Below are 70,536 nucleotides of genomic sequence, written 5' to 3'. Positions count from 1 at the left end.
AAAAAGAATCAGGGTTAAAAAAAACTAAAAATATATATGTGTAAAAAAAATTTTTAATGCTGCCTACTGTGTCATAGTCTAGAGACATATTGACATCTTGATGAAGTTTTTGATTATAAATCAGAATATTTGACAGTGCAAAATAAAACTTGTTCAGAAGGTGTCAGTTGATAAGCTGATAAACCTGGAACATTGAGTGACATCACTTTTTATGGCACAGTAGAAGGTTCCAAGCCCTTGCTAAAGCAGAGGAGAAATTTTTTGCAGTCTCAAAATACAGGGTGTCCCAGAAGTTGCGCACTATCCAGGTTGAGGTTGAATGCCTGAGTTAGAGAGCAGTTTGTTGCCCCATCTCTTCCAAACATAAAAACCAATTCAACTCTTTCTTGTACTGTTAGTTTATTAGCCATAATTAACTCTGAAAGAGACAAAAAAAAATTAAAAATCAGTATTAAATCTGAAACACAGAAAAAAAATGAAAATCCAGATGGTGCACGATTTCTGGGACCTCCCTTAATAGGCCTACTAGTGCATGACACAACTGTGATTGCCACAACTTCTGTAGATTTATTTTCACTTAAGAATGATACTTTCAAGAAATATGAAGTGAGTGAGTGCTTGGGGTTTAATATGATGCTCCATAGTATTTCAGGAATCCATAGTATTTCATGAAAATGGAAAATGAGAATTGGTAAAAACATGGTATTAACAATGAGATCAGAGGTTCATCCATTACCACTTGATTCAGCAGTTTGGGGATGGCTGTGGGATTTGTAGGTGTACACATATGGGAAAAAGGTTCTGAGAAGGGCATGAATCATTAATACACCGATCCATTTTCGCCGCGTAGGCCACGCCTCCCTTGCCGACGCCATAGCAACGCCCAAGGTCGGACATAAAATGTAAACATGGCGGCCGGTTCAAATTTCAACTTGCTGCCTCAGGAAATTTCTACCGATTATTTTGGCGATGCCAACGTTTTAACCAAGCGTGCAAAAGAGAGGGGGTATAATTTTTTCGTTAATGGTTACGTTCATGCGCTCAAAGTGAACAGTTCCAGTAAAAATATTGTCGATATCAGTGCTAAATGCTATCGTTCTATGAGGAAAAGCGAGCAACCTCATCGAATTGACATGACGATTCATACCCAGGAGAGAAGAATCACGGACAGTCATTGTTCATGTAAAGCTGGGTATGTGTGCTTTTCCTGTTTATGTAGTGAATTGGTGTATAATTATAAATATCTTGTAATGTTCATAAATGTAGATTTAAGTTTAACATGCTGCGGCAGGTATTTTAACTGTTGTCGTTGTTGTTTCGACGTTAGCCTTGGATTTAGACTTATAGTTTGTTATCCAAAGCGCGTTGGCGCCTTCAATTTTGTTGTATACGTTATAAAATAAAATCTGTACCATAGAAACTAATAGAGACTTAGCTTGTACTTCTAATTCTGAGGTTAAGACTGTCTAGCGATGGTTCACTTACGTTGTATATTTGCATACTACGAAAAAATATTCGGAGCTGTTGAGCCCATAAGTTAACTCACACTAGTGTTATGGTACCGGTATCTTCTTTTTTATTTTTATAGAATAACTGGGTTATGTTCTCATGCTGTTAGCGTCGTCTACACAGTTGGCCACTATAAACGTTTGGGACTGAAAGATATCCCTTCACAGCTGGCTTGTACCAGTTTGCCTCAACAGTGGCACAAACCGCGGGGCCCAAAGATCAATGCCGAGCCCGTAGCTGCAATAGTTTTCGCTAAACCAAGGCCAACACCTCGCCGAAAAAGGCCAGTGTGTTGTTCTACACCAACACTTAGGTAATTATTAACCGCAGTGTGAACAGCAGTGCAAAATCCTTCCTCTCATCAGTGACCAGCCTGTGCAGCTCAGTTTATTGGCCTGTAGAGCATCACTAATTGCCTGAGAGAACCAGGTTAAACCCTTTGTCAATTCAGTAGGAGCTGGTGTTAGGGTAGCCTGGTTGGCCAGGTGTCCGCATGATGTGACCTAATAAGCAGATTTACAAGCGCCGTCAATCGCCAGACCACAAAGGCCTCATATTTTTTGAAAAATGTTTTCCATCAAGCAACAAATCAAGTCATCAGTGCACTTTTTGTGACAGAAACTGATAGTTTTTTGTGACAGAAAGTGTTATATTTTTACCAACAGGATCCCAGAATTGAAGGAAGATGACATAAAGAAGTTGAAAGTAGACAAGTCCACACCATTATCATATTTACTGCAAGATGAACTGCACACAGAAAAAACAGAGTATGGAATTGTGCAGAAGGGTTCAATGTTACCTTTACAGGTATGTATAACAATAACAAGAAATTAATTATTTTTGGGTTAGGATCCTTTAATACACTTCACGTATATTACAAATCCATCAGTCCACACCAGATGAACAATCAATCATAGTCATCCATATATCTCGATCATTTATAATGGGTTTTTTTTTACACAATTTCCACATCAGTTTCTAAATCTTTTATGTATGTCACGACTCCATATTTCCCCTGATGATGAAATTGTTTGTCCACATTGTAATATATGGTACAAAAGTTATAATTTTACCAAAGTATCTTGAAAATTAGTTAAGTTTGCAGCAACAAACCAATTTTCATTAATGCAGTGAAACAAGCTAACTGGAATTTTTCTTCTCAGTAACTTAAAACATTTTATTTTATTAATTGCCCGTTCAACATGAATCCTATGTGCTGCAATTTTTTTAGTCACATTTACTTCTGATTCACTTGATGGTTTTGCACTTGAAGCAAGTGGAGGTATATTCAGATTAATATCAAATTCTGACAGAATGCCTTCAATCCTAAACCCCTTATCTGCCATTAGTGCATCTCCAGCACCAATGAAGCCCCGTTCTTTCAAATCAGGTACAAAATCATAGAACCCACTTTGTTCACAAATTTCATTGTCTGAAATTGACCCAGAAAACAAATCTGAAACAAACATAACTGATCCTCTAGGGTCACAAACAACTAATGACTTCAAGGTATTGGATGATTTATAGTCTGAAAAGCACTGACTCTGTACTTGTAAGGAAGACGGTTTTTCACATTTAAGCTCTGTACAATCAAGGATTGCTAAACAAGTCGGAAAATCAGCTTTGTAATTCTCAGGCATGTTTTCTATAATTACATTTCTATGTGGCCAATAGCTAAGGGAGCCTAACCTGACATACATATATTTTGCAACACCGGTGAGAACTGTTGACACTGTTGGCACTTTCACATTAAATCTGAAGGCCAGGTCTTTAACATGTAACCCCGTTCTGAGTCGACACAGGTACATAAAAACTTGTTGTGATAAGGGGAATTTTTTTACATTAGTTTCCTTTCTTTTCTGTGGATATGAAATTGGATTTGCACAATCACTGGGAAAGAGGAATGATAGTAACATCAGAAATCTGGATATGTTAAGCCTGTATAAAACTTAAACAAATTTTTAATATTTGACTCAACAACTTCTTCAATTTCAAATCCACCTCTCTGTTTAAATTCCTCAGTCTGACACTGTTTATCGCACTTATTAATATTTAGAAGTTCCCTCTTGGCAAAGTCTCTGATCAATTTATTGTTTTCCTCTTCCAGCTGCCTGATTCTTGCAACCATGGAGAACACATCCAACTCAGGATAGACTGAAATAGTAAATAGTGAACAGGATTGATTAACTGACTGGGAAGTAATGCCATTAAATAGCTACTGGAAAATTTCTCACAACAACGAAACTCAGTTTGGAATGAGATGGATATTCCCCGTTTCCAGAGTATGGAGTTATCTTTCCTTTAGACCCGGTATCTGCCTTCTGTCGTGTCCCACAGTGACCACATACTAAGCATACCATCTTTCAACTGTCTGGCTTTACAACATGAAATAGGGAGTATTCACCCACTACAAGGGAAGTAAAGTAACTTGCTACTAATGGCAAGTGGTGTTGTGTATCTAGATTAAGTAAACTGTGCCAAAGTTCCTATAAGCCTCAATAAATTTTAGCTGGACACTTAACTGTGTGAATATTCAGAGTTAATGACACACTAATGAAATACTCTTGGTTATTGTTTACATAATGATAAATATTGTTCATATCAACCTACTGTGATTGCTTATAATAAAATATTAATGTTACCTATTCCTGGAAACAGATAATGTGTTGTTCTGGGCATATGATACGTGGCGGCGTGATTTTCTAAATTCCCCACTTAAAGCATCATTTGGATCAGGATATTCTTCATTAGGTCCACTGAGAGATATGAAATACTGCAAGTAAATAAAGACACATATGAGTTGGTATTCGTGAGATTTCATTAAAAGTGAGCGAGTGCTTGGGTTTAACAACCTAATGAACAGTATTTCAACCATATACAGACGGTGTCTCCTTGTTGCAGGATGGATTTCCTCCGCTCTTTTAAGGTGCTACAGTTGTACCTCAGCAAGACATGTCTGAAAAGACACCCAGCAAGCCCCCTCACCCAGTCACATTATGCTGACACCGGGCCGACCAGTCGATGCTCTAACCCCACAACAGCTCCCACTGTTAGAGTTTCTGGTCTGACTAGACCCAGGTTTGACCCTGGATCTCCCAGCCCAGAAGCGGACATGCTAATCAATAATGACAGACTTAACATGTTAAGGCAATCCCTCCCCTCTCCTATACCCCATAAAATAAAATAAAATAAAAACAAAAAAAATATTGCACTTAGGGACGTGGGGGCAGTGGAACATTAACAAAAGAGTCTAAATTTCGGACACAACTTTGTTACAAGGAATATTCACAAACGCACATGCACAGGCCTTTTACATGTACAACAACACCACCGCCTTATGAATATCTGACAGATAAGCGGCGATGGAGCCTCACAGAAAGTTACCAAGCTTCGACAACCATTACATACATCAAAATAGATTCACTTACCTTTGAACAAATATATGTATGCTTAGTTATTTTTTCCACGTAGAGATGGGAATGTGGACGGCGACACAAGGCTATCCAGCGCAGGCATTTTTGCAGGTCAGACTTTGGCTTCGGGAAAGGAATAAATTTAGCTCCTCCTAACTTTTCCGGGTACCTGCTATCAGATTTGCAAGTCCCATATGAACAATGCTTCACCATTTTCACAAGAGGCAAACATTCAGACAGTATATAGGATGTCTTGAGGCTGAGTTTACTTAGACTTCTGCAACCAGTTTCACGCGTCATGTAGTACTGTAACAGCCATGTTGTCGGAGTTTTGTCCAACCTGTGGGCGGAGCTAAAGGGGTGAACGCGTTGTGCAATTTGATTGGCTTATCGTCCGTCAATCATATCGCGAATGGATCGGTGTATTATGAAAATGTTGTTCTGCTCAATGTCTTCTATATTTAGAGAAACAGGATTTTTGATTAGTTGGCTGTGTGCTAACTACAGCGATTGTGTTATTTATAATATCAGAACAAGCTGATATTCCAGGTTGTGAGTTTATTTCCATTTATCGATGTTCTTGCACTAATGATCAAGCAAAAAGTGTGCAATTATATCTAGGACCAGTTACCCTGACTGTTCTGTTGTGCAAAAGCATGGACTACAAATTAAGTAAAAGTGAAATTACGGCTTTCAAAATCCAAGAAGTTTATAAGAAGGACTTAAAACTAGACTGATCCTTTTGAATGAGGAAGGCCTAGTCTTAGCAGTTTCACCTATGAAATCCTGCAAATAATCGTACCGTTAATACTGTGGCGATTTTGCTAGAGACAGTATATTATTTCATATAACTGCATGGTAGGTTAGGGGTTAATTTTCTGCCTTGTCCATAACGTAGACACAGGTTTTACCGGTAGAATGTAAATTTTTATGGGTTAGACATGTCCTTAAATTAAATTAGAATTTTTGTGGAATATTTTGAAATATATATATTTTTTTTTTTGTAACATGTAGAGACAGGATATTTTGGGGACTCATGAGAGCAAGTTGTTTTTGGCGCCTTAATATAACTTTTGAAGGACACAGTTTCCGTGGACCCCTGTCCCTTCCAACGTAAGAATTTTTAACACTTGATGACTTAATTAGAACACCATATTTCACGTATAATACATTGACATGTTGAAGGAGTTTCTCTCCAAGCTTGGTGATCGGATATTGTTTGGCTAGGTTGCTAACAACATTTTTTTTTAGCGACCTTAAGTTTGGCGAAACATCCGCCATTGTTAATATTTTGAAGTGACAACTTCGAGTAGAGTTTCCATTACTTTTGGACATATTTTTGCTGTAACAAACCACGTACGGCATCTTTCCAGTTAAAACAACATTAGTACTCACTGACTGTGGCATGATTTTGGCATAAAACATCCTTTATACCAAGTTTAAGACACTAAATCATTTTTTGTGGTTGTTGTTGTTGCTTCGCCGCGCACGATCGTCGTTCACGGTGAACTGCCGCTAGACGAGGTTGTCTACTTTACGACATCCTTTAGTGTTAAACTCATAGTGAAGAGTTTCAAAAGGGGCATTAACTTGTATTTGCGAAAGTAAATAGTTTCACTCCACAGGCTCATCTCCTTTCTACCTACAAGTTATTGTTCATCTTTCCATTATTAAGAAAAAGAAAGACATTAGATACGCATGTACATGTATAGTATTTCTATACACAGATGTTGTTACTTTGGTATTAGCCAATCAGTGCTCTGAGTACCATCCTTGGTACTCATGAATATTTATGAGCGTAGACTATAAATACCGGGCAAATTCCCACTTTTAGTCCCAGATGATCTCGGACCACCGTCGTGTTAACATCTAAATTTCCACCTAGTTAGCTTTCTAAGGCAGGTATTTTACATGTATATAAGCAGTGTGAAGTGGTAGCTAGATAAGTTGTCAGCACTGAAGTGGGATTTCAGCTTTAGAGCATACCTAGAGACAGTGGGACTGCTAGTTCCAAATTGTGACACTAGTGTTCCCAGGCTGTGGGACTGACTTTCCCAGGCTGTGAGACTGATATTCCCAACCATGATTGAGACAGTATATCTCAATAGTTTGTAACTGGGATTTTCTGGACCAAAATTTTATAATTCCCAAGTATGAGCTGAAACATTTATACTGGGAGAATTTGTGCATAAGTGCCCCTGAGCAATCGTGGGACTGGGATTCCCAGTTTCGGCACAGTGAGACACCGAGTCCCAGAATTTGAAACTCGTTTTCCCAAGTTATTACTGGACCAATTCTGGAACTGTTACTCCCAGAGAAGACCTGAAAGTATTATTTACGGATAATGTCCCCACACATGGCTGACATATTGTCTATATGACACCAGTAGGACATACCACTATCACAGCAGTACTAGGTTTAATACCTCCCTGAGATATCCCTAACACAGTTATCTGAACCATCTGAAGTACCGATGTTGTGCTTGTACACAGTACTGGCACTTTTACCTATATATATATCAACATACTCCTGTCACTCTATTTTAATAAAACTGTTGCTGCTGTTTGTTGAACTTTAAAAATCGGACTTTTCTTGGTTATTCGAAGTTCAGAGCTAACTAGTGGTTTTCCCAAACATACTACTGAATGACACGGACTGACCGAGCTGACATTCAAAAGAATCCATAGTAGCGAACGTCTCCAGCAGTATACAGATATTGTTCCAGAGTTCGACACTGGGTGATTCACGCTACCAATATTGTGCTTTCCCCTGTAGTAAATGGTGTGATTTGGAACTGGGATATCTGTATCGTTAAGAAGATATATACATAAAAACAAAATCGCTACAATACGATTTGTTGTACGAATGGTTTTATTCATGTGTTACAATTAATTTAATGCAATGGGTTGACGACTGTCATAAGGCACGGCTACGAGCGTAAATCATGAATCAAATAAGCTATGGGCAGTCGCTATGGCCAGGTCTTCTGCCTACAACTGTCCCTCAAAACATCCAGCGCTGAGCTGTGACTGTGAGCATAAAAGACGCATCCTTATGGCACCCAGTGTTCAGGATGCTCAAGAGTAGTTAAGCTGTACTGACACTTGGACTTTATCATACATGTAACTATTGCGACTCATGTCAACCAGCAATTTGACATGACATGACATAACGTCGTCGAGACTCCATATACTGTCTTTGTATACATTTGACCATATGGTATAGAGTGGTTAAAAAGTAAAAATATCAAACTGCAGACTTTCGCGGGTCTCCAAAGCATGGTAAGTACCGGTACTCTTTAGTTTGGGCATTGTTTAATTTGCAGGGAAATCCGTAAAATTTACAATCATTTCCCAGCTTATTAATTTAATTGACAGCAAAAATATCTCTAAAAGTTGACAAGAGTGTGATGTAGAATGCAACTTCATTGGAACTAACGGTTGTGATAGTACTTTGCGGTCAGTACATCAACTATATTCGTTACAAGTCCGTTCCCGCATTTTTGCCTAAATCCTGCTGATCAAAGTTTCCGACAACATGGAACTTGCTACGGTGAACAAATGATAATATCTGCATTTATAATTGGGCGCCACTGTCACAATGCTGGGGAACATTCTTTCTTTCGCTGTGAGTGAAAATTTATATTCAAATATTTCTTATACTACTCTTCTATTTAATCTCCGACATTAGATAACGAGTGATGCTGAAGTTTTGTGGGGTATCGAAAACTCGTCCCCCAGTGACTCTGCCTTTGGTTTAAGTTGGACAAAAATGTATATTTATAGTTCTGTTGCAAATATAATATACAACTCTGATTCGAGCGGCACAACGCTTTTGAATGTGTCATGGTCACTGATGAAGCATATTGCTTGCTGGATTTCTTTAGTAAAAGCCTACTGTCACTTGGGAGACTTGTGTTCTGTTGTGACTAAGGATTAAGTTCCAACCTGAGGATGCCCCAAATTAACGTCAGACCGCGCCGTTTTATAAACCTGAGGAGGTTACCTGTCCTTGTCAAATATGTTGAGGCTGTCAGTACAGGCGTTCGCTTTGAGCAGCACCAGGAATCTCGGCATAAAGAGGCCTGAGAAATAACAGAGTGACTTTTTTTGTTTGTGGTGCATCGACAGACGAGATGACAAATGCCATGACAAACTTTCGCATGCAGCAACTGCATCAGGTTTCTAAATGGAGCACTGTCTGACCTGACCTTGGTTTTGGGCCATCCTTTGCTGAACATAATTCTGCCAACCTAACGTCAGCGTTTTTGGCTGGGTTGATTAATCCAAGTACGTAAGGATTAATGGCTGATGTATAATTGGACATTAATATTTGTAATGCTATAGCATAGTGTACTGTTTGTTTGTTTCTGGCTATCGGATGAACAGCCTAGCAGAGCTCTATGTACGTCACATGGCTGAAAGCATCGCACAACCACAAGAGAACAGTATCCTGTTATATCATATTAATATGTAGAAATCTATGAAATAAGTACCTTATTTAATAGAGATCACCTTATTACCTTAACCCTGGTATACTTTGTTTAAACATGAAACAATTATTAAGAAATGACTGTCCAAGTAATTGTGTACAGTGTTAAATCTGCTGTAGGATGCAACCCATTAATGACAGGAAACGAGGATGATGGGGGAAGGTATACGAAATCGACGATATTCGTCGGCAGCCAGCCGGCTTTCTCTGGCAATGTCCGCTCCGCTACTGCGCATCAAACAGCTGCCAACACGAGGCAAATGGATGCTGGGAATATCTTTTCTGTTGGCTGTTGTTATGTGGATTATCATTTTGTCGACCATCAGTCGCAATCACTTAACAGAAGAGGATTTCCTTGAGGCGAGGAAGTGTCCTGTGTGTTACGGAATGACAATGTGCCACCCGCTTTTCAACGGGGATGTTCATCTGGTTGGCTTTTCTCGTGTCAGGCTACTTGATGCAGTCAACGTGAAGAACGTTTTCTTTGGGAGTTACCTGGACAAAGCTGTGGTCTTGAAAAAGCTTGGTCATAATGATGAATTGAAGCAATTTGACGACAGTGTTTGTGAGGAGACTGGACGAGAGAGCGGATGCGATGTGGCAAAAGTAATCTTCACATCTCCACAGCTTCGAGTCGTGAAAAACACCGACCTCACTCCAGATCATATCAAGGGCCTGTCTGATTTCACCAGGTGCCCATCACAACGCCTCCTGAAGCGCATACTGGAGCGTTTCCGTGAACAAACGGAACCCGGCAGGCATCTACTGTTCCGAGACAAAGTTATGCTGCTGACGCTCCTCAAAATCAATCCAGAGCCTCTAATTCTTCAGGTATGTAGACTTTACCATTAACCAAAACTGACATCAGATGCCCATCTTCGTCCTTGAGTCACAACTCAGTACTGGTTCTGCGGTGAAGCTTTCCTTGCATCCTATCTACAGTAGCGGCCATACGTGGGGAAGGTCTGTCAGCAACCTGCGAATGGTTGTGTGTTTTCGCACTATAATGTTGACTGCCATGGTTTAGGTGAAATATTCTTGAGTACAGCGTAAAACACCAACCAAATAAATAAATAGTTCTTCAGTAGCCTACTGCTGTATATGGGGCCTTGAAGGGAATGAGCAATGATCAGTGCTTTACATCAATAATATTTGATTGGTTATTTCACTTAATATACGAAGATGGCCAGCCCTGCACCCATAACTGTCACTTGGGAGACTTGTGTTCTGTTGTGACTAAGGATTAAGTTCAAATCTAAGGATGCCCCAAATTAACGTCAGACCGCGCCGCTTTATAAACCTGAGGCGGTATGTCCAAGGTAAACTGGACATAAATTCAGAGCTATGGTATTGGTAAGCTTCTGGGTCATTGGTAAGACACCAGACATGACACCAGCCCTGTTTTCTTGCTCTATCCTCTCTGAGCTGAGCGCCAAGAGAGGCAGCAGCAAGTACCATTTTTAATGATTTTGGTATGACCTGACCTATGTACATGTATGATGCAAGGGTCTCCTGACTTCGAGGTGGACACTCTAACCGTTAGGCCACCGAAGCGGTCCCTGCAAAGTCGGGTGATATGATGTATACATGTTAGGAAAATGCCCTTGAGTAAATAGAACTAACCACCAATCAGTATTAAACTCAATCTGTCCCTTGTTTTTGTGTTTGTCACAGACATTTTCCTCAGAATCTGGCTGGCCTTTCCCGGAGTACATAGGAGCCTGTGGCAGGTTTATTGTAGAGGGGAATGCTGGAAAGATGCTAGGGGAGTTTTACAATGCTCCATTCCACAAGCGAGTGAGTGTACTGAGAATTGATGGAAAATAAAACAAACAAAAAGAAAAACTGTAATAATAAAAGAAGCCAACTTTTATCAGGAATTTTGAGTTGTCTGATAACCCAAACAGAACAATTCATATAAAAGAAAACAGTTACTGTATTCGCCTTAAAATTCCTCCTACCGTCTCCTCCCACCGTTCCCTCCCCCAACCCTCATCCCCCCCACCCCCCACCCCTCCAACCCAAAGTGCTTTTAAAGAGGCAAATGAAGGCTTTAAAATACTACCACGGGTGCTAGAACTGAAATTTTTCCGGCAGGATGATTCCAACACAAGCTCAATGCACCTTTCTAAGATCAACAGCATTTTCAGAATGAAGGAAAACAATTAACTGAATCTGTTAGTCATGGATGAAATGTTAGGTCGTATTCGTGCTCTTGTACACTGGTGTTGAAATCAGCTCTGAAATCACCAGTCAAATGAATAACAGTATGATAACTGATAGTATTATTTTATAATAACAATATCAGGTTAAGACAGTGTATAAAGCGATTGCTAGCTGCAACTATTTGACCTTTGACCAATGAGGTCGCAGATTAGAATCCAGCTTTCAGTGCTTTGGTTGTAGTTAAAGTCAGGGGGTTTGCTACTTACCTAATGAATGTTGGGCACTCCAGTTTCCACCACCTATAACTTCCATCCCTTGGTGAAAAATTCATCATCAGATGGATAAATAAACATTTATTCAGTATCCTTCTATGTTGGACAGGTTGACTTGGCATATCAGATACTCAAAATAGCAGAACTGCTGACGAATAATAAAGATTCTTACGCCTTGTACTGGTCGGACTTGAGCTACGATAACTTAGCCGTGAACAAAGATGGCAAAGTGACGGTGATTGACGTGGAGAATATCCAGGTGGTAGACAAGCTAGCTGTGGAGAGAGGTAAATAATGGGAGGGCGATATTGTGTGTACTGTACATGGTTAGATTTTACCGTTAGTATGCCATGAGACCACCAAATATAATGGCAGGCTGAAGCCGACTTTTGTACATCATGTATCATTACGAAGCCTTATTTTAAGTCTTTTATCCTCCGCATTTATGGCTGATTTCTGGGTGTTTCTTTTGTTATATGCTCCCAACATTTATTTTGCAAACTTACAGTGTAGTGTATTTCACCTGAAGTTTGGTATGTAAAAATACAATCTCAGAAGAACGTGATGGCCTTAGAATGATACATTTCATGGCAACACTTAAGTTTTTTGTGATGAAAAATTAATCTAACTTCACAAAGGACTGTTATAGGCCCTACAGGATGGATGAATCAGTAAAAATCAAGCAAAATGTGCCACTTAAAAATGCTCATGTTGAGTTAAAATGCAGTATGTGAAACTCACAGTTTCCTAAAGAGAAGACCAGGAGGAAGAATTGAGGAAGTTCAAGAATAGGGTAAAGATATGTTACTAAACTGAGAGAAGCAAGCCTAGAGGCACTGGGTGTCTTCACAGAAATCATAATACAACATACACAAGTAACTAGTGTACATGTTACTGAACTGAGAGAAGCAAGTATAGAGGCACTGGGTGTCTTCACAGAAATCATAATACAACGTACACATGTAACAGAATAGTGTACATGTTACTGAACTGAGAGAAGCAAGCCTAGAGGCACTGGGTGTCTTCACAGAAATCATAATACAACATACACAAGTAACAGAATAGTGTACATGGTACTGAACTGAGAGAAGCAAGCACAGAGGCACAGGGTGTCTTCACAGAAATCATAATACAACATACACAAGTAACAGAATAGTGTAGATGTCACTGAACTGAGAGAAGCAAGCATAGAGGCACTGGGTGTCTTCACAGAAATCATAATACAACATACACAAGTTACAGAATAGTGTAGATGTCACTGAACTGAGAGAAGCAAGCATAGAGGCACAGGGTGTCTTCACAGAAATCATAATACAACATACACGTAACAGAATAGTGTACATGTTACTGAACTGAGAGAAGCAAGCACAGAGGCACTGGGTGTCTTCACAGAAATCATAATACAACATACACAAGTAACAGAATAGTGTACATGGTACTGAACTGAGAGAAGCAAGCACAGAGGCACAGGGTGTCTTCACAGAAATCATAATACAACATACACAAGTAACAGAATAGTGTACATGTTACTGAACTGAGAGAAGCAAGCATAGAGGCACAGGGTGTCTTCACAGAAATCATAATACAACATACACAAGTAACAGAATAGTGTACATGTTACTGAACTGAGAGAAGCAAGCACAGAGGCACTGGGTGTCTTCACAGAAATCATAATACAACATACACAAGTAACAGAATAGTGTACATGGTACTGAACTGAGAGAAGCAAGCACAGAGGCACAGGGTGTCTTCACAGAAATCATAATACAACATACACATGTAACTAGTGTACATGTTACTGGATTGAGAGAAGCAAGCACAGAGGCACAGGGTGTCTTCACAGAAATCATAATACAACGTACACATGTAACTAGTGTACATGTTACTGGATTGAGAGAAGCAAGCACAGAGGCACAGGGTGTCTTCACAGAAATCATAATACAACGTACACATGTAACTAGTGTACATGTTACTGAACTGAGAGAAGCAAGCACAGAGGCACAGGGTGTCTTCACAGAAATCATAATACAACGTACACGTGTAACAGAATAGTGTACATGGTACTGAACTGAGAGAAGCAAGCATAGAGGCACAGGGTGTCTTCACAGAAATCATAATACAACATACACAAGTAACAGAATAGTGTACATGGTACTGAACTGAGAGAAGCAAGCATAGAGGCACAGGGTGTCTTCACAGAAATCATAATACAACCAACACAAGTAACAGAACAGTTCTCAAATGCATTAAAACAGGTGGTCACATTTTGTGAGGATGTAGGGCACCCTCATTCCATAACCTTTTCCACATGCAGGGTCAAATGCGAGGAGACTTTGATACCCATTAGGTTTGCCCAAATTACAGTGTACTGTAATTCTTCAACCTTTTTGCATGTTTGCAAGATGTTTATGCAAGCATATTCTGATAGCATTATTCTGTGTTGACTGATAACATTATAGTTGTGAAGCCTTCAACCTGGCCAATTCAACCGATGTAGTTTTGTCTACAAAATCAAATTTAAAATGTGTATAAATTGCATTAAATGTTGCTCTTTCATATGCCAAAAGGCTGAGGAATTAGGGTACACTAAAAAGCCAAAATTAGGCAGAATTTTGCCTTACACATTTCATTGAAATGTTTGAAAGAAATATTCAAGTATACTGACTGTAAAAGTACATGTAATTTTGACACAGTGATGTTTATATGGATGTAAGGTATTAATTTCAGATTTTATGACCGCATTAGAAAGTTGCACCTGGCCCTGAATTGAAAGAACAACTTTTAGTGCAAAAACATACACTACATAAATTGGCGTATGTGAATGGAAATATGGTTCTTAAAAAAGAAAGGGGGCCTCCGTTGCTCAGTCGGTTAGTGCGCTAGCGCAGCGTAAGGACCCAGGAGCCACTCACCAATGCGGTCGCTGTGAGTTCTAGTCCAGCTCATGCTGGCTTCATCTCCGGCCATAAGTGGGAAGGTCTGTCAGCAACCTGCGGATGGTCGTGGGTTTCCCCCCGGGCTGTGCCCAGTTTCCACCCACCATAAAGCTGGCCGCCGTAATATAAGTGAAATATTCTTGAGTACGGCGTAAAACACCAATCAAATAAAATAAACAAATAAATAAAAAAGAAAGAAAATGATGTTTCGTGAAAACAGACTCAGATATCTTTACACACGTTCGTAGGATTAGCCAGATGTCTTAGGTGTCCTTGAGACACCCTATCCTGCGAAAATTAATATGGGAAAGCAACCTGCTGATGGCGGTGGGTTTCCTCTGGGTTCTGCTCGGTTTTCTCATACCTTAATACTGGTAACTGTCGTATAAGTGAATATTCTTGAGCATGGGGTAAAACACCAATTAAATAAATCAATAAATAAACATTCACGTCTTTTTTTGTGTTTTTGCCCCCCAGCTAAGCCCCCTGGCTGGAGTGAACTTCATGAGAACAGGCACACCCCATGTCGCTCTGGCAGCAACTGTCTCAGCTTTGATCCCGACAGTCTGTGTACCCACGTAGACTCTGATCACAACTATTACGCAGCCTGCCACAATCTCCTGTCCCCATCGGCTGACGACGAACAGGGCCGTACTGCCGGACTTCTACACTCAATGCCTGACTACGCCAAAGATGACTACCAGCTAGAATACCTACTGATGGAGTGTGTGAAACCTTCACGGCCCAAGGGGAGAATTGCAATCAAGGACGACCTGCTGTCCAAGCTGAATGAGCTACGGATTATCGCCATAGATAAAGGCGAATAATACTCCACTACCCCGGGGGCCTGTTCTACAAAGCTGTCATAATGTCGTATCAAGAGCATTTACCACGACGACGGATTGTCTTTATTTATTTTATTTTTATTTTGATTGGTGTTTTACGCCGTGCTCAAGAATATTTCACTTATGGGATTGTCTTTACTATTTCTTGTCATGGACGTTGCGTTGGGCACAAGTTACCTCCCCTATTCAAACATATGTATATATATATAAGAGCATGCGCCGCTCTCTACACTCGCCGTATATCACTGTCACCAGTAACAAATTATGTACATAGATCATGTAGAGGTCAATGGGTTGACAAAGGTCAGGCATGGAAAACAAAATCGCTTCCTCTCTTGACGTCTGTTTTTGTTATTATCTGACGAACATCTGAAGCAGTTTTATTGATGAATGGCTGATTGTAGTTCAGCATAAGGGCATCAGTTTTGAGGCTAAGCCTGAACACGCCCACGCTTGTTGCATGGAGGGCAAAGGTCAAACTTCTCTAATGGTGGTAGTTTTGTTGAGAAAGTGTAGAGAATGCCGCATGCACCGTAAGGAGTATGATTGGAGACAGTAGGCCTATGGTTGACTTCGATTTCTCTACAGCCTTTGTTCCATTGATCCAATTTTTTTCAAATCATGAGCCATAATGGAGAGCGATATCGCTGAAGAACACCGGGATGTGCGAAAATGAGGCGGTTGTGATTTGCATACAGATTTATTAACAGCCAATGAAACAAGAGTTTGTTCAGCTATCGTTGTGAAACGGATTTGGCCCCAGAATGATAAACAAGTCAGACAACTAACATCTTCTGGACCCAGTTCACAAAGTGGCGTACGACATTGGGTTTTTTTTATAGTACATCTGTGGTACAGTAGACCTGGACTGAGATCTGCAAAGGAAAAGGTTGTCCCCCTTGTCTGCAGGAAGAAGTTTTTAGAATGAGACATTCTGTCATGCTGTCTTCACAGTTACTGTATAAAGCACTGAAACCAGTGCTCGGTTGTTCCAAAGTGTATTTATAGCTAATACAGGTGTTAGGTTATATATATTTTACGATTTTAACAACACCAAAAAAAAAAAAAAAAAAATACAGCTGTGCAGAGATCATATGGAACAACAGGAGATTTAGTTCGTGTTTAATATATTTTTTGTACTGTTATTTTTGGGCCGTGCAAAACTGAAGACTTGGCTTAAAGTTAAATTCATTATAAAGTCCTAGGACAGTTTTGAACAACTGGCCCGAGAGAAAATTGAGAGTATTTAAAACACGTTCTCTGAGAGTATTCAAAACACGCTCTCTAATTACCATTCCAGTTCTAGGCAGCTGGGATATGAGGAAATCCCGCTGATTTTGTGTGCCTTGGATTTTAATATATATATATATATATATATATATATATATATATATATATATGCAGTATTTTACACGAAATGGTTTTATAATATGAAATATTATTTATGCCATAAATGAAATGTTGACAAAACTATTTTTGATTTGCATAATGTTTTGAATTGTCATTTCTGTGGCTAGATTTTCCCTGATATGTCTGAAATACTGACTGTGGCATTAAACCCCAATAATTCATTTTATATTTTATCTTGCTATAACTGTTTATGCTTTTAATTTTTTTTTCAAATTTGTCTGCGATAAAATTTACATGTACATTGTATGTAAGACAACAAATGTTAATGTTTTTTTACAGTTTTTCACATCAGTACATTGATTTTTCTTCGTGTTTTGAGTTTTTGCTTGATGTTTTTTTTTTTTCACTTCTTGATAATGATTTTGTTCTCTCCAGGATATAATTTTAAAAAGTATTCAGTTGTAATTTCTACATTATTTTTCAAATGCTTTCGTGTTATACCAGTCTCACATATGATATATTCTAAGACGAAAGTGTTCATGTACATATACATGTGTAGGTATTCTTGTTTTCACATAAAAAGATAAACTTCAAGCCCAGCTCAAGCTGGCTACCTCTCCGGCCGTACATGGGAAGGTCTGTCAGCAACCTGCAGATGGTCGTGGGTTTCCTGCGGGCTCTGCCCGGTTTCCTCCCACCATAATGCTGGCCAAGGACGTATAATTGAAATATTCTTGAGTAAGCTAAGCAGATAAATACATAAACAAACTGTGAGGTTCATTTTACTGCTGACTTTATTATAAGGTCTGCGCTCCCTGGCCGAGTGCTATGAGTTGTAACGGTTGGAGTCCACCAAGTGCCTGACTGTAAACGAAGCAATATGAAATGTGTCATTAGCCACGGCTGAAAGACAGTGTTTGCATGTCCCATCAAAGTTTCCTGCTTCGCGATATTTAAAAAGCGCGATCTTACAACAACTGTGAATCCCCCCCCCCCCACCCATATAAGATAGGATTTGGTGTCATCCTGCACCCAGGTCCCATGCTAAGGGACCAGTGGTAAATGGTACATGTAGGTAGTCAAATCTTTGACCGACAGAAAGATAATCAGAACATCTGACGTCTTTATGTTGTCCTGGGTCGGGTGTCACGAAGCACTCTTAACGTTACATTCTCTGAAGTACCACGGCAGCCATTACTGTAGGCATTACGTGGTCATGATAGTAGCGAGCTCGTAACGTTAAGAGAACTTCGTGAAACTAGGCTCTGCTTTATAGTCGTAGCTAAAACACATGGCCAGCGAGGGCCATAGAGCCTTCATTCAAGCTGACAACTGCTGTGGGATGTTGTAATGCTGAGAATATGCTAAAATTATTAACACGTAATAAAAAGTCCTCAAAACTTGCTTGCCGTATCTTCATTTTCCCCTAAAATCGTACTATAGATTTATTCTACATTACCTGCATGTATACTTGAAGTTCCTTCACATACAAGTATTGCATATACAGGAGTGCCAGTTTCTGAGGCCATTCTTTAGCACTAAATTCCAGTCTTATCTTTATCGTCTCCAGCATGTACACGCTGTAAATGTTGTCACTTAGACAGTATGATGTATTACAAGAACTGTTTCGCACACGGAGAGTAGGCCAGCAGTTCAAGCCTACTCATATGTTTGCATTCCATTATTGTTTTATATTGCCTATGCGTGAGAGTGCTTTGAATAAAACAGACTATTTATATTTGTAAAGATCCGTCCTGTGTCTTTTCCGCGTATAGCGTTTTATGGAGTTCTAAACTCTTAAACCGAGAAAGCTTAACTCGAAGTTAGTCTACCTTGGTAAAGTATTTCTCCAGTTTAATGGTGGGGTGACTGTCCGTCCGTTTGGGTGACTGTCCGTCCGTTTAGGCGACTGTCCGTCCAATTTGTCTTCAATCCTGCCGCAGTTACCAACACAAAGTGTGTGTTGTACTTTTCATCTTCACGTGTACAGTACCTGGATTTCGCTAAAATGTTTTTTTTGTTCAGTGTTGAACATTTTTGAAGTCCTTCCGTGTCTTTCTCACATGGGGCATTTCTTCGTATAATGAGAGCATCGGAATCTGCAAATTACTTGTCCAAGGCGTACGGGTCCATGTGGTGTAAAGATTTCTTTCAGGTTGAATACCTGTTAAGTATATATATATATATATATATATATATATATATATATATATATATATATATATATGTGTGAAATCTGAGAAGAGTTTGTCACTGCAACCATACGCCTAACGACACGTGCGCGCGTTGTTAGTTTGCCTCACCCACGCGCCTGCATCTTAAACAGCCAATGCTAAATGACCCCAGCCACAACATTAGTTCTGACTTATGCTCAGCCAGGGCTACGGCATTATATAGGCGGCTTTGCTCTGCGGGCTAATCCCGTGCATTCAGAACAATTTACATAGTGGTCCGTTTATTTAGGTTTTCACGTCACGGTATCGCTGTAAACATTGCGAGGATGAGAATGTTTTGGGAGACGTGCTGGAGACAATACTACTGGTTTACAATCCCTATTTTAGCCGTTTTTTTTTACAAAGCCTTTGAAGCCCTGTTAATAGTGACTGTGCATTTATGCGCCTAAACTGTTTGTGTTACTCCAGTATGAACCTAAACTCAGTAAGTTAATGAGTGAGTGCTTGGGGTTTAACGTCGTACTCAACAATTTTTCAGTCATATGACGACGAAGGAATCCTTAGGGTTCATGTACGTGTAATGTGCCTTCTTGTTGCAGGACGGATTTCCACCGCTCTTTTATTTAGTGCTGCTTCACTGAGACGACTTACCGAAGGCAAGTAAGACGCCCCGCCCGAGCCATTATACTGATACGGGTCAACCAGTCGTTACACTATCCCCTTCATGCTGAACGCCAAGTGAGGAAGTTACAATTTCCTCTTTTAAAGTCTTAGGCTATTCAGAGAATCACCGAATCCAAGCTATTCAGCAAAGGACGATTCTGCGCTCCGGAGTGATGCTCTGATGACAGAGGCTCTGAGCATATCCAAACGTCTTATTTCCGGTTAACTAATTTTTTTTTAAACCGTGTAATCTAGGTTTACCACTTAATCTGTGCATGCATATTGATGTGTGATGACGCCTACAGAGAGAAAGACGACAGTCTGTGCGGCAGAATCCTGTGGTTCGATTTCGCGTGGAGCTTTACTTATCTTCGGTAAGTGAACCAAAAACACTAGTTTCTAGCTGTCCTGTTTCACAGAGAACTGTTCTTAACTTTGGTAAGTGAACCATAAACACTAGTTTGTACCAGTTCTGTTTCAAGTAAAACTGTTTTTTAACTTTGGTAAGTGAGCCATAAACAATAATTTCTAGCTGTTCTGTTTCAAGTAAAATTGTTTTTAACTTTGGTAGGTGAGCCATAAACACCAGTTTCTAGCGGTTTTGTTTCATGTAGAACTGTTCTTAAATTTGGTAAGTGAACCATAAACACTAGTTTCTAGTGATTTTGCTTCAAGTAGTACTGTTGTTAACTTTGGTAAGTGAGCTATAAACAATAGCTTGTAGCTGTTTTGTTTCATGTAGAACTGTTCTTAATTTTGGTAAGTGAACCATAAACACTAGTTTCCAGGGGTTTTGTTTCAAGTAGAACTGTTCTGAACTTTGGTAAAAGAGCCATAAATATTATAGTTTCACGTATAACCAATGACAATGTGTTCAAGTCGATTTTGACAAAGCGTTCAAGTCGATCGTAAACACTGTTGTAGAACAAAAGTACCCAGTCATGAGACATGACTTATTCCACGTTATCTAACAATTAAAATCTCCCAAAATCTTCAACTGAATCTCCAGCATGCTGTATACTCAGGATTTCCTAAATGGGACAATTTTTTTTTTTTTTTTGCCTTTGCGTGATTCTAGCATATATCGCCACGGTGAGCTCAAGTTTTATATACGTGCAAAGTACAATAGCACAAGTTGAATCTTCACTCCTTGGTGGTCTGTGTTGCTTTAATTACGATAAATTACTTGGCGACTTGGCCTCATGTGCATTGGAATCAATAATGTTGAGGTCAGCCTTAGAGGTGGTATCTCAAAAAGTACTGTATGTGTTCAGCTCTATTTTTGTATACATACAGTAAGCAGAGTAACACGAGCGCGTTGTTTCAATGTTCATGCCTTGCATACGTGTTAATTACCGTAAATTACTAAATTCATTGCCTTTGCCTTCATGTATATGTAACAAGGGTAAAGATAGAAGTTTAAAGGCACAAGGTACATGTAAGGCCGTAAAGAAAAGATGTAGAAAGTAAAGACAAAACGGAAGAACAAAGGGTAAAGGCTATAGCGTAAAGACGGGTAAAACAAAAGTCTTAAGCACAAAGTTAGATTGCAGATATAAAGATAGATGGTAAAGGCAAAACGCAACGGCTGAAGGTTAAATACAGAAGAGTGAAAGCTGCAGTATAAAGGCACAAGGTAAAGATTGAAGGTTAAAGAAAGAGGACTAAAAGCAGACTGGTAAAGCATATAAGGCTGAAGCAGACAGATAACGACAGACGGGTAAATGCGGATAGACAACGATAAAGACAGCTGGCCAGTTGTGGTAAAGTTAAGCCAAGTTTAAATCTTAATACCAGTCTCATTCGAACATAAACTAAATGGTAAACTAAAGTTAAAACCAGACTTAAGTTCTATCACACTTTTGAACAATTGCATGAGCTTTACAAATTAAAACTGACAATGAGAGCAGACGGCTACATAAAGGAGGCCAAGACAAAAGGGTAAAGACTAAAGGGCAAGGCAGATTGTAAATAAAGAAGACAGAACGGTAAAGCATGAAGGGAAAAGGGTAAGGGTATAATGACAAGAAAGGAGTGTGAATACAGACATGACGGAAGTGTGAAGGCCGAAGACTACATACACGGCAATTTGGTCGGTACTTTCCTGTGACCATTGCGTTTTTACTCTGCTTTACAGCGGCCATGTTCACAGCCTTTCTGTGCGTCGGTCTTCTCCGGACCCTAGCTCTCATGTTCGTGGAGGTACAGAATGTATATGACACCTCCGCCTCACGTGCGTCCCTGATGTTCACGTGTTTCTGGATAGCCTTCAGCCTCTCGGGTTCGTCTCCTTAGAAGTTTTGCTCTAGAAATCTTCAAATGTTTCACAGAGTAATGCAGGTTGTCATATAACTGTAACGTTTGATTGTAATAATTTTAAAACTGCTAATGCTGAAGTCAGCACCTATAATTTATTTATTTATTTGACTGATGGTTTACGCCGTACTTAAGAATATTTCACTTATAATATGGCGGCCAGAATTATGATGCGAGGAAACTGGGCAGAGCCCGCGGCAAACCCACGACCATCCGCACGTTGTCGACAGACCATTCCACGTACGGGCGGAGAGGAAGCCAGCATGAGCTGGACTTGAACTCACAGCGACCGCATTGGTGGGAGGTCTCCTGGGTCAATGTGCCGCGCTGGCGCGCTAACTACATCGGCCACGGAGGCCCTCAACACCTGTAAACATGATAATTTGATAGGATAATGTTACAATGCAACATACTCCAAGAATTGTGTAAAAGTGTTGGAGTTAACTTTACATGAAAAACTCTATCCTTCCTCCATCCCCCATTATTCGTGCATTAATGTTGTACCGTGTCAGTTACATTTCAGGTGTAAGTAAGAATGAATTAATGAATGAATCAAAGAATGAATGAATGGGGCTTAACGTCGTATTTAACAATTTGTCAGTCATATGACGAGTGTCTTCGTGTGACAAAGCGACTCCATGCCACCAATGTCCTGCCACCACTGAAGTATCATGCCGAAGACACCAGACATGACACCCCACTCAGTTACATGATACTGACAACGAGCCAACCGGTCCTGTTTTCTTTCTCTAATCTCTCAGTGCTGAGCGCCAAGCCAAACAGTAACACGTACCAGTTTTAAAGTTTTTGGTATTGAAGTTTAAGAGTGCGATTACATATTTTAATTCTTCACTTTTTATCCTCGTGGTTTTTGTGCAGTATTATGTATATGACATGCTTTCAATAATGACAGGCTGTTCCATTGATCTCTGCTATATAGTTATAGTTTTGGCTTCAGGTTTGTTGGTCAACGCGTTCCTGGGGGATATTTTCCGCGAGGGTCCACTGGTGATTGCGGCGGGATTGCTGGCATCAGCGGGTCACCTGACAGCATCGTTAGCCAATAGTGCGGAGCTTATAATCTTCCCACTCGGCCTGTGTTCTGGTAAGATGCTTTGCTGGCATTATCTGGATTAGGCCACGAATCAGCTATACTCTTATAGGTTACATGATCGTGTTGATATACATCCATATCTATTGATTTATTTCTTTATTTCTTTACTTGATTGGTGTTTTACGCTGTACGCGTACTCAAGAATATTTCACTTATACGACGGCGGCCAGCATTATGGTGGAAGGAAACCGGGTAGAGCCCGAGGGAAGCCCACGACCATCCGCAGGTTGCTGAGAGACCTTCCCACGTACAGCCGCGCTAACCAAGTGAGCCACGGAGGACCCTCATTTATTTATTTATTTCATTGGCGTTACTCCGTACTCAACAATATTTCACTAATACGACGGCGGCCAGCATTATAGTGGGAGTTCAATATTTATGTAGTAAATTTGTCAACTTCAGACCCAAAAATACATATCCCCTAACGTTGACGTTGTGACCTTGGTACAGCGTATAATCTCCAGCGGTGGGTATAGCAGGGTACAAATTTATTGTGTATTGACAGCTTATAATGTCTGTATATCAGTATTATCCAACCACCACCCCAGCACTCTTCATTTCAGAGGCAAATGTTGGACCCATTTGTTGCGAATGTGCTTGTGACAGCAGGCCTTACCTCATTGTCACATGTTTATAGTACTGCTTGTAGAACAGAATCCAATCCGATGACGTCAGATATGACAGCCACTGTGTCACACATCCAATCCGATGACGTCAGATATGACAGCCACTCGTTCACATTTACCAGCCACTCCCTGGCCAGTGGGGCCTGTTTGGTCTATCCCTTCACGCTGAGCTCCAGGCAATAATGCACCAAGTTATTTTATTTATTTGATTGGAGTTATATACAGAATATGTCACGACGGGCAGCATTATGGTGGGAGGAAACAGGACAGGGCTTGGAGAAAACCTACGACTATCCGCAGATTGTCGGCCGACCTTCCTACGTACGACCATAGAGAAAGCCAGTATGAGCTGGACTAGAAACTCACAGCAATCGCAATGGTGAGAGGCTCCTGTGTTATTATGCTGCGGTAGATACCTAAAAGCTATAGTTATCTCTTTTTAATGCTAAAATCTTATTCTTTTATTATCTTACCTGGGATAAATTTGCTTTGATATCAACTCCAGTACTCTAGTCACATAACCAAATAGAGTGCTGATGATTGGCTCAGAGCTGTGATATCACTGCAAAACTATTAATATATCCTTGTAATTAACTGATGAATACTGTGTTGTCTTCGGACAGGTGCCGCCATGACGATCGGGCTGGGCGGATGTATTACCGCCCTCGGTCGCCATTTTAAAACCCGTCTGCCTGTGGTAACGAGTCTAACCTTAGCTGGTTCAGCACTGGCGGGCTTCGTTCTACCGCCGTTGATTCTGACTCTCTTGGAGAAATACGGCAACCACGGAGCGCTCTTGATCCTGAGCGGTTTAACCCTAAATCTTGTCGTCACGGGAGCTTTACTGGGCACGAACGAGAGAGTTGGGACTTCTCAAAAGCAGGAGTTAGTGAAAAAAGAACCTGACCCACCAGTCTTCACCGTTCTACAGGCTCACGGAAGTTCAGCAAAAACTCAGGTGAATTTCGGTGACTTGAAAGACAATGGCGCCACTCAGAGCACAAGCAGAAGGAGAGCGCCGAAGAGGAGCGGAATCAGGGCGTTTCTGCTGAAGAAACGCCGCGGGAGAGAAACGATTAGCCACAAGCAGATTTTAAACGTGGCTCTCTGCAAGTCCCCTCTCTTTGTCATCTACCAGTTCTTCACTTTGTTGGCTGTTATGTCGTGTAACGTTTCCCAACAGTACCTGGCTGCGAATGCCGAGGATGTCGGTTTCACGAACGTCCAAGCTGCATACCTGCTGTCAATCATCGGAGCTTGTGATCTGATTGGTCGCGTCGCCTTTGGTGTCCTCTGCCACCTGGGTTGGTTTGAACGTTACAAAATCTTCATGGTGTCCCAGCTGGTGCTTGGGACGGCCATGATTGTGACACCGTTCATCCAAACAGTGGAACTCCAGGGTATATTCTGCGCTGTCGTCGGTCTCCAGATAGGCGTTTTCTACCCAGCAATTCCCGTCACACTCGACGACTTTTTCGGCCGGCAAAATCTCTACAAATCCATAGGCATCAACCAGTGTGTCCAAGGAATTGGATCCTTGATCGCTTCATTTTATACAGGTACAGATAACATAATTGACCTGTATAATATTTTGTGTTTACCATTTGCAAGGTTTCGGTGACCATCCTCTACATCCTCGTCGCCCAAATCATCATAGCTTCTAATATTGCTTTGCTTCTCACCTATGTACATGTATGTTCGCGATCAAATATTTTTTATTTTCTTTTTCCTCTGCGCCTAAATGTTGTTGTTGCTGCTACAACATTTAGACCTACCTGTAATTTCTTAATTCTTTGCTGGTTTGTGTCGAGCATCGGCTTGGAAAATGATCTTGTGATTATTGACCTAGGACGCCGATTATAGTTGACGGATGTACTACGAATTTTTGCTTCGATGCTTACATTATTGAACTAAGTCCCGACACCCTATGAAATCGCCTACTTCAATACACAATATGAAATTTTGTGTGGTGAACACAATATGGTAACATTACTTAGACTGGCATAAATCAGGTATGAGCATTTGCCCATTCAACCCCCACACTCTCGTCCCTACTCTGGTCGTTAATCTGTCGTACATGGAAAGGTCTGTTAGCAACCTGCGGAGGGTCGTGGATTTCCCGCGGGTTCTACCCGGTTTCCTCACACCATATTGCTGGCCGTTGTCATATAATTGAAATTTTCTTGAGTACCGAAACAGCATTAAACAATTAATCTGGATTTTGGTGCAAGACTAACTGATCTCAAGCGTGGACCCCTTGCAACGTTTTCATGTTATTGCTTGTTAAAAACCACAAAAAAATGTTTTGTGAAATTTTAGACCGGTGGCGTCTGATAAATTGTAATCATCACCATTGCATTATTTTACCTAATTATGCTTGAGTCATGGTGCTACGGCTGGAGGAGGGGGGGGGGGGGGGGGGCGGCGTGTAATTTGTTACTTTTTAGGCATTTTCATGAACAGATAGAATATAGCCCTATAACTGCCGTAAGTTGACAAAGGGCTGTATTTCCCCTGTTACATGTGACCATTTGCCCAAATACCACACTGTTGTCGCTGCTCTGGTTTTGCTAGTCTTTTATATCTGCTGTCCATTACAGGGTACCTGCGGGACTTAACCGGCTCCTACACTCTCGCATTCGTCGTGTCAGGGTCCTCGTCTGTTTTGGCCAGCGCTGTGCTGTCAGGAGTAGCACTGACTCGGAGGGCAACACACAGAAAGACAATGGATATAACCGTCACGGGCTCCAGAGAATTGGTCTCGCAGAGCCTCGTATTATCTCGTGTTACCTGGCGTCCAGAGAGCAGCCATGTCACGGACCAGAAAAAAATATCAGGATACATCAATGACATACAATTTACACAACTGCATGAACTTTGATTGGCTGTGTGCCGATTGAGTTGCACTAAGACATTTTCCTGTTTGCTAAGTCAAAAAAAAAAAACAGAAAAAAAACATGTGGAGAAAATTGGCGTGGCGAAAGAATAGTTTTGCTCGCAAGTCATACAGTTCACGTTATGCTACCTACAGCACTTTTGTTCCGAAATATTGAACAACGCCGAGGTTACTGGGGTCACGGTGATGAGGCAGGAAGTGATGTCAGAAAACACAAACAATCCGTTTAACCTTTCTTTCTAGTAATACCGAACGTAGTGAGACGAGGACGAAGACCGAACCGAGCGTACAGAAGCCTCTAGGTAACGTGTAAGCTTTTTTTCGTATTTGTGAGTCACGTTAAGTTTGGCCACCGAACTTCCGGTTTTTATGATAGCTGCCATGTTGAAAGTGATGAAAGTGTCATCAGCACCTGAATCTAACAATTATCAGCCCTGCACGCTTATGATTTTCACAGCCGTAAAACATACAGTCATCATTAATACTTTAAACACCGTTTTCTTTCTCGGCCACTCTCAATAGAAATTGGCGTAAGAGCCCAAAGGCGAAGATGCGAAGAACTTCATCGTCGAGGCATCAGCGATGGGCTCAATTTTGAATACTTAGATTACAGGTGTTTTTTTATAATAAAATACTAACTGAATTTCAACATAATTTCAGACAAATGTCTTGGTTTTCTCCCGTCATAATGCAAGCCATTGTCGTAGTCAAACACCCTTTGGTACAGCGTAAAACTCCAATCAAATCAAAAACAAACATCCACCCATTATATAATCAGTATAAATAATATACATGTATTTAATTTTATTACAAACTTGTTTTCATCTCCTACTTCCTGTTCCTTTCTCTTTGTTTGTTTAAGTTTTTGAGCCATATGCATTACAGATTTGAAATCAAATAACAAATAATTATATATTACTAGTAGTTATAACTTAAATAATAAAATCTTTTTGAAGTGTTTACACTCTTGTTTATGTCGCATTGTCTGCATGGCCTGAGGTTGCAATGTTCTCTCTATAAACTTTTTTGTTAAATGCATATATTTTGCACATGCATCGAATTAAATGGGGTTCTTTTTGTTTAATTCTTTTTTAGCTACTTGTGCAATTGTTTTTTTATGCCGTACATAAAAATTGCTCTCTTATATGGTGACGTTCAATTTTATCAGTAGATGAAACTAGATATAGAACCTGGAGAAAACAATTCACCAAACTCCCTAGATAGCTTACCTTATCACTTTGTATTGTGAATTAGACCTTTAAAGCAGTTACCTGCCAATACAGTCTGTTAGAAAGTCTTTTACACTTTTTGCAGCACATTCTTCAATTTTATTCATAGTTCACGTATGCTCTCTTTATCTAAAGATAAATATTAACGTACAAATTAAGGGGATATCACAGTCCGTTGAGGCAGATCCTTCTCATCCAACTTATCTAGATACGGAACCATTTCATGAAATTGTGCGGAGATTTCCCTTTCAGTATATTACACCCATGCAGTGTATGCGTTGAAATCAGGAAATGAGCACGACGATAAAGCGACGCCATGTTAGTTTTAACAAATCAGAAGCCAGTTATTTATACATCCCTAGAACTCAGCTGTTTCCGCTGACGTCAACCGAAGACTGTTTCGCTTTTCGGCCACGTGCGAGTTAGGGCACAAGTGACGTCACATCGTGCTTCTGGTTTCTCCAATATGGCGTATCCCATGGCCTTGTAACAGTTCCAGATTTAAATGGTTGATTTATAAAGCTACCATGTATAAGCACGTCAGAAAACATGGCCGTAGTCATTTAGCTTTCTCTCTGTCCCTTTTACTATCCCTCTTACGAGGTTATATCCTTTCAACAAAGATTGTGTTTTGGTAGAAGAATTAACGGTGGAGTGGAGAAGTGATGGTCAGGATTGGTCAAAAATATCCATCAACTTTTATTTTCATATGTTTGTATGCTTGGGGTTTTACGTCATACTTAAGAATTTTTCAGCCATTTGACGACAACATATAACGTGTCTTCTTGTGGCAGTTGCTGGCGTCACTGATGGAGCACATCGAAGACACCATGCAGACATGACACCCCACCCATTCACATTACACTGACACCGGACAAACCAGTCCTGTTTCCTTGCCCTAACCTCTCAGCATTGAGGACCAAGCGAGGTAGCAATAAATTACAATGTACCACAAGTCTTTGGCATGAACCCATCCGGGTTTGATCGCGGTTTCAGGACTTCGAGGCGGATGCTCTACATGTCAAGATTAGTCCACCGAAGCGGTCTCAATTATTATCATACTATTAAATCTAAAAATCATATACCATCGTGGTTGTGTAAGATATCACAACCGGTGGAAATGAAAAATATAAATGATTCCGATCAACGATGCAACGAGTATATGGATGACCCTGGTACATGTACATGTATGTGAGCCCGTAGGTACAAGAGACGTGAAACGCCAACGTCAGACGTCTTACGACCTGTTCCGTAGCCATGGATACTACACGTGCGTGTCCACCTTCTCTCTTACCTCACCGTGTCAGTCAGTGTATGGTTAATAATTACCCCCTAGACACGCCCATTTGCAAGAATACTTACTTTACTATCAAACCAACACTTAGTCAACACTACAAACGATCTAATAGTTTAGTCTGAAAATGATTTCTTTGTTTACAAAAAAAAGTTGTTGTTAAAACGAACAAGAACTGTGAATGATTTCATTTATTATATTGTTTACATTTGGTGATGGCATCTTTCATGAAAAAGGCCTATACTTAATTATATCCGACAGATATTCGTGTGTATTAATATTTAGAAAAATGAATTAAGTTCAATTCGTATTAGGTTTGGCTTGGTCTATTTCTATCCCTCTTCCAAATTGTGCATAAGTGACGTGAGTCATTTCCATCGGTTGATATCTATTTGCTCAATATTGCCTTTGCTCATGAGACGCTGGCGTTTCTTGTCAAACAGTATGACCTCTTTATGGTTCTCTATTTTGGCGTCACTCAGCTGCCTCTGGACGCTGGGGAAATCCATGAAACTCTCCTTCTGCTGAAGCTGCCGCCGCTCAGCGCGTAACTGCGCGCGCTTGCGCAGCAGCTCGCGGTAGTACACAGCGCCATCTGTGTACGGGACAAGCAGTGGCACTTTGTTCTCCAGGAAGAGTCGCGTGATCTGACGTAACTGCACGTGCTGGCTGGGAGGTCGTGAGCCGAGACTCGCTTTCACCGAAGGATGACTGAAGTCCGCATTTGCGGCAAACTTTCCGGGACTTTTGCTGTGGGATTTGCTGCTGGCCTTCAAACGATTGATTAACGTGGACAGCACAGAGACCTTCTTGCCTTGTTCGGAGGACATTCGGATCTTCAGTTTTTTCTCTGTCCACCAGCGCATAAACTCTAGCGTGTGCGGATTCTTGCGGATGATTTGCCTTTCCAGAGCCTTGGTGGATATATAGTACACTTCACATTCAGACGTGCATTTCACGGTAAACAGATAGGTTGTAAGCCCAGTGAGGTATTCCAGATCTCCCAGTACCTCTCCAGAGCGCACGAAGCAAAGGTCGATGGCTCTGTCAAAACTTTTCCTTTCAGCGGCGACGTAACCGTCGATTCTGCGCAGTGCGACTGCGTCTGAAATATGAGGCAGAGGGATACTGTCCTGGTTACGTCCCCGACTGGAGGCCGAAAAAGTCAACCTTCTCTCCACGCTGAAAAATAAAATCAGGACCTCAGTTGTTATAAAGCCGAGTAAAGTAGGAAACAAGTCGAGGAATAGAGTATTGTACATTTCAATAAAACTAGCTGTAGGTACTGACAAAATCACTGAATAGAGTACCCAGCATAGATGAATACGACTAAGTGAACACGGCAAGTTACTACATGTATAAAAATTTGACATCCACATGGCAGCTAACAGATGGCGCCGTGTAATTTTGTATTCACAACCAAACTAGTGATGTAAAACATTGCCGAACCTGGGCTCAGATTGGCTAATGTAGGTTCACAGTATGGCTACGCTCGAGAGAGGTTCATGTAGAACTTGTATTTGTTTTTCCATCTATGGATATTTCTTAACAAAAAAATCATAAAAGAATTAAAATGGATTTCAATAGCGACAATCAGCCATAGACTTTCATTTCCAGTATAACCGCTTTGCACTAAGGTTACAAAACGAGCCTAACCGAAGATGATTTCAATAGGGGAGTTTCGAGGTGGAACTCTTTTATCACCAAAGGTAAAGAACAGTCCTACTGTGTCATGTGAATGGTGACGGGTGCTAGGCAACCTTGTAGACATTAATTTACTGATCACCTGTTTCCCCCTTTTCTGTAGGCACAAATGACACCTCTTTCCTTTAGGATCTTCTCAAGTTCACAAAAATTCTGATTGCCAATCTACTCTATCATTCCTCCACTCTAAACTACTTTTTATGACACTTTTTTCAGACACCCATGTTATTGTGAATGTGATCAGATATAGTTGCTTAACATTTTTGACAGGTTACATGATACAGTTGGACTTTTTCTAGCTTCAGCGATAAAAGAGTTGGAACTCGAAATTCCCTTATTGCCTTGAAAAACATATTCTAGACATATCTACCGAGAAGTGGGGCCAAATCTGTCTATCATGTAAAAATGGTTAAAGGTCAAATCCAAGGTTACAGGTCTTACATTTTGGGTTTCTCTTTTTCCTCCTCCTCTTCATCGATGTCCATTTTAATGGCGGCGTTAGGATGATAAAGGACCTCACTGCACAGCTGTTTCCTGTGGCGACTTGGATCCGTGCTTATCCGGGCTTCCCCGCTGAGGACCCAACCCATGCATATCATTACTTGTAGTTATTTTGTTTATTTATTATGGTCTCACCGAATTTCCTCCCTTGAAGTCGCATTCCCGTTTAAATGATGCGTTTTCATGGGGGTGAGGGTTGTAGTTAGGTGCAATGTCAAAATATGACTACTGATGTTGAGATAATGATGTTACCTGACGATAGGTTGATGTTACGTGATGTCATGTTGATGGTGAAGATAATGAGGTTACCTGATGATGAAGATGATGATGTTACCTGATCGTGAGATGATGATGTTACCTAATAATGAGATGTTGATGTTACCTGATGTTGAGATGTTGATGTCCTGATGATGAGATGTTGATATTACCTGATGGTGAGATGTAAATGTTACCTGTTGATGAGATGTTGATGTTACCTGATGATGAGATGTTGATATTACCTGATGTCGAGATGTTGATGTCCTGATGATGAGATGTTGATATTACCTGATGTTGAGATGTTGATGTCCTGATGATGAGATGTTGATATTACCTGATGGTGAGATGTAAATGTTACCTGTTGATGAGATGTTGATGTTACCTGATGATGAGATGTTGCCTGATGGTGAGACGTTGATGTTACTTGATGGTAAACAGATGATGTTATCTTATAATGCGGCCTTTTTTTACCTGCTGATGAGATATCAGTGTTACAGTATGAGATGATGATGTTACCTGATGATGAAATATTGATGTTACCTGATGTGATGTTGATGTTTCCGTTTGATGAGATGAGATGTTACCTGATCATGAGATGATCATGTTACACCGCGCTGAAGATGTTGATGTTACCTGATGATGAAATCATGGTGTTACCTGATCATGAGATGATGTTACCTGATCATGAGATGTTGATGTTACACTACACCGTGATGAAAATGATGTTACCTTATGGTGAGATGATGATTTTACCTGATGATATGTTGATGTTACCTCGTGATGAGATGTAAGTGTTACCCGTTAATGAGATAATGATATTATCTGATGGTGATATGATGATGTTACCTACTAATGTGATGATGATGTTACTTGGTGATGAGATGTTGATGTTACCTGGTGATGAGATGTTGATGTTATCTTATGAGATAATGAAGTTACATGATAATGTGATAAGGATGTTACCTGATGGTGAGACGTTGATGTTACCTGATGATTAGACATTGATGTTACCAGATGGCGAGATGTTGATGTTACTTGATGGAGAGATGTTGATGTTACCAGAAAATGTAATGTTGATGTTACCTAATGGTGAGATGTTGATGTTACCTGACGATGACATGATATTACCTGATGATGAGATGTTAATGTTACCTGATGATGAAAGGATGGAGTTACCTGATGGTGAAAGAATGATGTTACCTGATGATGAAAGGATGATATTACCTGATGATGAGATGTTGATGTTACCTGATGATGAGATGATGCTACCTGATGATGAGATGTTGATATTACCTGACTATGAAGATCAGGAGGCCAGCGGCGCTGTTTTGTGTGATGATATCCTCTCCCAGACCGAAAACTTGATGTTCCAATAAAACCTGTAACTGGTGACAGCATTTCTCGTGCAGATGCCGGAAGAACGGGTGGGTGGTCACGAAGTTATGACGGCGTTCGAATTCGATGTTCTGCTGTAGCTACATACAACAAAGATACAAACAAACCTTATTCTTATTCCAGATTATACCAACAAAGCCGATGACAAAACAACACAAACACGTGACGTCATCAGTTTATGCGTGACATGTGGTTCTCCACATAAAGCAGTTATGGTGGCGGTCGAATTCGATGTTCTGTTGTATCTAGAAATAAGACAGATACAAACAAAACTTTGCTTTTCTTAAACTGCCTTATGCCACCAAAGCGGACGTCGAAAAAACATTCTACAGTTATTTCCATTTTAATATATGATATAGAAAATTGTACATAAAATATATATAGACCAAGAGTCTTTAAATAGTGCATGTTAATACAGAGTCGACTGTGTGGATCCCTCGCCGAACATGAGCAAAGTCAACCGAGACAACCCAGATATGCTTGACGTCGAAGTGGACACTTAGGGGAAACACATTCGGACGTAGTGCCTCCTTCGAAAATAAAATCATGTCTGTGGAAACTTCACAGTGAATTTCAGTCTACACGTATAATTTGTGGTTACCTTCATTTATTAATTTACCTGTTTATTTATTTGATGGTGTTTTACGTCGTGCTCAAGAATATTTCACTTTCATGTATGACGTTGACCAGCATTATGGTGGGAGGAAACCATGCAGGCAGAGTCCTGGGAAACTCACAACCTTCCGCAGATTGGTTACCTTTATCGTTTGGCTGTAAAGTTCCTTGTCGAACGTCATAACGCTGCAGTCTCCATCCGCCACCACAGAGGCGTTCCTCATACCATCCTCGCTCAGTAAGGCCAGCTCACCGAAATGAACACCTCGTTCTATGTCAGAAAAATAAAACTGTTTAACAGCACAAAAATAATGGCTACTACGAAAGCGCAAATTTCCGACATAGTTACTAAATGTACTGATCACTGCTGATTAAAGGACAATACTCTGTATTTCTTTTCGACCTGTCAATGGCGTGGATTTTTTTTTATCAAATCTTTGACCGGGATGCTCATCTGCATCACCACCAAAATGTAATTTTATTTATTTATTTGACTGGTGTTTTACGCCGTACCAAGAATGTAATGGATCAGCCCTTTACGCTTCATTTCCGGTTTCTTTTAGGCCTATCCATAAACCATAGTATAAGTATAAAGTAAATCATCACGCAACCAAATATATTAACAAAAAAAAAAAAAGAAAAAAGAAAACACTTCGATAGTGCAAGCCTTCGCCAGAGATAAATGCACAAACCCCTACACTGTAGACAAAGTGACAGAACTCTGTATTTCTGTCACATCTGTCAATGCAGGTGACGAATACTCCAAAAAACAATTCTGAATCCGGAAAAACACTGACGAGGCCCTTTACCAAACTTTAATTCACCATCGTATACTTAAAGCCAATGGCTTCGAATTGTATCTTATGCTTGCAATTTCAATCGCAGTAACACAGGGAGTGTGGACTCAAGCCTTGCCAAGGTCGGGGAACTTGTAGATTCCCTTGTGCCCACTGTTTGTAGGATCTTGCTGACAATGTGAGGTCAACAAGCTCTTGTGGCCGTTTGCGTCGTCCAGCATTCGTTGAAGACAATTTGTTTAACATCAGTGTATGTGTATCCGTACACGTCCGTTAAAATACGGGAAAGTTTGGGACGATTTGTTTATCTATTTGATTGGTGTTTTGCACCGTACTCAATAATATTTCACTTATACGACGGCCGCCAGCATGATGGTGGGAGGAAAACGGGCTGAGTCCGGGGAATACTCACGGCCATCTGCATGTTGCTGAAAGTCCTTCCCAAGTACGACAGGAGAGGAAGGCCGCATGAGACGAACTCACAGCGACTGCATACTTCCGTTCCCACCACCCACAAAAGTGAACTATTTTGTAGCTATAGTACAAAATTCTTGAGTATGGCGTAATGTAATGTATAAATAAATAAATAAATTCTCCGGACTCTGTCCGGTTCACTCCCACCATAATTCTTGTCGCCGTGGTATAAGTGAAACATTCTTGAGTGCGGCGTAAAACAGCAATCAAAAAAATAAATAAATAAATTGGAACTGTACCTAGCGTTTGGTAGAATTTGCCCAGGACGTCCCGTTTCATATCGTGTGCAAGTATGGTCTCCACTTGCTGTTTGGTCATGTCCTCTATGGTGGCATATTCGTCATAGTCACCAGACTGGCTATTGACGGTGGTCTTTACAATTGTGGATTGACTCGTGTACACTGACGCACAACCCGACATCATCAAGTAAAATCTGAAGAAAAACATATTCATATTTTGATTGGATTGTCACTCAGTGACTGACAGACTGACAAATTGTTTGAATAATTGAAGCGTCATCCGACACAATCAGGAAAAATATCATAGATATCGACTGAGCCTAAAACAAACACACATGTAGGAAGTTCTCGATACGGTCAAGTGCAGCCTCAAGTGATAGAATCAATTCCGTCAATTAGTTGGCTACTAAGTTAACTGACTGGTTGATTGACTGACTTGCTGACTGACTGAAGCGTTATCAGACAGGATAGAGGTAAAATTATTTGATCAGTTGCATGATTGATTGATTGATTGATTGATTGATTGATTGATTGATTGATGCATCACATTTAATAGGTGTTTTACGCCGCACTTCATCTCGATAAATATGCATACTGGTATTGTTTGAACCTAGATTAGATAGAGGCAGTTCTTCGCACGATTTAGCACATTGTACAGATTTTTAATACTTGGTTCTTTTCATATATAGTGGTTGTTTGGCAACTAGGAATTGTACTTCTGCTGTTCATCGTAGCTGCTTGCACTATATAACGATATTAAATGACCTGGGAGCCTCCCACTGTGGCTGTGAGTTCAAGTCCAGCACATTCTGGCTTCCTCTCCGACCGTACGTGGGAAGGTCTGCCAGCAACCTGCGGATGGTTAAAACAATGGTTGGTTGGCACTATTAAAACAAAAGTTCAGGAGTGTGTGTGCATTCTTTTATGACCTTGAACTACAATACTAAACCTCCATAGATCTCCCGAGGCGGAGACAGGCGAAGTTACCAGGTTGACCCCGGGCTGTTTGAACCAGATAGCAGAACTTACTTATTGCCGATGTCCCCTTCTTTCACAATGATCTGATTAAATTTGTATGTCTCCATCTGGACGTGAGCCAGAGTGTAATCCAACATGACTGAAAGTAAACCAAACAACTGCAAATTCGCAATTCTAGTTACGACATTCTGTAAAATATTGGCGATAAGTGAATGGCCGATGCCCAAAGGTAGGATGCCAAAACTTTTCTAGAGCAGAAACTCCACGCCCCGCCTCCCTCTCCAGAAAAAAATCCCCAATACAAGCAAAGTAGAATTATGTCGACACACGTAGACTTACTAAACAAGTTGCCAAATCGCCCCAACCCCCACCCCCACCCTTACCTCCAACCTCTCATCATACTAATTCCGCCCAAAATTTTTTAGGGCAATATCTACTCCAAAAATCAGACTAACAAATCTTGTTGAGTACGTGGATATGCCACAGCAGAGAAAATGACCTGTGCCAGACATTTTATACTTTGGTTTAAACTCGCCAGACAATCAAAAAAAGGACGCATCATGTCCCCCCGATCTGCGTATAATAGGTTTGCTGACATTTTAGGAAACTTACCGTTATCCATCTGTCTAATCAGCGGTGATAGTTTCCTGGCAAAAGCGCGGGATCTTTCTATGTCCCTTTGTTTCCTCTCTCTGGGCGGTTTCGAGAGTAGAATCTGTAAAGGACCTAAAAACAGTCCTATATGGCGAGTGACGTAGCCAATACGGGTCCAGCGCCTGACCTGATCGGAGACAGCGCCCGACCCAGGCAGAAACTTGTGTCCGGTGCTCCCGTAATTTGCCCCTTCCCCACCGGACATCTTCGAGTCATGGTGCCTCTCTTTAGATGATCTTTCCATGTTATAGTGGCGTAGTGAAAACGACGTCGCTAGCGACTGCGCGACGTTTATGCTGTCGAGCAGATGACGACATGTATTGTTTACGTCGTATTTTCGTTGCCGGGAAAACCGGATGACGTCACAGTAGGGAGTTTCGGTAAATGTTTTCCTGGTTCCCTGGCCTAGATATTACAAACAAACGCGGCGTTCCGAGTTATGCGAGGCCCTGGGACTAGGATGGGTAAATGTAGGCTACATGTACCAGTCGAAAATAGATGCTATCCACCGTATTCGATGCTCTATCATCCTTTCTGATGAAGTTTCTATTCGTTCTTTCCCGGTAAAAAAAAAAAAACTGTGACGTCATAAACAGACTGAACATGCCGTAACCAATGGATGGATCCACTACATTCAATGCCCCACAACCCCTTCTCGTAAAAACGTTACTTTTCATTCCATTCCTGGTGAAAGTGAGTATGACGCCATGACATCGCAGAACAATTGAACATTTGTAACCAACGTGTGGGTTGGCCTACTGCAACAATATTGATTATGATTGGTCAAATGCGTGTTCTTGATTGACAGTTCGGAAAAGTCTATATATATATATATATATATATATATATATATATATATATATATATATATATATATATATATATATATATATATATATATATATATATATGCTCGTTCTAGCTATGAAGCAGTCGTAAACTTCGCCTGGCGCAATTTCCATGACAACATAGGGTGAAGAGATGTCACCATGGTAAATGCATTTGAGGCAGCGTTGTGACAGCTTTGTAGAACGGGCCACAGGGACCTCTTTGTGATAATATTGATTGATGAAATGCATGTACTTGATTGACAGTTCGGAAAGGTCTACCCAGGTTGAAGTTATCAATTATGTCGAGAATGAAGTTTTAAAGATGTGTTTTGTTTGATTTACTTTCGGGTATTGATGCCTGTGGTTTTAGAAAAGAATCCTATCGTAAATTAAGTATCTCGGATAATTTTTTGTCGTAAATGGCCTGTGTCTTAGTCTATATAGGCCTACATTTACATAGGACAAAAGTAATTTCCATATTTTGTGAAAAGGACGATCCATAAAATACTATACACTCATGGAGGAAGGGCGGTGATGGTGGTGTGTCGCCAATCAGTGCTGGCAGGAGACAAAAAAATTTAATTTGTAAAAGTAACAAAATACGTGCAGTTGCACAGGTATCCAGTTAAATGGTAGCAGACCTATTCGCGATATACTTTGATCTCTGATGCTCTGTTTGTGTCGTGCAATAAAAAGCACTTCTGTCAACGCACAAACGTTAATGGCCCTTTTAAATTTGACGTTGAAATAGTGAAGCTCTGTACATTTACACGTCAACCTAGACATACAAAGGACAGTGAATGACACGCTTGACATTAGATCTGAGATCTGATTCATTCCTCCCAGGAACATGGCCAACTGATCTCAGAGTTAGCGTGACACGTAGACCGTGGAGAGATTAACGGAGGGAGCAGGGTCCTCAGCCAGTCAAAATATATGTAGTAATATATTGCATATGCATATGCAACTACCATCGGTGACCTAAATTCAGTTAAGTAAAACCACAGCCGTTTGTAACTTTTATCACAAGTTCATGACATCTGTTTACAATAGGCCTAGTGTTAGCACGGACGTTGGTAACTTTTATCACAAGTTCATGACATCTGTTTACAGTAGGCCTAGTGTTAGCACAGACGTTGGTAACTTTTATCACAATTCATTGCATCTGTTTACAGTAGGCCTAGTGTTAGCACAGACGTTGGTAACTTTTATCACAATTCATTGCATCTGTTTACAGTAGGCCTAGTGTTAGCACAGACGTTGGTAACTTTTATCACAAGTTCATGACATCTGTTTACAATAGGCCTAGTGTTAGCACAGACGTTGGTAACTTTTATCAGAAGTTCATGACATCTGTTTACAGTAGGCCTAGTGTTAGCACAGACGTTGGTAACTTTTATCAGAAGTTCATGACATCTGTTTACAATAGGCCTAGTGTTAGCACGGACGTTGGTAACTTTTATCAGAAGTTCATGACATCTGTTTACAGTAGGCCTAGTGTTAGCATAGACGTTGGTAACTTTTATCACAATTCACTGCATCTGTTTACAGTAGGCCTAGTGTTAGCACGGACATTGGTAACTTTTATCACAATTCATTGCATCTGTTTACAGTAGGCATAGTTTTAGCACAGACGTTGGTAACTTTTATCAGAAGTTCATGACATCTGTTTACAGTAGGCCTAGTGTTAGCACGGCCGTTGATAACTTTCATCACAATTCATTGTATCTGTTTACAGTAGGCCTAGTGTTAGCATAGACGTTGGTAACTTTTATCACAATTCATGACATCTGTTTACAGTAGGCCTAGTGTTAGCACGGACGTTGGTAACTTTTATCACAATTCATTGCATCTGTTTACAGTAGGCCTAGTGTTAGCATAGACGTTGGCAACTTTTATCAGAAGTTCATGACATCTGTTTACAGTAGGCCTAGTGTTAGCACAGACGTTGGTAACTTTTATCACAATTCACTGCATCTGTTTACAGTAGGCCTAGTGTTAGCACGGACATTGGTAACTTTTATCACAATTCATTGCATCTGTTTACAGTAGGCATAGTTTTAGCACAGACGTTGGTAACTTTTATCAGAAGTTCATGACATCTGTTTACAGTAGGCCTAGTGTTAGCACGGCCGTTGATAACTTTCATCACAATTCATTGTATCTGTTTACAGTAGGCCTAGTGTTAGCATAGACGTTGGTAACTTTTATCACAATTCATGACATCTGTTTACAGTAGGCCTAGTGTTAGCACGGACGTTGGTAACTTTTATCACAATTCATTGCATCTGTTTACAGTAGGCCTAGTGTTAGCATAGACGTTGGCAACTTTTATCAGAAGTTCATGACATCTGTTTACAGTAGGCCTAGTGTTAGCACGGATGTTGGGAATAGTTCTACACGTTCATATCATCTAAATGTACACCTAACTGATAATCTCCATTCTAACACTCACCATTGCACAAACACCACAGTTTTACACCCACTCCATTGAGTCCCAGGGTAGAGCTGTTCAAATGATGTAAATACCATAGCTACATATAATGAACCAGATCTGCACAAACTGCATGCAGTATGGACTGAAATAACCAGTGGGGATGTTTGTAATGGATTCCGGTTATATCCACATCTCCTGGGTATATAAGAAAAATATTCAGCTAATATTCATAGCTGCTGGGTGTTAAGAAATAATTTCAGTATGTGCATCCCCACAGCTGCTGGGTATGTAAGAAACGCATTCAGCTTATATCCACAGTCACAGCGTGGGTATATAAGAAACGCACTCAGCTTATATCCACAGCCGCTGGGTATATTGAATGCCTTACAATTATTCATTCATCCGGGATCTGTACGCTTTCTTCACATCATAACGCTGACAGAGGTCGAATAAATGAAATGTTCTTGAGCACGGCGTTAAATACCAGTAAATAAGTCAATAAATAGTATAATTATTTATCAGGACGCAGCATGCCAGACAATGGCCATTGAATACAATCGATTTTACCAGATTAGCACCACATTAATTTACCTACTAGAATTACATAGCTACGAGAAACAAAATATATTTCATTCACTAAGGTAATATTACATGACAGACTTCAAACATGACAGTGTCATAAACTGTTGGGCTTTAAGTATCACACATTAGTTTACAGGTGTCACTCTGGACTTAGTCAAAACTTGCCAGTTTTAGTCACGCCGCTCCTTCTATCAAAGTTGTGGCAACACAGCATACTATGATGGTTTCCCTCCTGTAAGGCCTGACAGGTTTAATTACAGCACCCTTCTCGGAACAGCTGTAACCACACAGCATACTGTGAGGGTTTCCCTCCTGTAAGGCCTGATGGGTTGAGGTACAGCACCCTTCCCAGTACAGCTGTAACCACACAGTATACAGTGGTGGTTTCCCTCCACACATAATGGTTACACGTTATGGTAGAACAAGGAGAACTTTGTGAGAAAATCTGGAGATCTGGGCGCTGATTACAGCCGTTCTTGTCGGCTGTAAATAATGGTTCCTCCTTACACGTCATGGGAGAACAAGGTGAGCTTTGTGAGGAAATATGGAGATCTGGACATTGATGACAACCGTTCTGGTCATACGTAAATAATGGTTCCTCCTTACACATCATGGGAGAACAAGGTGAGCTTTGTGAGAAAGGAAAACTGTCACGGTTGTGCCGGACACTGATCACACAAACCAATGATATGTTTCCTGTAAAACCCCACAAGACCAGCTGTTTAATAAAGCTTGATACATGGTTGGAAATGTAACACGTTTCGAATGAGAACGATTTAAATCTATATGCATGCGAATGTCCTTTTCGCCATCCCAACTTCAAGTTTTATAAGATAGTTCTGAATTGGCTGGCACTGGGGCTTTTCGCTTCTAGATAAATGTAATTTTTTAATTTGAAATGAAAATCAGGTTTTGAAAATTAATTTCTTCCAAGAATGATTTTTCTTCAAATTCCAACATGAAAAGGTATTTTTTCTTGTTTCCTTGGCTTCAAAGTAAAAGGCCTAAATGGATGTAAGGGTTCCAAAAATCCAAAGACCCACTGTAGGGCAAGACTTAAGTGTGTGTAGCGGGGCCTCCGTGGCTCAGTCGGTTAGCGCGCTAGCGCAGCGTAGTGACCCAGAAGCCTCTCACCAATGCGGTCGCTGTGAGTTCAAGACCAGCTCATGCTGGCTTCCTCTCCGGCCGTACGTGGGAAGGTCTGCCAGCAACCTGCGGATGGTCGTGGGTTTCCGCCGGGCTGTGCCCGGTTTCCACCCACCATAATGCTGGCCGCCGTCGTATAAGTGAAATATTCTTGAGTACGGCGTAAAACACCAATCAAAAAAAAAAAAAAAAAAAAAAAAAAAAAGTGTGTGTAGCCATATAATCAGGTCTGTAGCGCTCGGCGCGGAGGTCTCAAGGTAAGAGCTACGACGAAGACAGGGCCAGCTCCGAGCAATACCGGTTGCACTAAAATTCGACATTTACCACTTCTCTTTTGTTTTAAATAAACGATAGTGTAAATTATATCAGATACACCAACTCAATGTTATTGAATTTTCTACTTCGTTACTGTATACTATGTGTACATTAGCCGTATGTGTGGCCTAAACAACCTCTTTGTTTACTATCAGCTTCAGCCTGTCCGACATTTGTCTCATATCCCCACAGCCAAAATCTCCAGGCTATCAGTACCGTTTCCACAGCATTATGTGCTGCTACCCGAATCTATGATAGTACAGTCGGCACTCTCATGGAGTTAAATCTCTACCTCCATGGTACTCTTAGCACTGTGTGCCTCTGTATATTTGTTTATGTTACAACAGGTTATTTCATTTTTACGATAAAATGTAAATTGTAATATAACGAAATCGTAGAATATCTCAATGAATAAGAAAGATTAAACATTTCTAGACGTATTCCCAGTGGTCCGAAATTTTCTACTTTTTCCTATTTTTCGTACAGTTTTTCACGTTTTATACACAAATTTGTGTGGCGCGTGATATCTGTTCAGATGACGTTTCTGTTTCAAGTCCCAGTTTTTACCTCCACCTGTATTAAACCTACCTCTGCTTTCAAAAGATCAAAGTAAGGAATTGTTTGTGGGACTTAGCGGGAGGTATTTTGTCACGTGATTTGGAGAAAGTTCCTGGCATATTTATTTCATATAAGGGTGTGATTAAGGTTAACAACAGTTAAACTTATCCTTTGGATTCTTATCTTAACAGAAATAAATGATGCCGCACGTTGGTTTTATTTACTGTTACAACAACAACAACACCATACAGCCTTGGACACTTAACAGGCCTAAAACTGTACAAGCATGACTGGTCACCGTGCGGGGTACTTTCAGAGCTTTGTTCCATAATCTGCAGGATCTGAATTAAACCGATTCTAACCCCGTTTATACAGTTTGGACCTCAAAAGTTTGGATGCCTATGTAGGCCTAAGTAAGGAAAGTGATAGAAAGTTTTTTTTACAAAATTGAAGTTTAATTAAATATAATTAATTTGATTCTTTTGTGTTGTACTATAAGGAACAAAAGACTGGTAAAGGGTATATATGTAACTATTCTATTTTATATTGCCTTCAGACATTTGAAACATAGATTGTGGCATGCACGATTTCAAAGCTCACTGTGGATTGTTTATTTATGTATTTGATTGGTGTCAAGAATATTTCACCTATATGACAGCGGCCAGAATTATGGTGGGAGGAAACAGAGCAGAGCCCAGGGGAACACAGTTGATTAGCCGTATTGGTCAGTGTTTCGAGTGGTAGGCCTATCTGTCATTGCCGTATTGGTTGATATCTCTTGATATCAGATATCTGCAAATTTATTTTTGACCATATCTTGGTTTACACTGAACATATAGTACAATGATAATGGGCTCAAAATAATCGTCATCAAAAAGTGAATATGTATAGCACAACATATGTAAAATTACCAGTAATTTAAGAATGAATCTAATTATGTTCAACAACAATAACCTGTACTTAAAACATGCACATCTCTTTGTATATCTCATATTAGATATACATATATAAACTATCATGTAAAACAACCCTCACATGTTGATGTAGGCCACTTCACCTGAGGATAGCATAGTATATCATTAGACAGCTAATAAAATGTGACCAACATAAACAGTAAATTTTGGTTGATTATTTGACAGTTATTGTCAGAAATTTGTGAAAATGTGGCTAGGGCGCCCAAAGAAAGGTCTGTAAGGCTTGTTTTGAGTCATAGACTGCATCATTAAGTTCCTGAAATTTAGACAGTTTTGCATGTTCTTGTCCATGCCATTGCCGTACAAGATAATAGCATGCAATTAGAAAGAATTTAATTAGTGTATAGTTTGATATGTGTTCTGACGAGTATTTTGGTGGGTTGGTTGTTGGGCTGTGTAAAATCGAGACAAAGACACAGTCAAATACGGATACCCTACTTCCTCAACCATTTCGCATATGAAAGAGTAACTTTCATGGCAATTTATGCAGACTTTTTAATTTGATTTTGACAAAACTACATTAGTTAGATTGGCGAGTTCCAGGGCTTCACAAAAAGTATAATGTTATCAGTCATTACAAATAATGCCTTCAGAATATGCTTGAATAAACACCTCGCAACCGTGAGGATTGTTGAACAAATACAGTAGATGTTGAAAACAAACATTCCCAAGTCCTTTCTTTCCCATATAGACCCCGCATGCCTTGGCTTGGAACCCCTATGCTGTTCACCAAATTTCTGGAATATGCGTGGGTTGCCCCCACACGGATCTCCCATTAACAACCTGCTTAAACCCAGTCTACAAGGGATTATCTGATATTACCTTGGTTTTGACTGCACACTGTCATTTAGATAATGCTCTCATAATCCTGCAAATTGTACAACCTACATGTACCCCTCATGCCTCAACAACAGCTGCAAATTGTACTACCTACATGTACCCCTCATGCCTCAACAACAACTGCAAGTTGTACTACCTACATATATCTCTCATGCCTCAACAACAGCTGCAAATTGTACTACCTACATGTACCCCTCATGCCTCAACAACAGCTGCAAATTGTACTGCCTACATGTACCTCTCATGCCTCAACAACAGCTGCAAGTTGTACTACCTACATGTACCCCTCATGCCTCAACAACAGCTGCAAATTGTACTGCCTACATGTACCTCTCATGCCTCAACAACAGCTGCAAATTGTACTACCTACATGTACCCCTCATGCCTCAACAACAGCTGCAAATTGTACTACCTACATGTACCCCTCATGCCTCAGCAACAGCTGCAAATTGTACTGCCTACATGTACTTTTCATGCCTCAACAACACCTTCAAATTGTACTGCCTACATGTACCTCTCATGTCTCAACAACAGCTGCAAATTGTACTACCTACATGTACCCCTCATGCCTCAACAACAGCTGCAAGTTGTACTACCTACATGTACCCCTCATGCCTCAACAACAGCTGCAAATTGTACTGCCTACATGTACCCCTCATGCCTCAACAACAGCTGCAAATTGTACTACCTACATGTACTTTTCATGCCTCAACAACAGCTGCAAGTTGTAGTACCTACATGTACCTCTCATGCCTCAACAACAGCTGCAAGTTGTACAGCCTACATGTACCTCTCATGCCTCAACAACAGATGCAAATTATCACCCTGACCATCAGGAATTTGCTGCTGTAAAGCTAAATAAGGAAAGCTTTGATCCCTTTCAGCCTATTCTTCTGTCATTGCTTAAAACTCTGCAGTGCTGAGGGTGGGTTGGTGGTGGAGATGTACCGGTATATTCCACCCAATGAGGGGTGCTTTTGATGTGATTTGATTTTGATGTTGCTTGTTTCTACTCTGTTTTAAGCAGGATTTTGGATGTTGCTAGAGTGATAGCAGATTTGCAGAATGTGAAAGCTCCTGACCTTCTAGCTTTTTGACAAGCACCTGACATGGAAAGTGACTGATGTAAGGAGAACATTGTAGGGATACCCAAAGGGGAAACAAATCTGACCAGAGTGTACCCTCTGACTCAGAGAGCATCTGAAGTTCACAGACAGGGTCAGGACTAATGATGGAGACTACGTACCAAGAAACACCAAGTGAACCATTGGAGAACTCAAAAAATTCTGAAATATCTGTTGAAAATACAGACAATGTTAGTGATGTCAAAAATGATGGTCTATCAGAAATATCAGATAATCAGAAGCAAAATCACGAACAGCAGGAATCGCTGGTGCTGAATCAGGATGTTTCCATGGCAACAGAGAACATGGAGGTGGATAGATGCAGTGATGAACTAAGGACTGAAGAGAGAGAGGAATCTGAGACTTATGGTGATAAAAAGGATAACACTAGTGATAACACAGAGGATGTCAATGATGACAATAAATCAGACGGTGTGTTAAACCCTGAGATGTATGTTGAAAGGTAGGATATAAAAAAAAAAGGTACTAATACTTTGGATTTAGGAAGGATTGAAAGACCTTATAACTTGATGGGTGTTTCACCTCCATAATTTTGCTGCAGTGTCTGTTATACATAAACATAAATATTTGTTCTATATTTTGTTGTATATTTGTTGTATTTGCACTTGCAATGGATTGCATTCTGAAGGACACAAGAGCTGTGGGTTCCAACCCAGCTCAGGACAACAAATTTTCCTCACTAACTCACTATATTTTTATTGAAGACCACTTGTCTTCCCACAATATGACGTGTATATCTATACATCACAAGCTGGGAAAGTTTGTCAGCAACATGCCAAAGGTCGGTGATTAACCCCTGGCACTCCAGTTTCCTCCACTCCTAATACTGACAGTCATCGTACGAGCGAAAAATTTCGTTAAAACAATCCATTTTTATGTTATTCTCATGCTAATATTCAATTGCGGTCCTGCCTTCAAGTTTAAGTTGGGGCCTCCATGGCCAAGTAGTTAGTGTGTTAGCGCAGCATTGTGACTTAGACATATAGGTGTGCACAGCTCACTCAAAGTTCACAAACATGGAAAGGGATCTGATAATCACATACCTGCTCAAAACGAAAAACGAAGGCCTGTCTGACAGATACATGTGCCTTGTCAGTTAAGCATATGATGTGACCATGTGGTTTTAATATACTAGTATGTAGAAGGAGGTGTATGATTGGTTTTGATTTGATTGATGTTTTACGCCGTGCTCAAGATGTATGATTGGAGTGGAAGATGATGTCATTGTGACAGTGGATTACACTCCATGTGTATAAGACTGATAAAGTTTATACTGTGCCATACTTCTCAATTAATAATTAGATCATATAGCATGTTCACGGACCGTTTGGTGGAAGTCAGGAAACCAGGGATCAAACCCAGGTCGGGTCATACCAAAGACTTTAAAACTGGTACTTGTTGCTGTGTAAGTTAGAGCAAGGAAACAGGACTGGTTGACCCAGAGTCTGAATAATGTGACTGGGTGTGGTGTGATGTCTGGTGGTTTGGGCATGATACTTCAGTGGTACCATGGACTCACCATACTACAAGGAGACACAGTATTTGTACACACACGTAATGATCCTTGTTATCATATGAGTGAAAATTTGTTAAGTACGACATCAAACTCCAAGCGTTCATTCATTCATTCATTGTATAGCATGTTGATAAGAGTGATTTTATGTTTATCAGTACAGTGGAATACGATGTCAGCAAACCTCCTGTACAGATTTGTGGAGCCTGGGCAGAGTTCTCACAGACAGACAACTTCCTCAGGGGATGTAAGTGGTAAGTCTAAGCATGATCGCAGAGTTCTGGTCAGTATCAAAGTGGAAAATGGCTCTCGGTTTATACTTCTGTTATATGCATCATTCCACATTATAATGCAAAAACATGTTGTATCAATGGCATTACGTTAATTGACTGGTCATTGAGCTGCTTTTGGGGGAAGCTTTTAGGGGGAAATATCCTTTGACAGGCCTAAAATTAGGGATAGCTATAAAGCAATGAGCCTGAAGGGTCAGTCTTAAGTTCCATATAGTTATCCCACATGTTAACACATAGGCCTACTATTTGAACTGTAGGGGGAATACCCTAATTCCTTTCAGTGTAATTTATGCACATTTGTAATTAGATTTTGGAGACAAATTACACTGGTTGGATCGGCCATTTTCAGGGCTTCATAAAAGAGTGTCATTTTATCAGCCCACATAGAATAATGCCTTCAGAATATGCTTGATTAAACACCTGGCAAACATGAGAAAAGGTTGAAGAATTAGTTCTGATATCATATTAGACTGTCATTAAAATATGTTCGTTTGTAACCCCAGGGACCCCCCAAAAACTGGGCACAACTTTCTTAAACCTGCAGATGGTCGTGGGTTTCCCCCGGGCTCTGCCGGGCTTCCCCCCACCATAATGCTGGCTGCCATCATATAAGTGAAATATTCTTGAGTACAGCATAAAACACCAATCAAATAAATAAATAAATAAAAATTTTTATTGGGGTATTGATGGAATTTCTTTTTTATTTATCTCTCAAAGTAAATTTTTTCAATTCCTATTTCATTCCTTTCAGTTGCCATTTTTTAAAAAACAATCAGGCATTTGTCTTAGGTTCTGTTCATGCCATGCCTCCAAATATTTTAATGTTTCATAAATAAATTGCTCTCTTTCCTTTGAACATTGCCAGGCAATGGCTCTTCCCTCCCTCTTCTTTAGGTCACCAGATGGCAGTTGCTTGATGACCTGCAGTAATGACTGTTTGCTCAAACTGTTTAACCTACCTGAACCGCTGCTAACTGGCCAGACAGAAAACCTAGAGGAAATGGTAAGATTTTATATTCTGTTAGATCTATGCATGGTGTCCTAGCGCTAACCGTTTTTTTCCCTTCGCCAATGTGACTAAGCTTGTCAGAAATGTTTTAGCCATTTTGACAATCATCAATTCACAACAAATTTACATGTTGCCAACGGAAACTCAAAGCAAAGCAGTGGATCAATCCAAAAGTGAAATGTTACGTACAACCCCTTCAGCGCAGGCTGTTTTCTCTGGTGAGAAAACATTTTGAAATATTTGAAACATTCACAGAGAACTGTGGAGTGGAGATAAATAATTTGCACAGTTTTATGAAAGCTATATTTTTAAAGACACAAACAAATCATTTTAGCTTCATTTTCAGAATAATTGTATGCATAAATTCGACTGAAAAAAAGAGCAGTAGTGGTTCAAAAGGTTGAAGATTTACAGTAATCAATAAATACATTTGGTTTAGTATTGTCATTTTAAGGAGTTGTATCAGGTACGTGTACATTGGGAACATAGTGGGTATTTTACTCTGACTTTCTCCACAAAAAAACATCACCACTATCGTTTATTTAATAGGTCATTCATTTTGCTGGACTCTTGAGAGTTCTATTGATCTTTTCAGGGGTGTTTTAGGTGGGGAGGTTGGAGGAGGGGGTGGGGTGGAGCGGGGTAAGTTAGGATGAGTTTCACCATCTACCTTTAATCCACTTACTTCGTATAAACACCAATCAGCCATCCCTGTCGGCGGCACTCCCAGAAGTTTAAATACCTGGGTGTTGGGGTGGGGATATTCTAGAGTGTCAGAATTCCTGAAGCATCTAGAAGAGTTACGGTACATACGCTGCCTTTGCATACCATGAACAATACACCCTCACTTTTAGCTTTATAGTTACTTAGACAAATACAGTACATGTGGAATGGAGAAGATGGTAAAGAAAGGAGATATCTGTATTTTGTCTCTCAAAAAGCTCTTTGTCTTGTTCTTTTCACAGACATCTGTACTGAAGATACAGGAGTCGGAGACTGTCTACGATTACAGCTGGTACCCCCTCATGTCCTCAGCCGACCCTGCAACTTGCTGGTATGTAATGTACACTGTAGCCTGGGGGCCTATTCCACAAAGCCATTTCTGACTTAAGTCAAAATTTGAAATACAATAGGTTTATTGCTTATTTTTCTTATGTTTCTTATCAGCTTATTTTTCGTCAGTTTGTCTGCCTTATGACAAATATATCCAAATTTCAACTTCTTGTTTCAAAAACTAAGCTTGGTGAAGAAGTTTCGAATTTTAACCTAAGCCAAAAATACTTTGTGGAATTGGCCTTTGATGTGGCCTGAGGAGGTTAGATGTGTTTTATGATGGCAGTGCCTATCTCTGCCTTACAGATACCCACACCGTTGATGAGTAGATGAAGCTAAATAAATGCTTGATAATAGATTATGAAGCTGATGATGGATTATGATATAGATAATGAATTGTGTCGCTAATATAATGGATTTCATGCTGGAAATTGATTATGACACTGATAATAAACTGTGATGCTGGTAATGAATTATGTTGCTAATATAATGGATTTCATGCTGGAAATTGATTATGACACTGATAATAAGTTATGACACTGATAATAAATTGTGACACAAATAATGAATTGTGTTGCTAGTATAATGGATTTCATGCTGGAAATTGATTATGACACTGATAATAAATTATGACACTGATAATAAATTGTGACACAGATAATGAATTGTGTTGCTAGTATAATGGATTTCATGCTGGTGATTGATTATGACACTGATAATAAATTGTGACACAGATAATGAATTATGACATTCATAATTCTTGTGGGAAAGCATATCAGTAACCAGCCAAAGGTCGGTGGTTTATCCCTTAACACCACTGTCTCCTCCATCAATAATGAAGACTGCCATTGTATAGTGTGTTAACCAATTACTGTGGAGGAATTGTCTAATCAATAGATGAAACAGATTTACTCATTGTGAGACTCTTCTGTTAATTAAGTTCACATACACATGCAAAGTTTGCCGTGAAATCTGCATAACGTAGACAAAGATTGTTTGTTGTACATGCTTTCAGTTTTGCCACAACCTCATCCAACACACCAATCCATCTGTGGGACGCCTTCACCGGGGAGCTCAGATGCTCCTACAGGGCCTTTAATCAAGTTGTACGTATGTCTTCACAAACTTAAGCATTGTTTAAAGGAATCTTGAATACTTGTACTTATTTCAAAAAAGAAGAATACATGTATGAAATAAATAAAATTGTGCCAGTAATCTAAAAACAATTTTCATTTTGGTCATATTTTGTATTTTGAAGAAGAAAAGACAACAAATAATAATAGTTATTGAGAAGGGAGGGTATTAACAGACCTAAACAGCCCTGTACAGAGTAGCTTATCAAGCTATGTCATGTCCCGAGTGTTGGCATCGGCGCCCAGTAACAGGGAAAGCATTGTTAAACAAAGAGGGGGGGTATCTTTAAAAGTGCTGATTTTCCATCATTGATTCACTGCTTGCATATAAAGTACTGTAAATTATAAAATTTGTGATTAAGTGTATTGTGTATTAGAATCAATGTTAAATTAAATGCCAGGGGTGATAACAAAATACAAAGTACTGTTAAAGAGGACATGTCGAAGCATGTTAATCAGCCCGTATCCAGTCAATTTTTTTGTTATTATTTTAGAATAGTCTGATAAATTTAAATTCAAAATAGCTTCTAAAATTTATAAACCAGGTCGCATTATTTTCAAAGATTTGAATCACTTTAACATTTTACAGGTCTGAGTATGATATTTGTTGAAAGGGAATAATTTGATCTATTTTTGTTAAATGCAAAAAATTTCATTGCCAGAAATTTCTGGTATAGCTGTTTGAAAAATAGGAAACATTAATTCAGAATATTTTTGTTTCTCGCTTCCAGGATGAGGTGACTCCAGCACATTGTGTGTCTTTCAGTGGTGATGGCAGCAAACTGTACTGTGGGTTTAACAAGACAGTCAGAGTGTTTAATGTTGACAGACCAGGACGGCAGTGTGAACAAAGACTGACTTACAGTAAGTCCTGTCATACTCCTCACAGTGCAGGTTTCAACGATTGCAAATTTTGGACACTCTTCTACATTACTTCTGATAAATTCATGTTAATGAGGGAGTTGTCCTCATATTGAGGATTGTGAGTTGTTGTGGTTGAGGTGGGGTGTCCATGGCTCAGTTGGTTAGTGCACTATCTCTGCGTAATGACCCAGAAGCCTCTCACCAATGCAGCCGCTGTGAGTTCAAGTCCAGCTTGTGCTGGCTTCCTCTCTGGCCATAAGTGGGAAGGTCTTGCGGCAACCTGCAGATGGTCGTGGGTTTCTCCAGGGCTCTGCCTGCTTTCCTCCCACCATAATGCTGGCTGATGGCGTATAAGTGAAATATTCTTGAGCACGGCGTAAAACACCAATCAAATCAATCAATAAATAAATAAATGTATCATCATGGGGTGTTTGTTTATTGATCCATAGTGAAGGAGGGTCAAGCGGGTATCATCTCCTGCATCGCCTCTAGCCCCCTGGATGCTGGGCTGTATGCAGCTGGATCGTACTCCCGAAGTGGTCAGTTTGATTTTTTATTTAGTACAGTGTATTTGATTCTTGTTTATGCAGTATTAAATATAACTTGACTGTCTTGAGTGTCATATTTATGAAAGAGGCTAAAGGAAGAAACTGTATACCACTGACTTTGACAAGATTTCATCATGTATTAAAAATTTATGGCTGAACTATCGCCAATTATAATAGTTGAATTGTAATGCATTGTATGTGTACTGTATCAGGAGTTACTTACTGCTATTTTCTTTTGGCAAAATTTTATTTTAATTAACAATTTCATCATCCCAGTTCACCTGTCTGTCTGTCTATCTATCTATCTGTTTGTTTGTTCATCCAGCTGTTTGTACGTATTTGTCCATCTAACTGTTTGTCTGTCTATCTGTCCTAACTGTCTGTGTAACTGTCCATCTAACTGTTTTGTCTGTCCATCTCTCTGCCCATCCAGCTGTTTGTCTGTCCAAGTGTTCTTCTGTCTATCTGTTCGTCCAACTGTTTGTGTGTCTAACTCTCCGTCCAACTGTTTGTCTGTCCAACTGCCCATCCATCTGTTTGTCTGTCTGTCTATTTCTCTCTCCGTCTCTCTGTCTGTCCAACTTTTTGTCTGTCCATCTGCCCATACATCTGTATGTGTGCCCGTCTGTTTGTCTGTTCATGTGTCTGTCCGTCTGCCAATCTGCCCATCTTTTCACATTCACACATTCATACCATTCACACCCTCAATGCGCCATGTTAAAGCGACCGTCTGTCCATCTGCCCATACATCTGTATGTGTGTCTTTCTGTTTGTGTGTTCATCTGTCTGCCTGTACATTCATGCCACTCACACCCTCAATGCGCATGCAATCCTCATGTTAAAGCGACCGGCATCACAGTGTTGTTTCACTCTTACCCCACGCACGTATGGTTAAAAGGGTTGTGGTGACATAAGTGGAAATTGATTTCATAACTGATTTCATGGTAGAGCTTTGAATTTTCTAAACTTGCGAAATTTTACTTACTGTGAACTGCCATGTCTTGTTTATGCAACATCACAAACACAAAAAATTATACTTTTTAAACTTCGTATGAGATACTTTAATGATGCATATATACATGTACATTTAGCCTGGTGGTGTCTTATCTTTTAAAATCCATCACTCTTGCATACATAGAATACATGTTCTTTGTGTCATTGCATTACGCCCACCCCCCACCACCAACCCCCACCAGCCCCAACCTCAAACAAAAGCCAACCCCCAAACAAACCGTGCCCCCCCCCCCAATTCTCCACCACCAGTGGACTTACTGCCCAAAAGTCAGACTTCCCATCATAAACGCCTTCTGGTGGTAATGAAGCTGGCATCAAGTATAAATGAAATGAATCCTGAAGTAACATATTCTTACTGTTTCTTCTACCTCTACAGTTGCCCTCTACTATGAGCCTAATGGAGAGATGGTATGCATGTTCCAGGGCCATCAAGGGGGAGTAACTCATATTCAGTTCACACCAGATGGCACTAAATTACTCAGTGGAGGCAGAAAGGTAGGTTACAATTGTCTCCCCTGATTTTCTGTTGTAGGGAAAGTGCTTTGATGACTTTGTCACAGCAGATAGAAATTGGTTCTTATAATTAGCTGATATCTTGTTCTGTGGTGATACCGTTTTGTTTCAAGTGATTTTATCCTTGAAAAGCAAATCCCTGGAGCAAACACTTCAGCATCAATACCAATCAAGTAAATAAATAAATGAATAACAATGAAGTGATTGGGTATTTCACTGGCGATTGATTAAATTCTTACAAGAAAGTTTGAGAAGCTGTGCACTATTTCAGTGTTTATCTGGAATCGTGTCTAGATAGGATTTGTTAGGATCTGTTTTCATCCAGAATAACAATACATGTAGTAATTGGTACTTTTCTAAAGTAGAAGTGTTTGTAAAAATTCTGCTTTTCTTTGACTAAAAATGATGGAAAAAAATCAAAATGTAAAGGTGCTGAAAACTGACCCTAAAAAAAGTTTTAATTCAAGCATAATGAACTCTCAAAACATTAAAAAACTGTGCCTAACTGTACTAACTTTAGGTATATGAATGTACCCTTTTGCTTCATGTATGAATAGCCTTTGCACGTAAAACATATAACAGGTCTGAAATAGAATTTTCATGACAAAAATAGAAAGAAAGGGTTAAAATTGTAACTTTTTTTGTTCTGTGACAGGACCCGGAGATTTTGTGCTGGGACCTGCGTAATCCCGGTCAGATTCTCTTCACAGCTCCTCGAAAAGTCGAAACAAACCAACGCATTTACTTTGATGTAGATAAGTAAGTATATGTGCAAGCCAATGTTTATCTGCCATCGCACAAAGATCTATGTTTTTTTCATATAGATATCAACCATAGACCTGTGTACCCTTTTTGAAAAAAAGAGAGTGTCGTTGAAGGTACGTTCACCATTTCAGTTTTTAGAAGTCTGACCTAATTTCTTCTCATCAGATTTATTTTTCTACTTTGGGCATACCTCTTCTTAAGTACCCATTAGGTAACCATTTAAAAACATCAGGTAATACATTTATTTAAATAAATTGGGGCCAATTAAAGGGCATATTGGTGATAATCCCACACAAGAACAAGGTTCCAACATCAAAATGTGAGGCGATGTCACTGTGTGCAAACAAGATTTCCACTGCCCTTTTCTCCGTTTTTGAAACAGGGTGCAGTAAGAACGATAGTGAAACGAAACAAACTCTACACTTTTTTTTGCGCTTGAATATACACATTCTAATGAGCTGACCAATGTGGATTTGAATGCTCAAATCAGTGTTGTCAGAAACAGTTGGTCTTCGCTCTTTGTTGTCTTTTACTTTAACCCCTGCCCTGTTTCCTCCTCAGCTCTGGACGTTACCTTGTCTCAGGTAACCATGACGGCACAGTTAGTGTATGGGACATGACCCGAGCCCCAGCCACTCTCCCAGACTCCCAGGACCCTGTATTAGAACCTGTGCTGAATTACAAGGCCCACAATGACACTGTCAATGGAGCCAGGTACAGACACTGTTTGTGATGTAGATGCAGGTGACCTATAAAACTGATTTTGTAGTTTGGCACTGTTATGGTTAAAGTACTGGGAATAGTTGAGACAGTTTACCCTTTGCATAAACGTAAAAATTTTTTGGCTAAAATATAGCTAGATGTACTTATAAAGTTAAATTGTAATGCATTACATGTGTACAGTATCAAGAGTTACTTAATGCTATTTTCTTCCTGCAAAACTTTATTTCAGTGGACATATTGATTATCCCAGTTCACCTGTCCATCTTTGTGTAAGGGAATACCCTAAATTTCACCCACAAAAGTGCACTTTTGGAGGCAAATAAATATCACAAAATATTTTGCTGAAACTTACAATTTATCAGCAGAATATCATCCCATGTTCCAAGCAAATCTCAAAACACCTTTCCTAAAATCTTGAAAACTCTCAGAATCAGGAAAAATGGGCAAATTAGTTATGGATGTAATTTAATAGGGTAATTAAATTTTAAAAAAATACAAAAATTAAAATTATGATGAATAGGTAGGATTTTTCTATAGCTAATGGACACAGTGGGTTATGCTGGAGGTTTATGTTAGCAACTCAGTGGAGGTACCATAATGCTGGCCACCTTCGTATAAGTGAAATATTCTTGAGTACAGCAAAAACACTGATCAAGTAAATGAATAAACCAAGGGTGTTAATTAGTTTAATATTAAATGTGTTCACATTTTGATTGTTACAGCCTTCACCCCAGCATGCCTCTGTTGGTGACATCCTCAGGACAGCGTCACTTTTCAAACTTGTTGGACAGTGACGAGGAAGATACAGATCCTATCTCAAACAAGGTAGATAATTCTGTCAGACTGTGGTACATGTGATGCGTATCAAACAAGGTGGATAACTCTTGCATACAGTGCTAAATCTGACACTATCACAAGCAAGGTGGATAACTCTTGCAGACAGTGCTAAATCTGACATTATCACAAGCAAGGTGGATAACTCTGGCAGACAGTGCTAAATCTGACACTATCACGAACAAGGTGGATAACTCTGTCAGACAGTGATACATCAGATGCTGCCACAAACAAGACTGATAACTGTCAGACTGTGCCACATCTGATACTATTACAAATGATAAGGTAGACAACTTTGGATTGCTATCTGAAACGAGTTGTCTTGTTCTGTATTTTTAAAAAATTTTTTTTGGTTTTTTGTTTTCATTTGCAAGTGTGTATAGAAACGCTGTGGACATATAAGAGTTAGCCAATCAGAACTCCATTGATAGGGAGCGCTGTGTGTGCTGTTGTATATGAAGCCTTGTAATTGCTCTGTTACCAGACTGCTTGCTGGCTGCAGGTAGCTAGACACAGGATGAGATTCTGTGAGGATAGAAACCCTCCAGCTGCATCTGCATGCTTTAAAACTTCCAGAGCTTCTACACTGTGTATAGGTCTGTGACAAATGTATTTGTTTGTACAAAGTAATGTGTATAAAACATGTAAATGTAATATTGTATAAACACTTGTACAAGGACATTATCGCGTTAAATAAATAAATGTATAAATTATCACGGGTTTGGTTTGTGTTTTACTATGATTAGGCCATAGACCTATGTTTCTTAGTTTTAGCATTGAATTAATGGGATGGGCTAAATAAAAGGGTCCTAATGGCAGTAGGGTATGTGATGTACTTCTGTGATGCTGCAGTGCTGATGTACTCGCTACAGTGTTGCTAGTTTATGAGTACATACCGATAAGTGGGACGTAATAAAAGAAAGAGAAAATAGAGAAAAAGAGTTCATATTCTTGGACCGCTATGTTACGGACAGGAAGGAGTTTTACCAGTTCCCCATGAGTGTTACGCAGAATTACGGTAGTTTCTTTACAAAAAAACTATCGAAGATTTATACACAAACATGACAAATGGGTGTTTGAAGAGGACGGAAAATTTTTGACGTGAAACAATCAAAACTAACTGCGGCAGGGACAAAAATTTGTTTCATTCAATCTAACATTTGATTCCAAGAAAGACATCGCACATTCAGATCTTGTATACAACATTGCACTGTGTAGTGCTTACAATACACCAGTAATGTGTTTTTTTTCCCATCATGGTTTTACAGCCGGGAACTGCTACTGAACTGTATGTTATGACAGCAATGTGTGCCAAAAATGGTTGTATAAATGTACTTGTTACAACAATCTCTGTCATTTCTGAATGTAAAACGTCCAAGGAAGTAAAAAAAAACAAAACAATGCAATTTATTTATTTATATGATCATTTGATTGGTATTGAGGATTATGTCACTTATATGACGGCCGCCAGCATTATGGTGGGAGGAAACCGAGCAGAGCCTGGATGAAACCCACCTGCCACTGGTTGGTAGCAGACCTTCCCATGTACAACCAGAGAGGAAGCCAGTGTAAACAGGAAACAATGCAATTATGAATGTACTAGTATACGTCCTGTGGTAGGCTTACCATACTACTCATACTCCTCACAGCGCATGTCCTGCTCTCTTTGTTAGCTTTACACTGCTGCCACCACTAGCAAATTTAGCGCTGAAATGATTAACAAAGCTTGGGTCACTGGGGTCAAAGTCATGAGGCAGGAAGTGATGTCAGAAAATGTTTGTCATTAGCTTGCCTTAGTTCACCGTGTGTACATTTTTACTAATCCAGATCATTAGACCTTTATCGCAAACTTTCCTATTGCCATTTTAACCGAGACCTATTCATATTGCATGTCAGAAAATTCACCTAGCTGTACCTATGCCATGGGTACCTAATGCAAGACTGCAGGATTAGTGGCCTTGTTTGTATTTATTTATTTATTTTGGTTGGATATTTTCACTTTAGATTATTTCACTTCTTTATAGGTGAAGGGAACTGTACATGGCCTGGTGAAAAACATACTGCTTTAGAGCTGCATATGTGATTGTAGCTGATTAGGTTAAAGGGCTTTTTACAAGTTGACTTTGTAGGAGGAAAGACAAATTCTGACGGTTTCAAAACTTTCAAAGTGTTTGTCATGTCTGTGATCTGTGTCAGTGCTAACGAAGGTGCATGCAGTCCGTATTCGTATTTTATTAATAAGTATGCATCGTGGTTAAGTTAGACTTTTTAACGTACCCTCCACGTTTCAAGATGGCGGCGCCCATGACAGCGAAGCTTCCATGGAGGTGACATAACAATGTTGACACTTCTTGTCCACGTCTGCGTTCATCCCTAACCTGGCGTTCCTAAAATGTTGATCAGGACGGATTCAACGTGGCAGATCCTGTCTTTGGCTATTTTGTCTTCCATGTCGCCATCTTTTGCCAAAACGATCCAAGGAACGTTCACAACAGCCCTGGCGCAGGCATCATTCGGCCAATATCTGACATCATTTTGCTTCCATGGTGCGTATATATTTGTGCTGAGAAAAAACCCCACAAAGGAACATTTATGTGTCACTTTCCAGTGTCTAATAATTGGATTTTGGACAAATCCACTGGTTCCTGTATCCAGAGCTTATACAAATTAACGTTCGCTTGCCATATGGTGCACAGTTATCATGCTCGTCATTTTAAACCTTATAGCGATTCTTATAGCGTATATTTTAGAAATGTGACAAGTCATTGACGATTTACTGATGAATGTGAGAATTTTCCAAGGTCAGTCCACATTTAGATATCATGATGAGCACAGTTCAGTTCGAGGAAATTTGATCATGACACTTAATTGTACATTTTTTATGTATATCTTCTATCAGTATCGTGCAGAGAAAGGTCTGAGGGAAGTCTTAAAATTTTCAGAAATTCATGGAACCACCCTGTAAACCTCTTGTGTCTTTGCCCCTTCTCCATGCTATTGTGTATAATCATAGAAATGTGTGCAACAATTGTTCAAAACTTGGCAGGACACAAATATAATGATTGTCTTTGCTATGTACTGAAGTGTATGGTGTACCGGTATACATCCGCTGTTTGCAGGAGAAACAGCAGAAATTCGGTATATCCTGAATACGACAGGTCAGACACCTCCTAAAATCTACCTCTTCCTGCATGAGGATTGGCCGGAAGCTGCCGAGGCGAAGACATGTGAGGACAAGCTTGAGAGAGCCCGGGTTGTCTGTGAGTTGCAGCATCAGTATCGTGAATTTTCCTGAATACATGAACATAGTTTTGTAGTCATGGTCAGGGAATACATGGAATTAAAATGTCCAAAAAAGCATGAAGGACAAAGGACATTTATATCCTCAGAAAATATAATGAACACGAACTGGAATGTTGTGTGCCCTTTTTTTGTAATAGTACATGTATATTTGAAGTCAATTATTTACTTGTTTATATAAATAATGCGCTGAACACTGAACGACGCCTTGTCGTTACAGGTACATATCAATACAAGTAACATCTAGAAACATCTGTTAACTGATATTTAGCTTTGCATGATCATCTCCTTGTAATTTTTCAGTTGAGTTGGTCAATGTAACTGGGAAGTACGTGGTCTCCCATTTCAAGTACCCTCGCATCTGGCATGTCCTCTATGCGGATGGATACACTTGTTCACCAGGCCGTCCTGTCACACCTGTGGAACAGCCAAACTACATTCAATATGACCTCCAGTTGGTCAACCCAGACTCCCTGGGAAACCCCACAGAACATTTTAGTGATGAAGAAACTGGTATGAAAACAGTGTTCTTTTCATGCCACTATTATTATCATGATTATTATTATTATTATAAAGCCTTTTCTTAAATACCTAATGTGCAAAAATCATATGGAAATGTATATACATTTACGATTTAGCTGTAAATGTTGATCCTCTTGCACCCTGTAAAAGTCGTCTTTTTTGTTTTTAAAGTATTCATATAAACTTTGCTAAATTACATTTGTGAAATAATTCCAGTGCTTGGGTTCTGCTCTAAAAAAAGTAAAAGGCATTAAGGGATTGGCATAAAATTGTTAAAGCTCATCTGAAAGGATTTCATACAAATAGCCTCAGCTTCGTAAAATTGCAAACTGACCTTGGTTCGGAATATCTTGTTTTTTTTTTTTTTTTGCCAGTAATTAAATGTAACCACTCTTTATATTTAAAAACCGACCTTCGTCTTTGTTTTTGAGCAGGTGTATGATTATCACATCCGTTGTAAAGTCCAGAAGTGTGGTTAGCACACCTATGTTCAATCTCCCCAGACTTTTGCTTATACATGTATCGGATGTGTTTTATTAGCGCACTTGACTTTCTTTCTGGAGTGTTTAAGGTTTGAAGGTGTGATGAATTCAAAAGCTTGTAAAAATTCACTGGCAATTCAAAACAAATCTACTAAGAGCAACAGCTATTTTTTGGATGATTGAATGTGTTTTTACTTCATTGTTGCTTGTTGTAGGGTTGCTGAGGTTTTACCAGCTGCTGACGGTGGCCTATTTCGTACTGAGCTGCATCTTTGGACCTCAGATCTGGCAGGCAATGAGCAAACACGGGCCCATGCAGTTAGTTCTCCAGCTGCTGACAGCATCCATGGGACTTCAGGCTGTGTTAGCATTCTTCATGATGGTTCATCTTCACAGGTACCAGAAAACTACACCTCCACATGGCCCCAAAGTTTCAAATTTGGATACAGTGTATTTCACCTAAATTTTGGCGAAGTCGGGCAGTCTGGCATCAAACTGGGGTCAGTTCTTACCAAAGACTTTAAAAGTGCTCAGCACTGAGAGGTTGGAGCCTGGTGTCAGTATGTTGTGACTGGGTGGAGTGTCATGTCTGGTGTCAGTATGTTGTGACTGGGTGGAGTGTCATGTCTGGTGTCAGTATGTTGTGACTGGGTGGAGTGTCATGTCTGGTGTCAGTATGTTGTGACTGGGTGGAGTGTCATGTCTGGTGTCTTCAGCATGATATGTACATACACCTGATATTTCTTCATTGTCATGTGAACTGAAGATTTTTCAGGCACTGGTGCAGTGTAAAGCCCCAAGCAAACATACATATAAAGTTTGATGTGTAAAGAAGAACTGTAATAAGCATGTAAAGGCCTTCAAATGATACTTTTGATGCCAGTATTTAAGCTGATGAAAAATTAGTCAAAATTCACAGATTACTTAATTGACCCTATATTAAAGGTGGATGACTCAAATGAGAATCAAGCAAAATTTGTCACGTTAGAAATGATGAACTTTAGATGAAATACGGTGTTTGTCTCATGTCTCAAGTGTCTCAAATTGTCTCCAATTTATCTCCTCTTGTATAAAAATAAGCACTTAAATTGTATTTTAACACTTGAAGTAAAACAAAACTAGCTTTCTGAAATCAAAACCAGCTTCTGCGAATTGATGGTAGTCATGTCTGAAGTTGTCTCAGTGGCTACTTAAAATCCCACATTCTGGATCCTGTGGCATTGAAACTTAAGAGAAAGTTTTCTGTGTTACTTTTTTCAGGTATGCCAGGGACGGCATGGGTTACCCCTCCTACGAGTTGATGGCTGAATGTAAGGCTTCTTTGAAATTTACAAACATTATAGCTTGCAGATTAAATTGGAAAGCCGAATATAGAAGTCTGTACAGATGGCATTTCATAATTGTTCAATTTGACCAAAATTGTCCACTGTATTCTGCCCACCATACTCTCTCTATACACCTTGCCGTACATGTTACTGAGATGTTTTCTTATGTAATTTTTTCCTGTTTTAGTCTTTGACGTCCTCTCACAGTTCGCCATGCTCTACATGTTACTGAGCCTCTCTCTGGGCTGGACTCTTGGAAGTTCACACAAATCGTCTCATCTTGATATCATCAGGAAAAAACCAGCAGCCAAAGTGGTTGGGGTCTTAGCTGTTATACAGGTAAACTATGCAGGTTTTAAAATTACCATTCACTTGTCTGAAGTGACCAGCAAAAAGTGTCCTGTCTGACAGAAAATAGGTACATAAAGAACACTGACAAGTTTGTCTAGTTGAATTGTTTGGCAGCGGAAATGCATCAAATGCAAGAGAATTGGGTATTCCATATTGTTTGATTTCAACAGACAAAAATGAAACCAATGTTGCAAAGCAAATCCCAAATTGCAAATGGCGCTTTTGTGTAAATGTAGCAGACTTCCTGTATTGGGTTCGCCATGTTCCATTTAACCTGTGCTGTTTCATAAAAGTTAAAAGTTCCTTTGGCCTGCGTAGTACTCAAGTGTATTGACATCTTGCGTGCATCGGCACATGGCATGATGGGACAGATATGTTGTTCTATGAATAAGGTAACTGTTGGCTTGGGCAACATTACTATCAGTTTGCACAAACTGGCCGTCCTGCTTAAATTCAGATTTACAAAACAAGCCTCCAAAAGATTGATAAAACTTTCATATCCACATGTAATTAAGGTAAGTCTTTCAGACGTGCATGTAGTAAAATTATGAGATTGATCCAAACAATAGCAGGAAGAATTACGAGGTCTGTGTTCACTGTAAGTCTCGCTGGATGCTGTAGGTAACAATTCCGGGTGCGTATATGTTTTAATGGATTGAACTGACATTTGTAAGATATTTTTGTCTTGTAAATTGCTAAAATGTCCAGCAACTTTTAAGGACTTAAAGCAACTGTAATTTCATTGCTTTGTGTCTTCTTTTCTTTACTCTTGTAGTCATAGTTTTAGGCTTACAGTTATGCCTCTTGGTTAAGGTTCTGTCTGTTGTACCGGCGAACTATTAACTGTGTTTTTTTTTTTCAGGGTTTTCTGTTTCTATGGGAACAGTATCAGGACCGTGAGCACCGGCTGTATCATGCGCACCGCAGCCATGCTGGTGCAGCCCTGGTTGTGTTGCGCATTTTGCTGGCGTCTCTGTTTGCTTGGAATCTCTACACAACAGTTGCCAAACAGAGGAGCGCACTCAAAAAAGACTTTTATTCATCATTTACAAAAGTAGGTTGCAAACATTCCTTCTGTTATCCGTCTACGTTTACATGCAGGGGCTAATAACTGAATGTTCACAGATGGTCTTTTGATGTAGCATTATTTCATAATATATGCTTAACCCAATTTGCTTTAAGCCTGCCATGGTTCAGTTTTGTGGTTTTACTGCTGGTGTAACTTTTTACTCTAAACAGAACTTGATTGGTACATGTGTCATCTTAATACTCATTATGACATGCTAGACAGAAATATTAGAATTAAATCTAGTTCGCAGAGGGCAGTGTGTTTAAATGATTAGTGTCCAGATTTGTTATTTATTGATAATTAGCTACCCTTGTATAGATTGTTAAATTGACTGTAAAGAAATAGTTCAAATAGGTTCATTAATCTGAGTTATATGGCTCTTAAAATCACCAGATAATGAGGCTGATTTTATGCATTTTTTTCCTGCCAACACTCAGTAGTCTCTGCCAAATTACATCAAACAAGTCCAACCCGTACAAGCTGTCAGACCTTCGCCATTTAGGTCAGTGTTAAAAAAGCTACAAGAGTGACAACAGCCATGTCGAATTTATCCACTAATTGGTTCGCTATTCTGTGTAGCCCTCTGGAAGGCAGGGATTTACAGCACAAGACAGAAGGATTTGGTACCCACCAAACACGGCCGTGTTCTGCTCTAGCCATTTTACAGCTGAAATCTATGAGAGGAATAGAGCTGAATTTCCACAACAGCAAATACATATAGTTATAAGATTCTATTAACTGAACTAAAACTGATAGTAAATGTACACTGTACACTAACGCCGGTATCCACATCATTCACATGAATGTATTTATATTGTACATGACTAGGTCCGTATGGGCATCGGCTCCTCCGAACGATAAATTCTTGTCATGGTATACAGGTATGAATTTAGAGTCCGTCAGGGAATAGAATGATATTTATTGTGAAGCAAGCAGAGGCAAAGAATAGGAAATTGATATGAAGTATTAAAGGAAAAGACCTACAAAAATCCTAGTAGGCAACACTAAATAGACCACTTAAAACTATGCACAAATATACTTTCATATATTGTTTTAGATTTTTTGTGAAGGGAGTTAAAGGCATTCAAATATTTGAATTCTAAGGTGGGCTTTATGAAACATACTATCAGAGTTTAGAAACTCCGACATCAGAGGAAGCTTTTTCGACTCGAATCATGACACTGAATGTTGGAATAACACATCTTACCCATGAGTGAAAGATTACTAATAAAAGATTCCCAAAAGTTCCTTCTGGTGAACTTCAGCAAAAAATGGTGATGTGACGTTACAGTTCCTAGATACCGTCACTATGGCTCATAAAGCACACTGTACTATTCAAATATTTGAATGCTTTTAAACACTTTTTAAAAAATCTGAAAAAATTAATGAAAGCATTTTTAAGCATAGTTTTCGGTTGTGTGTATGGTGAACCTTACTTCACATTTTAGCTTTATTTCACTTTAAGATAAACATGCGACATGTATAGTGTGATACGGGATGAAGCTATTGCTAGTGCGGTCGGAAATGCCTGGACAAAGATCAAAATCAACGACAGCAAACTCAGAATCTAAAGTCTGGCCAGAGATGTCAGTGTTATAAATCGGAACTTTTTCGTCCACCGTGGGTTCAAATTAATACGGCAGTATATTTGCTTCTGTGTAGCTGGAATCCATCTGGAAAGTGACGTGGTTGCGATATGAATCCCCAAGTTATTTTGGCAAGCTAAACTTATGTTGTGGCATCTGTGACGTCACCTGCTGAGTTGTGCAGCAGGCCAGAATACAAATCGGGTAGGGCGGTAAATCTGTTGTTTTTAGTGGATTTAAAGGCAATATTACGTTTTTCAGAAGCCCTCTCGGTAACATACTGTTTGAAGTGGTTAGAATCTTTATAATTACGACCAGTAGCTGTATATCTGGACAATAATCCTTAAAGTGTTGTGGTTTTTATTTTATCCATATTTCAGACTTACCCTTCCTCTCTGCTCTTCTCTTCTTTTTCAGTCCTGTATGCTGTGGTTTCTTTGTTATCCTGTGTTTGTGATATTCTCCTGGATTTTCTCTGAATACCTACGTTATAAGGTAAGTTTTCCTGAATTTCTGAATTTTCGAATGGCAAGTTGTAATACATGTCCATATTTGTAATTTAACATATTTGAAGAACAGATGTTACAAAGGTTGTGGAATTAAAACAGTTTCTTTCTCCGAATCTGTTTTTGACAAATAAAGCGTTATTGTCACGATGTACATCTTTACAGTTGCTAAAAAAAATTTCACTGTGAGTGGAGGAAAATTTAGTAAACTGTTTGGTGTTCTTTTGTTGAAAGTGAAATTTGTCGCCTTGTGTTTAACAGAGTTATGCCCCTTTAATGGAGAACATTTTACTTGTTGGTCAGTCTTTTTTCAACAAGTGGTTAATGACCTAAAATTTTATTTTAACCACACCATTGCATTTCTAGATGCAAATTAATGACATAAAATATTACTTTTGTTGTTGAAAGTTACATTTTCCCTTTAGGATATCATCCTACATTCAAAACAAACCTGAGAACATCTTTTTAATATCAATAAAATTGAGGATGTGGCAAAATGAACAGTTTAGTTACAGGTGAAGTTGTAGGTCGTTCACCTGTAAAACTACAGAGCCCGTTTGAGTGAAACACATCAATTGAAGTTCAAGTTTAAGTCCAGCTCATGCTGGCTTCCTCTCCAGCCACATGTGGGAAGATCCTCCAGCAATCTATGGATGGTTGTGCATTTCTCCCAGGCTCTGCCTGGTTTCTCCCACCATAATGATTCCTTCGTCGTCATATGACTGAAAAATTGTTGAGTACGATGTTAAACCCCAAGCACTCACTCACTCACTCCTCTCCAGCCACATGTGGGAAGATCTTCCAGCAATCTATGGATGGTTGTGCATTTCTCCCAGGCTCTGCCTGGTTTCTCCCACCATAATGGTGGCCACCGTCGAATAAAGGAAATATTCTTATGTATGGCGTAAAACACCAATCAGGTAAACCAAACTTAATCCATTTTTGGCCTTGCCTTATCTGCACCTCACCAAGTGCTTTAAAATGACTCCTTTTATTTATTTTTTTTCAGCTGGTGACCATGGGTGTGGTCTTGTGTCAGTCGGCAGCTGTCATAATGCTCTATAGGTTATTTTTCTCACGCAGTTTATATTGGGAGGTCTCTGCACTATCAAGTACTTTACCCCTGCGCTTAGACAAAAGTTTTAGTCTGAAGTCTTATTCCTAACGGTGAATCTGTAACGTAATCTCCAGTGTATTTGTCATCATTTGTCTTGTCATCATACAGTCGAAATCTCAAAATCTTCAGTGATATTATAATACCATAAAACCATTGAAATGTTTTGAATTATTTCATTTGAACTTTGTATGAAGCTATTGGTCTCAACTTCTTGTGTTGGCACAACTTCTTGTGTTGGGCTGAAATCTTGTAAAGAGAGTATTTTTTGTGTGGTGTGGCGAGTGACAGGAAAACATGTGTTAAAAATTCTCTGGTTTCATATCGGTAGTGTACCAGTAGACAGATAATAGCTTTTATGCGTTCAGCCAGAGAAAATGTTAGATGACTGTTTGTAGATGGCTGGTCTTGTTCTTATTTAGACCGCTTCACTAACTCTATATGAGTAGTAGTGGAGTGTTATAAGCCTGCTCTGAGTGCACAAGTAGTGTGCCAGAGGATTGTCAGTAGTCAGCCAGGGGATTGTCTGTGCTCAAGCCTTGGGAATTGTAGAGGACTGCTTGTACACAGTTGGTTGGTCATCTTACCCGCCGACCCCTGCGTCAGCGAGAAAATAAAATGACAGGGTAGACAGCTCCATCGATATTATGCACAACGGTTAACTAATTTCACTACAAATAAATATCATTTGATAGCATTGCAAAATGTAGAGTAAAAACTATTTGAAATCTTTTGTCTCGATGTTAGAGTCACATTTATTTCATTAAACTGACAAAATTCAATCTCTATATGCCCAATAACGGAATAACGTAAATATATATATTTTCTTTTTTTTTTGGTTTTATTGAAAGGAAACACATGTAGCCAAAGTGGCACAGGTATATATTATCATAATTTATGGATGTATTATGTATGAATGGTGAGCTGTGTGCAAATTATTCCACCCATGTGTTCATATTTATTTACTCGTATGCGTTGTGTTACCAATAAATTATGACAATATTCATCCAAATCGTGAGCGGACTACACTACAGTCGTTTAGACATCCTCTACAGTCAATAGATTTATCCCGGGCTGTGCTCGCTTTCCTCCCAACATAATGCTGGCCGCCGTCGTTTACGTGAAACACTGTACATGAGTACAGTGTAAAACACCAATCGGTCAAATAAATAAATAAATAGATAAATATGGTCTGTATTACAAACATTTCCAGGTTAAAATTGTCCAAAAAAAAACCAACAACAACAACAACACATTTTCTATCAGAAAATACTTCTAGGCTAGAATTCTGGGCTAGCTCCGTGGATGAAAGGTATTGTTTGCGTTGTCATTTTCCTTCCCGCAACCAGAGATCTCGTTTGGGTTGAAACAAATTGGGAGTCGTTCATATATCTATAGTGTGAGTACAGACGTGGTCAGCTGTGAAAGGCAAAAACGTAGAAAATAAATGTTGTCACAAGCGAAAGTTAGATGGAATATCATATTTCAGTACCTGGTTATACACATGTAATTTTCAGTTATAGGTCATTAGACAAGCTTGAAAAACATTAGTGCAACTTTTCGACATGTATAATTGGACATTCAAAACAAAATTGTTTTTATATGTATATGTTTCAAATTAGTGACATGTCGCTACTCACAAGAATCATATGATTGCAATGTCTATCGATATGAAACGCTTACAGCAGATACAGAGAGTAAAACCAGAGCAGGTGTGGCAGTTGATAAATTGTCACACGTATAACCGGTGAAATACGGCTCCGTCTCACTTTATGTAAGGGTTTTATTCTGTTCATGGGGATTTTTAATTACATCAAAGCTGTTCCCTTTGAACCGATTGATATTGCATTTCTCCGTTGAATTGATACGCCATTAATTGGACCTGGAAGGACTGTTATCTATTTGTGTATATCCCCAAGCAATAAGGGGACAATAATGGCGATATGTTATTCTGTAATAAACTATCGACATATCAAATAAGCACGGTTTTGTTCTCTTTTATCTCCTGCCATACAAGGTGTGGAAATATAGCGATCGGCTCAATGCTTTTGTCCCAAGCTCAGCCCGATTTCCTCCTACCACAATGCTGGTCCCAGTCGTATAAGTGAAATATTCTTGAATATGGCGTAAAACACCAGTGAAATAAATAAATCAGTGCTTTGAATCGTGTGTTTCCCCCATGGTTCTGCCCGGTTCCTCCCACCGTAATGGCGGCTGTCGTCTTTTAAAATGAAATATTCTTGAGTATGGCTTGCAACACCAATTAAAAAATAAATAAACCCTCTTGGATCGTGGGTTTCCTCCGGACTCTGTCCGGTTTGTTCTCACCATATTGTTAACCGCCGTGATATAAGTGAAATAATAAACATATAATAATACTTGAGTACGACGTGAAATAGATCAAGTCCTTTTGTTAGGTCGTTTGTATGAAGTACAGGTGTAGCTTATGTCCTACCCTCTACGTCGTTGTCGGCGTCCAACAACAGAAAGCAATGTTAAACAAAATATTAGGAGTGTTCTCTTTAAAAATACTGGTATTGAGCTCAGGGTTTGTACACATGTAGAGCACAATATCACGAGAGGGATATTCCATCGCTGATTGAATGTATGCATAGTAAATTACTGAATTCCCGACTTGTATTGTGTATCAGAATCAATGTTAAACAAAATGTTAGGGGTGGTCTCTCAAAAAGTACTGCATGTATTAAGCTCAGGGTTTGCATATGTGCAGAGCAAAATAGTACGGGGGTGGAGGGGATATTCCATCGTTGATTGGATATGCGCATATTAAATACCGTAAATTACTGAATTCCTGACTTGTAGTATTGTGTATCAGAATCAATATTAAACAAAATGTTAGGGGTGGTTTCTCAAAAATATTGCATGTATTTAAGCTCAGGGTTTGCATATGTGCAGAGCAAAATAGTACGGGGGTGGAGGGGATATTCCATCGTTGATTGGATGTGTGCATATTAAGTACCGTAAATTACTGAATTCCTGACTTGTAGTATTGTGTATCAGAATCAATATTAAACAAAATGTTAGAGGTGGTTTCTCAAAAATATTGCATGTATTTAAGCTCAGGGTTTGCATATGTGCAGAGCAAAATAGTACGGGGGTGGAGGGGATATTCCATCGTTGATTGGATGTGTGCATAAGTACCGTAAATTACTGAATTTCTGACTTAGTGTATTGTGTATAAGGAATTAATGTTAAACAAAGTATTAGAGGTGGTTTCTCACAAAGTACTGCGTGTGTTGAGCTCACACGTGTAGAGCAGAATAGCACGAGAGGGATAATCCATCCTTGATTCGATGTGTACATATTAAGTACCGTAAATTACTGAATTATTGACTTATTGTATTATGCATTAGAATCACTCTTTAACAAAATGTTAAGAGTTGGTATCTTAACCAACTTGGTATCTTAAGTATTGTATAGTACCGTTCCGATAATTATTGTTCACGGTATCTTCCTTTGACCTTATATAGAATTTGGATTAAATGAAATGTCAACGCATGCCCTCCTTGTAGCAAGATGGCGGCCAGCTTCATGACTTGAAACCTGTTGATGGCCGAAGGTTTCTGTCAGGCTCTGCATGGTTTCCTCAACACTATAATTCTGGTATAATGCGGATGTAAACCCGCTGAAGTCCACATTGAAAGACGCATCTTATTAACCGTTCTACCACATGGGTATCTAAACATGTACGTCACATGTGGGGAAGTTCGTTAGAATCTGACTAAAGGTCGGTGGTTTTCCCCGGCAACTCTGTTTTTCTTTTTCCACACAATAAACTGACCGCCATTATACAAGTGAGCAATTCTTGCGCATGGCATTAACCAGCTGTCAGATAAATAAACACTGTCCAGTGTAATAGGCAGGTAAACACATTTTCAGTTAAAGAATTAAAAAAAAAAAGTTTTCGAGATTCTGAGGCATATAGCTGTTTATTACCTATCACCAAACTGACAAAATACATTTACATCAAACAAAGGTAAAACCCTGTATTCGGTGTATTTAATAGGCAAACCAGCTGACTATTTGTCAAAATATATTCAAACAAACGATTTACTCGACCATTGGTTAAGGTATTTAAATAAACTGACCATTGGTCAAAGTGTTTTTACAAGCACACTGACTATTTTTAACCTCCCCCCCCCCTACCAAAAAAAAAAGAAAAAAAATACTGACTGTGGTGAAAGTAATTAATTCTAAAAAAAACCTGTGTATTTGTTAAAGTGTTCAAAGGGACAGCTGCATTTGTCAAAGTATTGAAACTG

At 39.6% G+C, this 70,536-nt stretch overlaps 7 protein-coding genes across 10 annotated transcripts; all 7 read left to right on the top strand.

Annotated features, from left to right (window-relative positions):
- The first annotated feature begins 475 nt into the window (after positions 1-475).
- Positions 476-4,145, top strand: LOC135479239 (uncharacterized). Its single transcript, XM_064759042.1, has 4 exons — positions 476-1,192; positions 1,589-1,822; positions 2,175-2,316; positions 3,617-4,145. Exons 1-4 carry the CDS (start codon positions 909-911, stop codon positions 3,665-3,667), a joined length of 711 nt encoding a protein of 236 aa, XP_064615112.1. The 5' UTR covers positions 476-908; the 3' UTR covers positions 3,668-4,145.
- An 841-nt stretch (positions 4,146-4,986) lies between these two features.
- LOC135479237 (divergent protein kinase domain 2A-like) lies at positions 4,987-16,973 on the top strand. 4 transcript variants are annotated; one of them, XM_064759041.1, is made up of 5 exons: positions 4,987-6,035; positions 9,534-10,244; positions 11,088-11,210; positions 11,961-12,138; positions 15,265-16,973. In XM_064759041.1, exons 2-5 carry the CDS (start codon positions 9,564-9,566, stop codon positions 15,612-15,614), a joined length of 1,332 nt encoding a protein of 443 aa, XP_064615111.1. In that variant the 5' UTR covers positions 4,987-6,035; positions 9,534-9,563; the 3' UTR covers positions 15,615-16,973. The 4 variants fall into 4 exon arrangements, with proteins under 4 accessions (XP_064615111.1, XP_064615110.1, XP_064615108.1 ...); XM_064759040.1 differs by lacking the exon at positions 4,987-6,035 and adding an exon at positions 8,129-8,203; XM_064759038.1 differs by lacking the exon at positions 4,987-6,035 and adding an exon at positions 8,446-8,549.
- Positions 16,974-23,041: 6,068 nt separating this feature from the next.
- Positions 23,042-26,756, top strand: LOC135479373 (monocarboxylate transporter 12-B-like). Its single transcript, XM_064759198.1, has 3 exons — positions 23,042-23,240; positions 24,499-25,434; positions 26,476-26,756. Exons 1-3 carry the CDS (start codon positions 23,042-23,044, stop codon positions 26,754-26,756), a joined length of 1,416 nt encoding a protein of 471 aa, XP_064615268.1.
- Positions 26,757-32,377: 5,621 nt separating this feature from the next.
- Positions 32,378-33,133, top strand: LOC135479372 (beta-casein-like). Its single transcript, XM_064759197.1, has 2 exons — positions 32,378-32,492; positions 32,772-33,133. The coding sequence occupies exons 1-2, from the start codon at positions 32,378-32,380 to the stop codon at positions 33,131-33,133; spliced, it is 477 nt and encodes a 158-aa protein (XP_064615267.1).
- Positions 33,134-45,621: 12,488 nt separating this feature from the next.
- Positions 45,622-48,459, top strand: LOC135479371 (uncharacterized). Its single transcript, XM_064759196.1, has 3 exons — positions 45,622-46,178; positions 47,408-47,503; positions 48,408-48,459. The coding sequence occupies exons 1-3, from the start codon at positions 45,820-45,822 to the stop codon at positions 48,457-48,459; spliced, it is 507 nt and encodes a 168-aa protein (XP_064615266.1). The 5' UTR covers positions 45,622-45,819.
- LOC135479038 (telomerase Cajal body protein 1-like) lies at positions 48,442-56,291 on the top strand. Its single transcript, XM_064758749.1, has 9 exons — positions 48,442-48,545; positions 49,517-49,605; positions 50,620-50,710; positions 51,469-51,601; positions 52,051-52,140; positions 53,540-53,658; positions 54,332-54,435; positions 55,003-55,155; positions 55,887-56,291. The coding sequence occupies exons 1-9, from the start codon at positions 48,459-48,461 to the stop codon at positions 56,020-56,022; spliced, it is 1,002 nt and encodes a 333-aa protein (XP_064614819.1). The 5' UTR covers positions 48,442-48,458; the 3' UTR covers positions 56,023-56,291.
- A 2,034-nt stretch (positions 56,292-58,325) lies between these two features.
- LOC135479037 (integral membrane protein GPR180-like) lies at positions 58,326-68,249 on the top strand. Its single transcript, XM_064758748.1, has 9 exons — positions 58,326-58,544; positions 59,118-59,258; positions 59,602-59,811; positions 60,518-60,698; positions 61,563-61,612; positions 61,815-61,966; positions 62,841-63,032; positions 65,051-65,128; positions 66,149-68,249. The coding sequence occupies exons 1-9, from the start codon at positions 58,391-58,393 to the stop codon at positions 66,302-66,304; spliced, it is 1,314 nt and encodes a 437-aa protein (XP_064614818.1). The 5' UTR covers positions 58,326-58,390; the 3' UTR covers positions 66,305-68,249.
- The last annotated feature ends 2,287 nt before the right edge of the window (positions 68,250-70,536 follow it).

The sequence above is a fragment of the Liolophura sinensis genome, chromosome 12 (assembly GCF_032854445.1).
Source record: "Liolophura sinensis isolate JHLJ2023 chromosome 12, CUHK_Ljap_v2, whole genome shotgun sequence".
Lineage (NCBI taxonomy): Eukaryota > Metazoa > Mollusca > Polyplacophora > Chitonida > Chitonidae > Liolophura > Liolophura sinensis.
The sequence above is the reverse complement of the archived record's forward strand: the minus strand, read 5'-3'. Positions and strand labels throughout refer to the sequence as shown.

What these genes read in the sequence shown, in the direction of transcription:
- LOC135479239 (XM_064759042.1), top strand. Translation starts at nt 909, where the DNA reads ATGGCGGCCGGTTCAAATTTCAACTTGCTGCCTCAGGAAATTTCTACC. An exon ending in CATTGTTCATGTAAAGCTGG is followed by an intron (nt 1,193 to 1,588) that starts GTATGTGTGCTT and finishes TTATTTTTATAG; the next exon opens with AATAACTGGGTTATGTTCTC. An exon ending in TGTTCTACACCAACACTTAG is followed by an intron (nt 1,823 to 2,174) that starts GTAATTATTAAC and finishes TTTTACCAACAG; the next exon opens with GATCCCAGAATTGAAGGAAG.
- LOC135479237 (XM_064759041.1), top strand. Translation starts at nt 9,564, where the DNA reads ATGATGGGGGAAGGTATACGAAATCGACGATATTCGTCGGCAGCCAGC. An exon ending in ATGCTCCATTCCACAAGCGA is followed by an intron (nt 11,211 to 11,960) that starts GTGAGTGTACTG and finishes TATGTTGGACAG; the next exon opens with GTTGACTTGGCATATCAGAT. An exon ending in CAAGCTAGCTGTGGAGAGAG is followed by an intron (nt 12,139 to 15,264) that starts GTAAATAATGGG and finishes TTTGCCCCCCAG; the next exon opens with CTAAGCCCCCTGGCTGGAGT.
- LOC135479373 (XM_064759198.1), top strand. Translation starts at nt 23,042, where the DNA reads ATGACAGGCTGTTCCATTGATCTCTGCTATATAGTTATAGTTTTGGCT. An exon ending in CCCACTCGGCCTGTGTTCTG is followed by an intron (nt 23,241 to 24,498) that starts GTAAGATGCTTT and finishes GTCTTCGGACAG; the next exon opens with GTGCCGCCATGACGATCGGG. An exon ending in GATCGCTTCATTTTATACAG is followed by an intron (nt 25,435 to 26,475) that starts GTACAGATAACA and finishes TGTCCATTACAG; the next exon opens with GGTACCTGCGGGACTTAACC.
- LOC135479372 (XM_064759197.1), top strand. Translation starts at nt 32,378, where the DNA reads ATGTTGATGTTACCTGATGATGAAATCATGGTGTTACCTGATCATGAG. An exon ending in GAAAATGATGTTACCTTATG is followed by an intron (nt 32,493 to 32,771) that starts GTGAGATGATGA and finishes TGATGTTACCAG; the next exon opens with ATGGCGAGATGTTGATGTTA.
- LOC135479371 (XM_064759196.1), top strand. Translation starts at nt 45,820, where the DNA reads ATGATGGAGACTACGTACCAAGAAACACCAAGTGAACCATTGGAGAAC. An exon ending in CCTGAGATGTATGTTGAAAG is followed by an intron (nt 46,179 to 47,407) that starts GTAGGATATAAA and finishes TATGTTTATCAG; the next exon opens with TACAGTGGAATACGATGTCA. An exon ending in TTCCTCAGGGGATGTAAGTG is followed by an intron (nt 47,504 to 48,407) that starts GTAAGTCTAAGC and finishes GAACATTGCCAG; the next exon opens with GCAATGGCTCTTCCCTCCCT.
- LOC135479038 (XM_064758749.1), top strand. Translation starts at nt 48,459, where the DNA reads ATGACCTGCAGTAATGACTGTTTGCTCAAACTGTTTAACCTACCTGAA. An exon ending in GCCGACCCTGCAACTTGCTG is followed by an intron (nt 49,606 to 50,619) that starts GTATGTAATGTA and finishes ACATGCTTTCAG; the next exon opens with TTTTGCCACAACCTCATCCA. An exon ending in GACACTGTCAATGGAGCCAG is followed by an intron (nt 55,156 to 55,886) that starts GTACAGACACTG and finishes TGATTGTTACAG; the next exon opens with CCTTCACCCCAGCATGCCTC.
- LOC135479037 (XM_064758748.1), top strand. Translation starts at nt 58,391, where the DNA reads ATGTTGATCAGGACGGATTCAACGTGGCAGATCCTGTCTTTGGCTATT. An exon ending in CTACGAGTTGATGGCTGAAT is followed by an intron (nt 61,613 to 61,814) that starts GTAAGGCTTCTT and finishes TTCCTGTTTTAG; the next exon opens with TCTTTGACGTCCTCTCACAG. An exon ending in TTTATTCATCATTTACAAAA is followed by an intron (nt 63,033 to 65,050) that starts GTAGGTTGCAAA and finishes CTTCTTTTTCAG; the next exon opens with TCCTGTATGCTGTGGTTTCT.